Source organism: Triticum dicoccoides, chromosome 4A (assembly GCF_002162155.2).
Source record: "Triticum dicoccoides isolate Atlit2015 ecotype Zavitan chromosome 4A, WEW_v2.0, whole genome shotgun sequence".
Taxonomy (NCBI): Eukaryota; Viridiplantae; Streptophyta; class Magnoliopsida; order Poales; family Poaceae; genus Triticum; species Triticum dicoccoides.
Window position 1 is genome coordinate 239,145,209 of NC_041386.1, and position 72,089 is coordinate 239,217,297.

The window sequence follows — 72,089 nt, forward strand, 5'->3', positions numbered from 1 at the left end:
TTGAAGTTGATCAGGCTAAAGTTGATGCTATTAAAAAGATGCCGTGTCCTAAAGATATCAAAGGTATACGAAGTTTTCTTGGTCATGCTGGTTTCTATAGGAGGTTTATTAAAGACTTCTCTAAAATTTCTAGGCCTCTCACTAATCTCTTGCAAAAAGATGTTCCTTTTGTTTTTGATGATGATTGTGTAGAAGCACTTGAAATACTTAAGAAAGCCTTGATTTCTTAACCTATTGTTCAACCACCTGATTGGAATTTACCATTTGAAATTATGTGTGATGAAAGTGGTTATGTTGTTGGTGCTATTCTAGGACAAAGAGTTGATAATAGATTAAATGTTATTCAGTATGCTAGGAAAACTCTAGACAGTGCCCAGTGAAATTATGCTACCACTGAAAAAGAATTTTTAGCAGTTGTATTTGCATGTGATAAGTTAAGACCTTATATTGTTGATTCCAAAGTAAGTATTCACAGTGATCATGCTGATATTAAATATCTTATGGAAAAGAAAGATGCTAAACCTAGACTTATTAGATGGGTTCTCCTGCTACAAGAATTTGATTTGCATATTATTGATAGAAAGGGAGTTGAGAACCCCGTTGCAGACAACTTGTCTAGGTTAGAAAATGTTCTTGATGACCCACTACCTATTGATGATAGTTTTCCTGATGAACAATTAAATGTCATAAATGCTTCTCGTAATACTCCATGGTATGCTGATTATGCTAATTACATTGTTGCTAAATTTATACCACCTAGTTTCTCATACCAGCAAAAGAAAATGTTTTTCTATGATTTGAGACATTAATTTTGGGATGACACACACCTTTATAAAGAAGGAGCAGATGGTGTTATTAGACGTTGTGTACCTGAGCATGAACAGGAACAGATCCTACGCAAGTGTCACTCCGAGTCCTACGGAGGACACCACGCCGGAGATAGAACTAGACATAAGGTATTGCAATCCGGTTTCTATTGGCCCACTCTCTTTAGGGATGCCCGTAAGTTTGTCTTATCTTGTGATGAATGCCAGAGAATTGGTAACATTAGTAGATGTCAGGAAATGCCTATGAACTATTCTCTTGTTATTGTACCATTTGATGTTTGGGGCTTTGATTATATGGGACCTTTTGTAACATCCCAATTTTCAATTTGGATGTTATACATAGGTCATCAAATGCATATCATATTTCATTTGCATTTTGGTTGAGATCCTAAGAATCTTAAGCAACTCAAGGACCCAAGGAGAGAGTTGGAGATTTCACAAATTTTCATATTTGATTTTTTTCAAATTTGAAAAGAGGATCAATTTGATTTTAAATGTTTTTCTCTCCAATAAGTTCCAATAATAAAAATACATGAGAGAAGATAAAACGACTTCTTAGAAAGAGAGGAAATATTGGAGGAGAAATTTTAAAGTCAAATTATTATTTTATTTGCTATTTTATTTGAATTAGAAAAATATGCATTTTTGAAAATTACATTTTTAGGCCAGAAAAATGTCCACTTTGTGCTAAATAATAGGTTTGGACGGTGAAAATTATTTCTGGTATTTTAAGAATTTTTTATATATTTATTAGGATTTTTCTTTTCGGGTGAAATTTTATTGATATAAAAAAATCTACGTCACCCGACTGGGCCGAATGCCAAGCCAAGCCAGGCCGGCCCGCCGCCGCCTTCCTCCTTGCGCGGAGGAGTCCGTGTCACCGCCGCCGTCGCCGAGGGAGTCCGGCTCGGACTCCCCGCCCCGTCGCCCCCTCGCCCAAGCCGAGCGCCCCCAGACCTTTATAAACTGAAGCCCCGGCCCCTCCTCCTCCACATCGCCGCCGCCGCAGCCCGCCGCACCGAGCCGCGCCGCCGCCCGCATCGCTGCCGCCGCTCGCCACCTCGACCCGCTGCCACCGGCCACCGCCGGTTTCATTTGGCCGAACCGGTAAAGCCGAAGAAAACCACCCATTTTTTATTTTAGTTCAGTTTAGATCAGGTTTTTTAGGTTTTCGTTATTTAGTTCTGTTAGCGAACGTTCAGTGTTTGATTGTTTTAGCGAACGGTTTTCGTTCATTTAGTTCTGTTAGCAAACGTTCGTTCGTTAGGTTTTTCTTTTTATTGTATTTTCGTCCAGGGACCTATCCATGAATACTTTTATCATAGATTAGTCCCTGAACTTCAAACCCTCGTTACTTTTTACTCGTTTGTGCAAATCCAGTGAAACCAACGCCAAAATCTTCATCTTGTTTCCTTCTTTCCAGATAAACAACTTGAATATGATTTTGGTGATTTCAAATTTGGGTTCAAGCAGATTTGAATTTGAACTTCTTTTGATCGTAGTTTGAGTTTCGTAACTCCGATTCGATTGATTCTTTTTGCAAATCGAAGATTTTCTCTTGAACTTTTAGTTGGATCTTTTCATTTGAGTTTTGTCATTGCATCTCATGATTGAGTTCTTATGTATGCTATTGTTTGTTCACGGTAGATTTTCCGGAGTGCGAGGCTTGCTACTACGAGTCACTAGGGTTTTTAGGTTGTTAGCAAGGCAAGTAACACTTTGATCATATCCCTTTATTACCCAGTTTTTATGCTTTAGTTTCAATCCTCAAACACTGCATGGCTAGGAATTGATAACATGTGGTTATCGGGAAGTAGTTGATGAGGTAGAACCTATTGTCTTTTACTTCAAACCCTGGGAGTTACTTCTACGTTATGCTTGTACCGCTATGCTATTCTCGTAGACGTGGATTGGTTTGAGAGTATTCATGAAAGCTATGAGAGCTTATTGTTAACTAAGGTTTTATTTAAGGTGGCAACCATTAATACACATCTGGGTGGATTGGTTTGTGGGCACCTGGGGAATAAAGTGTTGTCCAAGGAGAATCCCAGGGTATCCGTGTTATTTTTCCTATGGTTTGCCACCCAGGCTCAAAGGGATCATAAGATTATTCATGCTAGAAATGTCCGTGTGCAGCCACAAGCCATTATGGGCTCTGGCATAGTTAAGTAAGTTGTGAGAATCCTTTCCATGATGGGCTAGCAGATGTAGGGGATTGTAGGTGTACCGACCTATCTATCAGTTAAGGGGACCTCTTCGGAAAGACCGTGTCTCGGTCATCCTTTTCTCAAACACCACGAAGTGCGACAAATCCAACAGAGGAGATCGAGTCTTGTGGGGAAAAGTGCGCAAACCTCTAAAGAGTGTACAAACTAATCATGGTTAGCCATGTCCCCAGTTATGGACATCTTGAGTATATGGTGCTTGAATTATTATGTTGGTCTCATCACTCTAATTGAATTTATTTGTTGGGTTATTGACTATTAATTTGGGATTGAGATGGGGTTACCATTCTCAATGTTTTCAACAAACTTGTAGTTAAATAAAATATATTCCTTTGTTGTAGGGAAAAACCAGCTTTATGCAAAAGATAATCATAGAGCCTCCACCAGCCATATATGCATATAGTTATAGCTGTTACTTGTTCATTACTCTATAGTGTTATCTTGCCAGCATATTCCATGTGCTGACCTAGACAGGCTGCAACGAATTATGTTGCAGAGTTTTCAGACGAAGAGTAAGGTGCGCTAGGTCGTTGTCATGCACTCAGCTATGCCATTGGAGTTGATGGACTCATTCACCTTTGAAGCTTCTACTCTTATCTTATTTAGATGGCCTTCAGCGATATTATTGTAATAAGTTCTTGATACGTATCCGTCGTATCTACTTTTACAAACACTTTTGCCCTTGTCTTGGACACTAACTTGCATGATTTGAATGGAACTAACCCGGACTGACGCTGTTTTCAGCAGAATTGCCATGGTATTATTTTTGTGTAGAAATAAATGTTCTCAGAATGACCTGAAAATCAACGGAGATTATTTTTGGAATATATAAAAAATACTAGAAGAAGAATCCATGTCAGGGGGCCCACACCCTGTCCATGAGGGTGGGGGCGCACCTACCCCCTGCCTCGTGGGTCCTCTGATGCTCCAGCGACCTCAACTCCAACTCCATATATTTGTGTTCGTGGAGAAAAAAAATCAGAGAGAAGGATTTATCGTGTTTTACGATACGGAGCCGCTGACAAGCCCTAAACTCCCTCGGGAGGGCTGATCTGGAGTCCATTCGGGACTTCGAAGAGGGGAATATGTCGCCATTGTCATCATCAACCTTCCTCCATCACCAATTTCATGATGCTCACTGCCGTGCGGGAGTAATTCCATCGTAGGCTTGCTGGACGGTGATGGGTTGGATGAGATATATCATGTAATCAAGTTAGTTTTGTTATGGTTTGATCCCTGGTATCCACTATGTTCTGAGATTGATGTTGCTATGACTTTGCTATGCTTAATGCTTGTCACTAGGGCCCTAGTGCCATGATTTCAGATCTGAACCTATTATGTTTTATGATCCGGCAACCCTAAAGTGACAATAATTAGGACCCCTCCCGGTGATGACCGTAGTTTGAGGAGTTCATGTATTCACTATGTGTTAATGCTCTGGTCCGGTACTCTATTAAAAGGAGGCCTTAATATCCCTTAGTTTCCAATAGGACCCCGCTGCCACGGGAGGGTAGGACAAAAGATGTCACGCAAGTTCTTTTCCATAAGCACGTATGACTATATTCGGAATACATGCCTACATTATATTGATGAATTGGAGCTAGTTTTGTGTCACCCTATGTTATAACTGTTGCATGAATTATTGCATCCGACATAATTCTCCATCACCGATCCATTGCCTATGAGCTTTTGATATATTGTTCTTTGCTTATTTACTTTTCCGTTGCTACTGTTACAATCACTATAAAATCAAAAATATTACTTTTGCTACCATTACTACTACTATCATATTACTTTGCTACTAAATACCTTGATGCAGATATTAAGTTTCCAGGTGTGGTTGAATTGACAACTCAGCTGCTAATACTTGAGAATATTCTTTGGCTCCCCTTGTGTTGAATCAATAAATTTGGGTTGAATACTCTACCCTCGAAAACTGTTGTGACCCCCTATACTTGTGGGTTATCAAGACTATTTTCTGGCGCCGTCGCCGGGGAGCATAGATCTATTCTTTGAGTCACTTGGGATTCATATCTTCTTATCATTATGAAGAACTTTAAAGATCAAATGACCAAGATCTATTCCTCAACTACGAGGGGAGGTAAGGAACTGCCATCTAGCTCTGCACTTGATTCACCTTCTGTTTTGAGTAAACTTGCGACACCTACACATGCCATTGATTCTGATAGGTCGCATGTTATTGATGAAGCCACTTCTGCTTTGCATGATACTTACGATGAAACTACTTCTATCCTTGATACTACTATGCCACTTGGTGAATTTCTTGATGAACAACTTGCTAGGGCTAGAGAGAATGAAATTATTGAAACTGATAATATTGATGAAAGTGATGATGAAGATTCTCCCCCTAGATATGAATTGCCTGTTGTGCCTGAGGGTTATGTTATGGATGAAGAAACAGCTAGAGACTTTCTTCCCCGCAATGATAGAAGTGATCTTAAGAAACTATTAGCTAAGCTGAGAGAAAAATCCCTGAATGCTAGAATGAAATTTGATCCTACTTATGCTACTTCACCTATCTTTATTACTGATAAGGATTATGATTTCTCCGTTGATCCTGAGTTAATCACTTTGGTTGAATCTGATCCTTTCTATTGCTATGAATCTGAAACTGTTGTGGCACATCTTACTAAATTAAATGATATAGCTACCCTATTCACTAATGATGAGAAAACTCGCTACTATTACATCCTTAAGTTATTTCCGTTCTCATTAAAGGGTGATGCTAAGATATGGTTTAATTCTCTTGATCTTGGTTGTGTGTGTAGTCCCCAGGGTATGATTTACTACTTCTCTACTAAATATTTCCACACTCATAAGAAACAAGCTGCTTTAAGGGAAATATATAATTTTGTGCAAATTGAAAAAGAGAGTCTCCCACAAGCTTGGGGGAGGCTTCTCCGATTACTTAATGCTTTGCCTGATCATCCTCTCAAGTAAAATGAAATACTTGATATCTTTTATAATGGACTAACCGATGCTTCCAGAGATTACCTGGATAATTGTGCTGGTTGTGTTTTCAGGGAAAGAACTGTTGATCAAGCTAAATTTCTATTGAATAGTATGTTGACTAATGAAAATAATTGGACACTTCCTGAACCAACTCCAAATCCAACTCCTAAGAAAAGGGGTATTCTATTTCTCAGTCCTGAAGATATGCAAGAGGCAAAGAAATCTATGAAAGAAAAAGGTATTAAAGTTGAAGATGTTAAGAATTTACCACCTATTGATGAAATACATGGTCTTAATTTGCCGCATGTTGAAGAAACACACGGTCTCAATAACCCGACACAGGTAGTAAAGGTAAACTCTCTCTATAGATGTGATAAAGCTGAAATCCCTCCTGCTAAGTTTGCTAGCCAATGTTTGGATGAATTTGATAACTTTATGGTTAAGCAAGAAGATTTTAATGCTTATTTTGGTAGACAACTGAAACGCAATGCTTATATGATTGAACACTTGAGTGATTATATGGCTAGTGTTAATGGTGAACTTAAACTTATTAGTAAACATGCTTCTATGGTTACCACTCAAGTAGAACAAGTACTTAAAGCTCAGAATGATTTGCTCAATGAATTAAACAATAAGAAAAATGATAGTGCTGTTAGAGTTATGACTAGAGGTGGTAAAATGACTCAGGAACCCTTGTATCCTGAGGGCCATCCTAAGAGAATTGAGCAGGATTCTCAGAGAAATAACGTTGATGCACCTAGTCCTTCTAGGAGGAAGAGAAAGAAAAATGATAGGGCTTTGCATGCTTCTAGTGAACCTGTTATTGACACACCTGAGAATCCCAATGATATTTCTATTTATGATGCTGAAACACAATCTGGTAATGAACATGAACCTAGTGATAATGTTAATGATGATGTTCATGTTGATGCCCAACCCAGTAATGATAATGACGTAGAGATTGAACCTGTTATTCATCTTGATAACCCACAATCAAAGAATCAACATTATGATAAGGGAGACTTTGTTGCTAGGAAGAACGGTAAAGAAAGAGAACCATGGGTTCAGAAACCCATGCCTTTTCCTCCTAAACCATCCAAGAAAAAGGATGATGAGGATTTTGAGCGCTTTGCTGAAATGATTAGACCTAACTTTTTGCGTATGCGTTTGACTGTTATGCTTAAAATGAATCCTTATGCTAAATATATGAAGGATATTGTTACAAATAAGAGAAAGATACCGAAAGCTGAAATTTCCACCATGCTTGCTAATTATACTTTTAAGGGTGGAATACCAAAGAAGCTTGGAGATCCAGGAGTACCAACTATACCATGCTCCATTAAAAGAAACTATGTTAAAACTGCTTTATGTGATCTTGGAGCCGGTGTTAGTGTTATGCCTCTCTCTTTATATCGTAGACTTGATTTGAATAAGTTGACACCTACTGAAATATCTTTGCAAATGGCTGATAAATCAACTGCTATACCTGTCGGTATTTGTGAGGATGTGCCTGTTGTGGTTGCAAATGTTACTATTTTAACGGACTTTGTTATTCTTGATATTCCTGAGGACGATAATATGTCTATTATTCTTGGGTGACCCTTTTTGAATACTGCACGGGCCGTTATTGATTGCACCGAAGGCAATATCACTTTTCATGTTTATGGTAATGAGCATATGGTACACTTTCTGAGGAAACAACCTCAAGTCCACAGTATCAATTCTATTGGAAAAATTTCAACTATTACTATTGGAGGTTTTAAATTTCCTCTTCCTACTATCAAGAAGAAATATGATATTCTTATTGTTGGGGACATGCATATCCCCATTGAGGTTACCTAGTGTTATTCGAAAATTCTCCGGTTTCATGTTATTCGAAATGAGTTTGTTAACAAGACCTGATCAACCTTGTTAGTGCATTCCTTTTGATGAGCATGAGATGGATGAATTTAGAAAACACAACTCTATGTACCCTCTTTTTACTTTCTGTTATTTATATTAAATAAAGAAAAAATAGTAATTTCTGTCAGTTTTCTGAATTATCTATGCAATAAAAAATACCCTGGAAATAAAAGTTCTCTAAATGCCCTGAAAATTAAATATGATTTTTTCTAGAATATTTGAGAATATCTGGCACTCAAAACACAACAGGGGGAGCAGCCACGTGCCCATGAGGGTGGAGGGCGCATCTACCCCCTCGGAATGCCCCCTGCCTCATGGACCCCACGTGGGTCCCCTCCACTTATTCCAACCGCCACACACTCCTTCTTCCTCCCAAAAAAATCACCAACCAGCTCAAGCGCGAGTTCTAGCTCATCTTGCTGCCATTTTCGATCTCCTAGCTCAAAGCTCCATTCACAAAACTGCTTTGGGGGATTGTTCCTTGGTATGTGACTCCTCCAATGGTCCAATTAGTTTTTGTTCTAGTGCTTTATTCATTGCAAATTTTTGCTGCCTAGGTGACCCTGTTCTTGAGCTTGCATGTCAAATTTATATGGTCCCAAGTAGTTCTAATGCATGATATAGTCTCTAGGCACTTGTGGGAGTAGTTGCTATCAATTTTCTTGAGTTTGGTTCACTTTTATTTTGAAGTTACTAAAAATTTCAGAAAAAATTTAGAGGAAGAAATATGTTTAGGAAAATGTACCAAGGTGGTTCTTCAAGGAAGCAAGGACCCAGACCCGCAATACGCGATGCGGATGATGAACCACCGAGGGACGCTCAAGTGCGGCCTTGTGAATGGCTGTCAGAGGATTTCATGGTCCAAGCAGGAATTAAAGAGGAATTTGATGCATATGTGCGTAATGCTGATCTGGAGAGCTTCGAGGCAGATAAGTGCTGGCAATACCTCTATTTAACTGATTCATCTGTGAGAAGGTTTAAATTTTCATCCTCGCGCAATTCACAAACCATCCTGTTTGATCTTTATGATAAATCTTAGACCATGGATTTAGAGGATTTTAATACTGCCTACAAACTCCCACAATGGGGTAGTGCTAGTGAACCTAGCAAATCTGAGCTTAGAGATTTTCTTGCTAGTATTACAATGGGGGAATCTAGAGATGTAACACAAGCCACCATAGGGAGCATTTATTTTCCCGCTGTACATCATTTTTCTCTCTTCATAGGAAGGTGCATAAATGGTAAAGATGAAGCATGTCACATGTGTGTACCTGATCTTAGCGTTCTCAAGAGCGTTGTTTTAGGAGATAAACAATATAACTTGGGGGCTATTATTGCACGTAGGTTGCATAATAATCGTATTCAGGGAGATTTCTTTGGTGGAATTTATGCAACTCATATAGCTAACTTTCTTGAGATACCCATACGTGGAGATGATATCGAGTTGCCTCCTTCTTTTCTAGATTATGATGCTATGGTTCGTCATCAGTTTGTTGAGAGGAACGACCAGTCCCTCCAGTATCGACTAATCTTTGACAGACGACGAACCTATCACATCGCTCTCCCTGCTCCCGCTTTCTTTGACTTTCAGGCAAAGGGGAGATATGTTATAACCTGGGAGGAGGTGAACGAGCATAAGAGGAGGATGGAAACAGCTCGCCTCCAAGCGGCAGCTCATGAGGCAATAGTTGCTGCATCACAGTATGACCCCAACTACAACTTTGGATATCTGCCAGGCTAGCTGTGGCCATAGACCAACTTAGGCCAAAAGCCTAAGCTTGGGGGAGTACGTATTTCTCACCGACATTACATTCCTGTTTCACACACTCATGCTAGTTGTCGGTGCTCATACTTTTTCATTGTAATATCCATGCTAGTTTATTTCCCTTTTTATGCTTTCTTCTTGTGTGTTTGATAAACCTTAAGAAAAAACAAAAAAATAGTTTTAGCTTTTAGCTAGTTTACTTTTCATGTTGTAGTAGTAATAACTAAAAAGAAAACCCCAAAAGACTTCTTGGTCTTCTTTTGCTTGTTGGGAGCATTCTAGTGTAAATAGTTTTGTTTCTTTTCTTGTTCTTTGGGGTCGAGAGGAGAAGACCATAATGAAAATGTTGAGTGGCTCTTATATGCATTATTGTGGATCTAACAAAGAGCCCATATTACCTTGTCTTCTCTCTTGACTTGAATGCTTGCACATTCCAGCTTAGTCCAATGCACGTGCACTATTATTATTATCCACACTATTCGGTCGTGCAAGTGAAAGGCAATAATGATGATTATATGATGAACTAATTGAGATGAGAAAAGATGTTTATCAACTGAATTGCTTGAGGACAAGCAAAGATTTAAGCTTGGGGGAGTTGATGCGTCTCCGTCATATCTACTTTTCTAAACACTTTTGCCCTTGTTTTGGACTCTAACTTGCATGATTTGAATGGAACTAACCCGGACGGACGCTGTTTTCAGCAGAATTGCCATGGTGTTATTTTTGTGCCAAAATAAAAGTTCTTGGAATGACCTGAAAATCAACAGATATTATTTTTGGAATATATAAAAAATACTGGAAGAAGAATCCACGTCAGGGGGCCCACACCCTGTCCACGAGGGTGGGGGCGCGTCTACCCCCCTGCCTCATGAGCCCCCTGATGCTCCACCGACCTCAACTCCAACTCCATATATTCGTGTTCGGGGAGAAAAAAATCAGAGAGAAGGATTCATCGCGTTTTACGAGATGGAGCCGCCGCGAAGCCCTAAACTCTCTCGGGAGGGCTGATTTGGAGTCCGTTCGGGGCTCCGGAGAGGGGAATCTGTCGCCATTTTCATCATCAACCTTCCTCCATCACCAATTTCATGATGCTAACCGCCGTGCATGAGTAATTCCATCACAGGCTTGCTAGACGGTGATGGGTTGGATGATATTTATCATGTAATCGAGTTAGTTTTGTTATGGTTTGATCCCTAGTATCCATTATGTTCTGAGATTGCACAGATGCTAAGAAGGTGCGCTTTGCACACATCAACTGGATGGACCCACAACGTCATGGTGGGAGAATTACACCGCCACATTCCCCATAGCAAATGTCACATGGGATCAGTTTCAGCAAGCTTTCCGCACAGCCCATGTCTCAACTGGAGCTATGAGTATGAAGAAGCGTGAGTTTCAAAACTTACACCAGGGAACGTACTGTGGGGCAGTACGTGGATGAATTCAGCAAGTTAGCCCGTTATGCCCTAGATGATGTGGCCACATATGCCGTGAAGCAAGAGAAGTTCATGGAAGGGCTGAATGATGAGCTGATCATGCAGTTGATGGTGGCAACATTTCCCAACTACCAGGAGTTGGTAGACTGGGCCCTTATGATTGAAGTCAGGCAGCAGCAGATAGAGAGCCGCAAACGGAAGTATGGACATGGGAAGTATAATTCTGGAGCTTAGCAGAAGCCTCGCTTTACCCCTAACTCAGGAGGTTACACCCATAACCATGGAGGCCATACTCATAATGGAGGGAGCACACATAGCCATAGTGGCCCTAAGAATGGAAATGGGAATGGAGAAAGCAGCAGCCAGAACCATTCCAATCCAGCAACACCCGCTAAGGACCTCAGTCAGGTCACCTGTTACAAGTGCGGGAAGACTGGACACTACGCCAATGATTGTTCAGAGTTGAAGAATGGCAATGGAAATGGAAACTCTGGGAAGAAACCCAACCCTTTCACCAGAGGACAAGTGAACCACGTTAATGTAGAGGAGGTTGAAGAACAACCAGATACAGTTATAGGTAAGTTTTTGATTAAGTCATTTGCTGCAATTGTTCTTTTTGACACTGGTGTATCGCATTCATACATATTGAGGGGATTTGTGGATAAGTATAAGTTTCCCACCAAATCCCTTAAGACACCTGTTTTAGTAAGCACACGAGGAGCGAAGTATATAGAGAGCAGTGGATGTTTTCAGATGCCATTGACCATAGGTATGCATGTTTTTTCCTCAGACCTAATAATTCTGGAGTCACACGGCTTGGATGTGATACTAGGCATGGATTGGCTATCGATGTATGGAGGAAACATCGATTGTGCGAGTAAGTTAATTCTACTAACCACCCCGGAGGGAAAGAGGATTAAGTATATATCCAGGCATGCACCAAGGAGGACCCAAGTAAATTCCCTCTCAGGAGTTGTTCAGGAAGAAGTGCCTATTGTGAAGGATTACCCGGATGTATTTCCATAGGAATTACCAGGCATGCCACCAGATCGAGACATATAATTTTTAATAGAGCTGTTGCCAGGCACCGTACCAATATCGAAGAGACCATATCGGATGCCCGCTAATGATTTGGAGGAAATTAAGAAGCAGATTAAAGAGCTATTGGAGAAAGGTTATATCCGACCAAGTTCATCACCGTCGGGAGCCCCAGTGCTCTTAGTTGAGAAGAAGGATGGATCTTTGAGAATGGTTGTTTATTATCGGGCATTGAATGAAGTGACGATCAAGAACAAATACCCACTACCGATGATCAATGATTTGTTTGACAGCTACAGGGAGCCAAAGTATTCTCCAAGATCGATCTTCGATCAGGATACCACCAGCTGAAGATCCGAGAACATGATATACCTAAGACAGCTTTTACCACAAGGTATGGGCTATATGAGTACACTGTCATGTCATTTGGACTGACTAATGCCCCTGCCTATTTTATGAGTATGATGAACAAGGTGTTCATGGAATTCTTGGATAAGTTTGTTGTGGTGTTCATTGATGATATTTTGCTATACTCGAAGAATGAAGAGGAACACAAGGAACATATGCGATTAGTTCTCGAGAAGCTCAGGGAACATCATTATATGCCAAGTTCAGCAAATGTGAGTTTTGGTTGAAGGAAGTTGGATTTATTGGACATGTTATATCAGGAGAAGGTATAACAGTAGACCCTACCAAGGTTCAGTCTGTCACTGAGTGGTTGGCACCCACCTCAGTTGGAGAGATCCGCAGTTTTCTGGTACTCACAGGATATTATAGGAGATTCATTGAGAATTTTTCCAAGATTGCGAAACCCATGACGGAGTTGTTGAAGAAGGACACCAAGTTCAAATGGACCGAGGATTGTGAGGCCACTTTTCAGGAGTTGAAAAAACGTTTGGTTACAGCCCCAGTACTAATTCTTCTGGATATACGCAAGGATTTCCAAGTTTATTGCGACGCTTCTTGCCTGGGACTTGGAGGTGTACTTATGCAGGACGGAAGAGTTGTATCATATGCCTCACGACAACTTCGAGCTCACGAGTTGAATTATGCCACACATGATTTGGAGTTAGCAGCCGTAGTGCATGCACTCAAGACTTGGAGACATTTTCTTATTGGAAACCGTTGTGATGTATACACGGATCACAAGAGTTTGAAGTATATCTTCACGCGGAAGGAGTTAAATCTCAGGCAAAGGAGATGGTTGGATCTCATAAAGGATTATGATATGAAGCTGCATTATCATCTAGGAAAGGCCAATGTCGTAGCAGACGCTTTGAGCCGCAAGAGTTATGTCAATACCCTCGTAAGCGGAGGATTACCGTAGGAGTTAGTCGATGATCTCAAGGAACTTCGTTTGGAGATAGTTCCAAGAGGTTTTGTTGCAGCGATGGAAGTTCAGTCCACGTTATTGGGAAAGATTCGAGAAGCCCAGAAGGATGAGAAGGAAATTTCTAAGATAAAGGAGAAGATGAGCAAAGGAAAAGCCAAGGGTTTTCGTGAGGATGAGCACGAGACTTTATGGTTTGAGGATCGTGTATATGTGCCCAATAATGCGGAGATCAGGAAGTTAATACTCCAGGAAGCTCATGATTCGCCATACTCGATTCACCCAAGTAACACCAAGAAGTATTTGGATTTAAAGGGACGTTTCTGCTGGACAGTGATACGTCTCCAACGTATCTACTTTTCCAAACACTTTTTCCCTTGTTTTGGACTCTAACTTGCATGATTTGAATGGAACTAACCCGGACTAACGCTGTTTTCAGCAGAATTGCCATGGTGTTATTTTTGTGCAGAAATAAAAGTTCTAGGAATGACCTGAAAATCAACGGAGAATATTTTTGGAATATATAAAAAATACTGGCAAAAGAATCAAGGCCAGGGGGCCCACACCCTTTCCATGAGGGTGGGGCGCGTGCCTACCCCCCTGGGCGCCCCCTGCCTCATGGGCCCCTTGGTGCTCCACCGACCTCAACTCCAACTCTATATATTCATGTTTGGGGAGAAAAAAATCAGAGACAAGGATTCATCATGTTTTACGATACGGAGCAGCCGCCAAGCCCTAATATCTCTCGGGAGGGCTGATCTGGAGTCCGTTCCGGGCTCCGGAGAGGGGAATCCGTCGCCATCATCATCATCAACCTTCCTCCATCACCAATTTCATGATGCTCACCGCCGTGCGTGAGTAATTCCATCGTAGGCTTGCTGGACACTGATGGGTTGGATGAGATTTATCATGTAATTGAGTTAGTTTTGTTACGGTTTGATCCCTAGTATCCATTATGTTCTGAGATTGATGTTGCTATGACTTTGCTATGCTTAATGCTTGTCACTAGGACCCGAGTGCCATGATTTCAGATCTGAATCTATTATGTTTCCATGAATATATGTGAGTTCTTGATCCTATCTTGCAAGTCTATAGTCACCTATTATGTGTTATGAGCGTTAACCCCGAAGTTACAATAATCGGGATACTTACCGGTGATGACCGTAGTTTGAGGGGTTCATGTATTCACTAAGTGCTAATGCTTTGTTCTAGTGCTCTATTAAAAGGAGGCCTTAATATCCCTTAGTTTCCAATAGGACCCCGCTACCACGGGAGGGTAGGACAAAAGATGTCATGCAAGTTCTTTTCCATAAGCACGTATGACTATATTCGGAATACATGCCTACATTACATTGATGAACTAGAGCTAGTTCTGTGTCACCCTATGTTATAACTATTGCATGAGGAATCACATCCGACATAATTATCCATCATTGATTAAATGCCTACAAGCTTTTCACATATTGATCTTTGCTTAGTTACTTTTCCGTTGTCACTGTTACAATCACTACAAAACCAATACTGTTACTTTTGCCACCGTTACTGTTACTTCCATACTACTTTGCTACTAAATACTTTGCTGCAGATATTAAGTTTTCCAGGTGTGGTTAAATTGAAAAATCAGCTGCTAATACTTGAGAATATTCTTTGGCTCCCCTTGTGTTGAATCAATAAATTTGGGTTGAATACTCTACCCTCGAAAACTGTTGCGATCCCCTATACTTGTGGGTTATCAAGACTATTTTCTGGCCCGTTGCCAGGGAGCATAGCTCTATTATTTGAGTCACTTGGGATTTATATGTGCCAATCACTATGAAGAACTTGAAGGATAAAAGAACCAAGATTTCCCCCTCAACTGCGAGGGGAGGTAAGAAACTGCCATCTAGCTCTATACTTGATTCACCATCTATTTTGAGTAAACTTGCGACACCTACTCCTGCTATTCATTCTGATATGTCACATGTTATTGATGATGCCACTTCTGCTTTGCATTATACTTATGATGAAACTACTTCTATGCTTGATAATACTGTGCCACTAGGTGAATTTCTTGATGAACAACTTGCTAGGGTTAGAGAGAATGAAATTATTGAAACTGATAATATTGATGAAAGTGATGATGAAGATTCTCCCCCTAGATATGAATTGCCTATTGTGCCTGAGGGTTATGTTATGGATGAAGAAACTTTTTAGCTTGCAATGATAGATATGATCTTAAGAAATTATTAGCTAACCTAAAAGAAAAATCCTTGAATTCTAGAATGAAATATGGCCCTCTTTTGCTACTTCACCTATCTTTATTTCCGATAAGGATTATGATTTCTCTATCGACCCTGAGGTAATTACTTTGGTTGAATCTGATCCTTTCCATGGTTATGAAACTGAAACTGTTGTGGCACATCTTACTAAGTTGAATGATATAGCCACCCTGTTCACTAATGATGAGAAAACTCGCTATTACTTTATCCTTAAGTTGTTTCCATTCTCATTAAAGGGTGATGCTAAAACATGGTTTAATTATCTTGATCTGGTTGTGTGTGTATGTCGGTGTACTAGAGTAGGGGTACCCTAGTATCCCGAACTCGTGCACGGGCAGTTGCAGCGTCCCGCGGCAAGGCTTGCCGGGTGACCACCAAGACCCTCCGTGGTTCCCTTGAAGACCATTCACGAACAAAGTACTCAAACCAAGGCCCCGGCAAGAGGAGCTTGCCGGGAAGGCCAACCAAGGCCCCGGCAAGAGGAGCTTGCCGGGAAGGCCAACCAAGGCCCCGGCAAGAGGAGCTTGCCGGGAAGGCCAACCCAGGCCCCGGCAAGAGGATCTTGCCGGGAAGAGACAAGACCCCGGCAAGAGGAGCTTGCCGGGAAGGCCACTCAAGGCATACCAAGAAAGTTTGCCGCGACGCGCCCTGCATCCCGGCAAGGCCCGGTGAGCGACAAGCTCCCAAACACGGCAAGACGACGACCGCGGCAAGGAGCTTGCCGCGGGAAACCCCCACTTCGTGCCCGCTCTCCAGCACACCTGCTAGCGTGTCGCTCTAGGACTCTCGCAAGCACACGTGGCAGGAGGCTGTGCAGCTAGGGGTGCCAGGTGGCAAGCGGAGATGAAGAGAAGGCCATCGTGGCAAACGGTGGCGCTCCTAACGGTCACTTTTTGCACTGTTTAGGCAACTCAGACAGGCATTTAATGCCCTTGTCCTCTGCCGTCAGAGTTAGGTAGGGTGCACTGTATCCACAGTAGCAGTAGCTGCACCTACCGCATCCTTTTCCATTTTTACCATTCTTGTCTACGTTGCCCCCTGTCGGTGACCCCTTGAAAGTATAAAAGGAGGCCCAGGCGCAACGTAGAAGGGGTTCAGCTGGTTCGGCCAGTTCGGCTCATTCGAAACACCAGGAACACTCTCACGCTCAGTCTGGCAGCGTCCATCGCTCCTGAGCAAGAATTCAATACACACAAACAAGCAGCAGTAGGGTTTTACGCATCCGTGCGGCCCGAAGCTGGGTAAAAACCGCTCGCGTGTACTTCCTCGATCCGCTCTTTGTGCGACCTCCGCCCCCCATCGAACCAAAAGGGGCCCTGTCCCCATAGGTGTTGGTGGAATCAGCCTCCCCGACATCTCTGGCGCGCCAGGTAGGGGGCGTCGAGATCGTGCGAACCCGATCCGGCGTGCACGCGAGCTAAATCTTCATCGTCTTCACCGACATGCCACCGAAGAAGAAGGCTTCGGGGGCAACAGCCCCGTCTGCGTCGCTTCCACCACCTCCGGAGCAGGCGGACGGTGGAGTGGACGCCGGCGGAAGAATGGACATCGACGAGGGTGCCCACAACGCTGCCAAGTCCAAGGACAAGGCCGCGCAGACCTCGGCGTCCATACGCCCACCGCGCCCATCTCAGGAAGGGCGGGACCAGCAGCGTCATAGCGTCCGCAGCACCATACGTCCGCTGGCCCAAGATCAAGCTGGTGGTTCGCGTGGCGTTCAAGACCAGCATGCACGCCAGCATGCTGGCCCCAGTGAGGTGCGGTCGCCTGGACGGGACACTACTCCTTCTAACTTGGTTAGGAGTCCGAGCATGTCCCGCTCCTCACACCGTTCACCTCTGCCGCCCACTACGCCGGCGGAAGCCTTGGCACGGGCCCAGCTACTCCTGGATTACCCTCCGACGGCGGACAAGACCGACGAATGGAGGGCCACTATCCAGAGCCTCATCGGCTTCGCCAACGGCGACACTGCGCGGCAACCAAGCACCTCGCTGCCGCGGCAGGATAGCCGGACGCGAGTCGATGGCAACAAGACTGGGGGAGGTGCGACTTCCATCCACTCTCCACTACGAAGGCCAAAATCGCCGACTCGCCGGGTCCACCCCGACAGCGGCTCCACCGCGTCATCGGACCCACGAGCTCGTCGCGACCAGTGCCAAGTTCTTCATGAACGACAGCAAGAACACGCTCGAACCCGCATCGAGAGCCGAAGAGAAGCGCGACGTCAATCCGACAAGCGCGCTGGGCCCTCTATTGACATGCATGCGCCAGGGGAACCAGGCGATCTGCCGTACGCGGTAGGTTGTCCTGCGTTCACCCGTGAGCTGCGGCAAGTCCAGTGGCCCAGCACAAAGAATTTCAAACAAGACGTACCAGAGAAGTACGATGGCAAGACGCATCCGTCGGAGTTTCTCAGCATCTACACCATCGCGGTGCAGGCTGCTGGGGGACGGGACGACAAGATCCTTGCCAACTACTTCCCGCTGGTACTCAAGCCCAATGTCAGATCCTGGCTCATGCACTTGCCGGACAACTCCATATCCTCCTGGGCTGATCTGTGCCATCAGTTTGTCGGCGCCTTTACAGGCGGCCACAAGCCACATTGCCAAGAAAGCGATCTTCATCTGCTCACCCAGAAGGAAGGAGAGCCACTGCGCAAGTACATTCAGAGATTCAGCCGTGTACAACACAACATCCCAGACGTCCACCCCGCCACGATCATCAGCGCATTCCATCAGAACGTGCGAAACCGAAGGATGAGGGAGGAGATGGCGATGTGTAAGATCAGAGACGTCAGCGAGCTTTACGCCCTGGCCGACAAGTGTGCACGCGCTGAAGAGGGGAGGAGGCTCCTCGGAGAGGATGTAGGAGCAGGAGGATCTGACAGTGAGGATGCCGCCCCGGCAAAGAAAGGCCGGCGGCGGAACAACAGAAGGAAAAAGGGCAAGGAAGTGCTAGCTGTTGAGCAGTCCGGCAACGGAGGTGGCGCCAAGGGAACTAAAGCTGGTGGCTCCGACAAGGAGGCCCAGCCTGTGGCAGCCGCCGACAAGCAGGACAGCTCCGGCAAGCAGTATTGTAAGATTCACCGCACCAAGGGCCACGATCTCTAGAACTGCAAGAAAGTCGAACAGCTTGTTGAGCAACAGAAAGCTGAATACGAGCGACGCGACAAGGAGAAGGCCCAGGAAGGTGCTGGCGGATCCGGCAAGAAACGTCCCGGCCGAGGAGGACGCCGCGGCAAGGCCAAGCAGCGGCAAGGAGACAGACCTCCCCGCGGCCGCGACAAGGATGAAGATGACGACGACGATGAAGACATGGACGATGACGAGGCCGTTGAGCAGGAATTTCAGAAAGCCACAGAGGTCCTGTGCGTTGACGGTGGTGCTTCTCTGTATACTTCGCACCGCCAACTCAAGCAATGGATGCGGGAAGTGAATGCAGCAGAGCCATCCATAGAGTCACGCAAGCCTCTGAAATGGTCCAGCACGCCTATCATCTTCGAAATTGAGGATCACCCTGATCGCGTAACTGCGGTCGGGTGCTTGCCGATGTTGGTTTCACCAACTATCCGCAACCTCAAGGTCACGAAGATGCTAGTTGACGGTGGGGCCGGCTTGAATCTGATCTCCTCCGCGGTCCTTCAGAAACTCCAGATCCCTGACAGCGAGCTCGAGGAGACCGGCACATTCCAAGGAATCAGCCCGGGAAGAAGCAAGCCGAAGGGAAAGATCACGCTGCCGGTCACCTTTGGCAGCGAGATGAACTTCAGAACTGAGAGGGACACATTTGACGTTGCCGATTTTCCATTGCCCTACAATGGGATCCTTGGCCGTCCAGCGCTTGCCAAGTTTATGGCAGCCTCTCATTATGCATACAACATGCTCAAGATGCCAGGCCCGATAAGTGTCATCTCTGTCCCCGGCGACAAGAAGGATGCCCTTATCTGCGCCAACAAGATCTACCAGGAAGCAACAGCCGCAGCTGATCGCAACACACTTGCCGCTGAAGTTCCCGAGGGGAAGAAGAAGACAAAGTCCGGCAAGAGCTCTGATGCCCACTCCGGCAAGCGCACCTCTTCGGAGTGCTGCGCTACCGTCGAGGACGCACCATCGAGCTCCACTGGCAAGTGCAAGCAGACGATGGCAGCTCCACCCGAGACCAAGAAGGTGTCCGCCAAGGAGGACGGCACTGGTGGTACCTTCACCATCAGTGCCACGCTTGACCCCAAATAGGAAAGCGCGCTCGTTGCTTTCCTGCGGGCGAATGTCGACGTGTTTGCATGGCAACCATCTGATATCCCCCGGTGTTCCCAGGAAGGTAATCGAGCATCACCTTGCCGTCTGTCCTCATGCGCGGCCCGTCAAGCAGAGAGTCAGGAAGCAAGCAGTGGAGCGCCAAGAGTTCATTGCACAAGAAATCAAGAAGTTGGAAGCAGCAGGCCTTGTCAGAGGAGTGCTCCATCCCACGTGGTTGGCCAATCCTGTAGTCGTGCGCAAGGTGAATGGGAAATGGAGGCTTTGTATAGACTTCACTGATGTCAATAAAGCTTGTCCCAAAGATCCATTTCCCTTGCCGCGCATTGACCAGATTGTTGACTCCACAGCTGGATGTGATTTGCTTTCATTTCTTGATGCATATTCAGGATACCATCAGATCTTCATGGCAGAAGAGGATGAAGAGAAAACCGCATTTATCACCCCTTGCGGCACATACTGTTTTGTACGGATGCCCTTTGGGTTGAAGAATGCTGGTTCAACATTTGCAAGGGTAGTCCATGTCGCTTTTGAGACATAGATACACAGAAATGTGGAAGCCTACATGGATGATATAGTGGTCAAGAGCAAGGACAAGGCTACCCTGATCCAAGATTTAGAAGAAACTTTTGCAAATCTGCGCAAGATCAACCTCAAGCTCAACCCCGAGAAGTGCGTGTTTGGAGTCCCTTCCGGCAAGCTTCTCGGGTTCTTTGTGTCTCAGCGGGGAATTGAAGCCAACCCCGACAAGATCAAGGCCATCGAGCAGATTGAAGCACCGAAGCGCGTCAAGGATGTGCGAAGGCTTGCCGGTTGCGTGGCTGCTCTCAGCAGGTTTATCTCTAAGTCTGCTGAGCGCGCCCTGCCGTTTTTCAAAATATTGAAAAAGGCAGGTCCAATGAAATGGACTCCGGAAGCGGAGGCCGCGCTGCAGGACTTGAAGAGGTACCTGTCCTCCACTCCAATAATTGTCGCACCTAAGCCACAAGAGAAGTTGCTGCTATATCTGGCAGCAACCAATCAAGTGGTTAGTGCTGCGTTAGTAGTGGAGAGGGAGGCGGATGATGAGCCAGCGACCGTGACAAGTGAATCCGGCGACAAGCAGGGGGCTTCTCCGACAAGCTCTGGTCCCGACAAAGTTGAATCTGCGCAGACGTGCAAGGAGGTGCAGAAGAAGATGGTGCAGCACCCAGTTTACTTTGTCAGCTCCCTTCTCCAGGGGGCTAGGTCGAGGTACTCTGGTGTGCAAAAATTGCTTTTCGTCCTCCTCATGGCCTCGAGAAAGCTGCGCCATTACTTCCAGGCACACGGGATCACAGTTGTCACTCGCTTTCCGCTGAAGAGGATACTGCAGAATCCAGAAGCAACAGGCAGGATTGTCGAGTGGGCATTGGAACTGTCAAGCTTTGGCCTCAAGTTTGAGAGCACTGCAACGATCCAAAGCAGGGCATTGGCAGAGTTCATAGTAGAGTGGACGCCAACTCCAGATGAAGAAATTCTAGAGACGAGCATCCCCGTCAAGGAGACAAGCAAAGAGTGGCTGATGTACTTTGATGGTGCCTTCTCGCTGCAAGGCGCCGGTGCTGGCGTGCTGCTTATCGCACCCACCGGAGAGCACCTCAAGTACGTAGTCCAGATGCACTTTCCCAAGGAGCAAGCAACGAACAATACTGCAGAGTATGAGGGTTTGCTTGCCGGCCTCAGAATCGCAGCCGACCTTGGGATCAAGAGACTCATTGTAAGGGGTGACTCGCAGCTTGTCGTCCGCCAAGTGAACAAGAACTACCAGAGTCCATTGATGGAAGCTTATGTTGATGAAGTGAGAAAGCTAGAAGAACACTTTGACGGCCTGCAAATGGAACATGTTCCACGAGCTCAAAACGACATTGCTGATGGCCTGTCAAAGTGCGCTGCACTAAAGTTACCTGTGGAACCAGGGATCTTTGTGCTCAAGCTGACTCAACCATCCGTGACACCATCAATTGGACAGAATAAGAAGAGGAAGTTGGTTTCTGGTGACTACTTTCCGGCAGAGCTTCCCGAAGCCGCCGCCAAGAAGGTCCCCAAGATCGACGCCAAGAGTGCCGAGGAGCAGTCTGCTCTGGCGAACCTCTTGGTTTGTTCTGTTGAAGCAAACGCTCCCGACAAGTTTTGCTCCGGCAAGCTTGCCGGGGAATATCACGCTCCGGCCGAACCGCAGGTTCTTGCCGTAGAAGCGGATGTTCCCGCAGCAACAGATACGCCTTTAGTCCTTGTTGTCGAGCCACAAGCTCCAGCATGGGCGCAGCAGATTGTCCGTTTCCTTCAGACAGGAGAGCTTCCCGAAGAGCAAGAAGAAGCGGAAAGAGTAGCCCGGCAGTCAAGCATGTACAAGTTTGTCGACAACACACTGTACAGAATAAGACTCAACGGTGTGAAATTGAAGTGCATTCGCCGGGAAGATGGACAACAGCTGTTGGCAGAGATACATGGAGGCATATGTGGTCACCACATTGGCGCAAGAGCACTTGTCGGCAAAGCATTCCGACAAGGCTTCTTCTGGCCGACAGCCCTCCAGGATGCAACTGCACAAGTAACTAAGTGTGAAGCGTGCCAGTTCCATTCCAAGCAGATACACCAGCCAGCTCAAGCTCTCCAGACGATCCCTTTATCCTGGCCATTTTCGGTCTGGGGGCTCGACATCCTCGGCCCCTTCCCCCGAGCTGTCGGGGGCTTTGAGTTCTTGTACGTTGCAATCGACAAGTTCACAAAGTGGCCGGAAGTGGAACCAGTGAGGAAGGTGACAGCACAGTCAGCAGTCAAGTTCTTCAGGTCGATCGTTTGCCGTTTCGGGGTTCCTAACAGGATCATCACCGACAACGGCGCGCAGTTTACGAGCCGCACCTTCATGCAGTATGTCCAAGATCTTGGCGCCAAGATCTGCTTCGCTTCTGTTGCTCACCCGAGAAGCAACGGTTAAGCGGAGAGGGCAAATGCTGAAGTGCTGCGAGGCCTCAAGACCAGAACTTTCGACAGGCTGCACAAGTGCGGAAGAAACTGGATCGAGGAGCTGCCGGTGGTTCTTTGGTCGATCAGGACGACGCCAAATCGAGCCACTGGCCAGACACCCTTCGCTCTAGTCTACAGAGCGGAGGCAGTTCTCCCCATGGAACTCGTTTACGGGTCACCTCGAGTGCTCGCTTGTGATGAGCTCGAGCAAGAGCAGCTGCGACAAGATAACGCGCTGCTCCTTAAGGAAGACCGTCTTTAGGCTGCTGTGCGAGCCGCTCGCTACCAGCAAGCTTTGCATCGCTACCATAGCCGCAAAGTTAAGGCCAGAAGCTTCGAGGAAGGCGACCTTGTTCTTCGGCGTGTTCAGTCCGCCAAGAATTCCAACAAGTTGACGCCGAAGTGGGAAGGCCCTTATCGGGTGAAACGAGTCACTAGGCCCGGCGCTCTCTGCCTTGAGACCGAAGATGGCATTCCGGTTAGCACCTCCTGGAACATAGAACATCTTCGTAAGTTTTACCCGTAAGGCGCGGTTGCCGGAAGCTTTTCCGGCAACCACCTTTTGTACAAGTCTCGCCGCTGTTGCATGTAATCCTTTGTACAAAGCCAGGCGCAGACCCCGCGCACCAGTAAAGTTCATGTGCCCCGCACATCTTGTCAGTTTTTTATGCTATAATCCCTTTTTTTGCATATGTTATCTGACATTTTGTGCAGCACTAGACCCCGGTAAGCAATAACGAGCCCAAGGCTCCATATCATTACTTTATTTCTCTGTTTCTTTCTCAAAAGAAGGAAGGTTCCCTCACCCACAAGGTTTACCGGGGGGGAAGGAGAAGATAATGGTGTGGACCAGGCCGTTCAAGAAAGTTTCTCCTTGCCGGGAAGCAGACGACAGAAAAGCTAAGTTGCTAAAACTTGAGCAATTAGTTTTTTAAGTTTTTGAGTTATTTTCCTTGAACGACCGTGCTTTGTATGGAAAACCTGTGCACGGAGGAACCAACTCGTAGCTAGTTGCGCCTTTACTTTGTTTCGAGTCGGCTCAACAACTTAAGTGAGCTGCTAGCGCCCTTACTTTGCTTCGAGTCCGCTCAGCAACTTAAGTGAGCCGCTAGCGCCCTTACTTTGTTTCGAGTCCGCTCAACAATTTAAGTGAGCTGCAACTAGTTGCAACAAGGTTGCTTGTCGGTAGCGACCCCGCCAGCAGGCTGCTGAAGTTCCGCACTCGGCGCTCGCGGCAAGGGTACCTGCGCCAGCAAGTTTCCCTAGAAAGAGTAGGGCAGAACCATACAAAGCCAAGAGTCGAGTAAAGGAAGTAACACATCAATTCTTTGCCTAAGATAGAGTTATATTACAAAAACAACTTCTCGTGCCTCTGATAAAGTGTTCTTATGACATGACTGGCAACGACAAGAGAAGAAGAAAACGGACGACACCTGGGCCCCGGCAAGCCAGAATCGCTGGGGGCTGCGAGTGCCAAGAATCGTCCACGGCAAACCAGAGTTGCCGGGAGCTGCAATATCAGATAAGTCTTTCATCCCTCATCATGCATCCTCTTATGGACTGGGGAATGCGAAACCGCGTTTCTTCCCGGAAACTGCCGTGCTCCCTCAACTCTAGGCCCTGGGGCTCGTTCCCGGGGCCAAGTTTGGTCGTAGTCGCGGCAGCAAAGGGATGAAACGAGGAGACCGCACCCACCTCGTTCCCGCCTCCGTCAAAGGCGTGAGAAAGGTCGAGCGACGTGGGAGGGCGGCAGGGCCTGTTGCCGGGAGATGAAATGTCTGTCCGAGGGATACCAAGGATTTGCTCCCTGGCGTGGGTTCAACCCGCGAGACAAATAACCCGGCAAGCATCCCCTTTTCATTAAAAAACATCCCACTCAGGTACAGTCCATAGAGGATGAAAAACATGAAAGAGAGGATTACAAGTTTTAGATACAGCTAAGGCCCGAAGGCTTACAAATTAGAAAGATAAGATGCCCGTAATCCCTTTCCTCTCCCTCTCTTCAGGAGGCAGGTCAAGGAGGCGAAAAGGGCAAAAGGAGCGCCTAGGCGAGCTACGGGTGCCAGAAGACACCAAGAGAACATCCCGGGAGCCGTCCGAAGGCTGGACGGCGATGGCGGCGCTGGAAGCGGGGCTCGAAGACGGGGCGGCAGGACGTCAGCACGCTGTCGAGGGCACCACGCCCTCATACTCCGATATGATGGCCTTGTCGCCAGCCCTCTTCCCCTTCCGCAACCTCCCTGCGCCAGCCGCCCAAGGAGACGACCCCGGGGAGTTCAAGCAGCCGGCGACACGGATGATGGGGTCTCCGGTGTCGCGCGAAGCGGCGCCCGACGCCTAGTCGGACCCGCCACCCCGCCGCCCGCTACCCTCGTCGTCGCTGTGGCTCTCCTCCTCGTCACTCTCGCTCGAGGAGGAGCCTTCGCTGTCGGAGGAGCTGTCCACGTAGCACTTCGCCCGAGTGTCGAAGCACCCGAAGACCTTAACGGAGAGGAGATCGCCCTCCATCAACTTAAAATGGAGGGTAAACCCCTCCATCAGGCTGTGGATGCGGGCGAACGTCTTCCACCCTCGATCAAGATACATCACATTAGGGGCTGGGAATACAATGCGGACTCGCGTGCCGCTGATTCCACAGCCCCTCATGTGCAGTCTCAGTGTCTCGGGCGGGTCCAACTCCATCGCGCGTGCAAACGGAGCTGGAAGCCGGAGGCGACGACGAGGCGCCCGGCGCAGCTTGACAAAGAACTCGCAAGGGTCGTCCCCTATGTGGACCGCCATGGGGGGAGGAGCCGCCGGCGGAGGCGAAGCTGGCGCGCCGCCCCGTCCACCTCTTTCCCGAGCGCCTCGACCTTGTCCTCGACCTCGTCCGTGACCTCGCCCCCTCCCTCTTCCCCTTATGGCTGGCTCTGCCACCACGGGTGCGGAAGATGGAGAGATGTGCTGTCTGGCGGCGACCCTCGCCGCCACTGATGAAGGGCCCGGGTTCCCTTTCTCCATGGCGAATGAGAGAAAGGGGAGCTGAAGCTGAAGAAAGGAGGAGATGAGAGAGTGCGGTTTCCTGTGCTCCCCTCCCGCTCTTTATAAAGGAGCGAGGTGGGGGCTCGGCCGCCCCGCTCAGCGAATCAAGGCACGGGAAGAGCAGGGAGTCGAGGCCAACCCGCTGCCTCTGCTCGCGACGGCCCAGTTTCCCACTTCCACCGTCCGCGACCCCAAGCGCATGGGAGCCGCGTGGCGGAGATGCAGAACCAAGGCGACGGGTGAGGCAGCCTCGCTCCGCCCCATGATCACGGGGAGTGGGCATCTCGAAAACCGCGCACTGGCGCCGTCCAGTAAATGCACCACGTCCCCACGCCTACCTCCGTTCAGGGAGGAGGGCGTGAACCGTCCCCATCATCGTGGCCTGACGCATGCTCGAGGGGCTTAGCCCCGCGCATGCCGCCCACGTCACCCACGACGCCGCATTTGACGCGTGCCGTTCTGGGCGTGCGCGGTGGGAGCGGAGAGATATGCGGCGTGACCTAGGCCGCGCGTGCCCGTGCACTGTTTTGGGCCTGGCACAACAGCGCTCGGCATCGTGTATGGCCCAGGCCCGGGGGCTCCTGTCGGTGTACTATAGTAGGGGTACCCTAGTATCCCGAACTCGTGCACGGGCAGTTGCAGCGTCCCGCGGCAAGGCTTGCCGGGTGACCGCCAAGACCCTCCGTGGTTCCCTTGAAGACCATTCAAGAACAAAGTACTCAAACCAAGGCCCCGGCAAGAGGAGCTTGCCGGGAAGGCCAACCAAGGCCCCGACAAGAGGAGCTTGCCGGGAAGGTCAACCTAGGCCCCGGCAAGAGGATCTTGTCGGGAAGAGACAAGACCCCGGCAAGAGGAGCTTGCCGGGAAGGCCACTCAAGGCATACCAAGAAGGTTTTCCGCGACGCGCCCTGCGTCTCGGCAAGGCCCGGTGAGCGACAAGCTCCCAAACACGGCAAAACGACGACCGCGGCAAGGAGCTTGCCGCGGGAAACCCCCACTTCGTGCCCGCGCTCCAGCACACCTGCTAGCGTGTCGCTCTAGGACTCTCCCAAGCACACGTGGCAGGAGGCTGTGCAGCTAGGGGTGCGAGGTGGCAAGCGGAGATGAAGAGAAGGCCATCGTGGCAAACGGTGGCGCTCCTAACGGTCACTTTTTGCACTGTTTAGGCAACTCAGACAGGCATTTAATGCCCTTGTCCCCTGCCGTCAGAGTTAGGTAGGGTGCACTGTATCCACAGTAGCGGTAGCTGCACCTACCGCATCCTTTTCCATTTTTACCCTTCTTGTCTACGTTGCCCCCTGTCGGTGACCCCTTGAAAGTATAAAAGGAGGCCCAGGCGCAACGTAGAAGGGGTTCAGCTGGTTCGGCCAGTTCGGCTCATTCGAAACACCAGGAACACTCTCACGCTCAGTTTGGCAGCGTCCATCGCTCCTGAGCAAGAATTCAATACACACAAACAAGCAGCAGTAGGGTTTTACGCATCCGTGCGGCCCGAAGCTGGGTAAAAACCGGTCGCGTGTACTGCCTCGATCCGCTCTTTGTGCGACCTCCGCCCCCCACCGAACCGAAAGGGGCCCTGTCCCCATAGGTGTTGGTGGAATCAGCCTCCCCGACAGTGTAGTTCCCAGGATATGATTTATTACTTCTCTGCTAAATATTTCCCCGCTCATAAGAAACAAGCTGTCTTAAGGGAAATATATAATTCTGTGCAAATTGAAGAAGAGAGTCTCCCACAAGCTTGGGGGAGGCTTCTCCAATTACTTAATGCTTTTCCGATCATCCTCTCAAGAAAAATCAAATACTTGTTATCTTTTATAATGGACTAACTGATGCTTCCAGAGACCACCTGGATAGTTGTGCTGGTTGTGTTTTCAGGGAAAGAACAGTTGATCAAGCTGAATTGTTGTTGAATAATATGTTGACTAATGAAAATGATTGGACACTTCCTGAACCAACTCCTAAGCCAACTCCGAAGAAAAGGGGTATTCTATTTCTTAGTCCTGAAGATATGCAAGAGGCAAAGAAATCTATGAAAGAAAAGGGTATTAAAGCTGAAGATGTTAAGAATTTACCACCTATTGAAGAAATACATGGTCTTGATAACCCGACATAGGTAGTGAAGGTAATTTCTCTCTATAGATTTGATGAAGGTGATATTCCTCGTTATAAGTCTGCTAGCCAATGCTTAGTTGAGTTTGATAATATTATTGTTAAACAAGAAAACTTGAATGCTTATGTTGGTAGACAATTGAAACGGTAATGCTTATATGATTGAAAACTTGAGTGATATTATGTCTAGAGTTAAAGGTGAACTTAAACTTATTAGTAAACATGCTTCTATGGTTACCACTCAAGTATAACAAGTGCTTAAAGCTCAGAATGATTTCCTCAATGAATTAAATAATAAGAAAAATGATAATGTTGTTAGAGTTATGACTAGAGGGGGTAAAATGACTCAGGAACATTTGTATCCTGAGGGCCACCCTAAGAGAATTGAGCAAGATTCTCAAAGAACTAATGTTGATGCACCTAGTTCTTCTAAGAAGAAGAGAAACAAAAATGATAGGACTTTGCATGCTTCTAGTGAACCTGTTGTTGACACACATGAGAATCCCAATGATATTTCTATTTCTGATGCTGAAACACAATCTAGTAATGAACATGAACCTAGTGATAATGTTAATGATGATGTTCATGTTGATGCTCAACCTAGCAATGACAATGATGTAGAGATTAAACTAGTTGTTGATCTTGATAACCCATAATCAAAGAATCAATGTTATGATAAGAGAGACTTCGTTGCTAGGAAGCACGGTAAAGAAAGAGAACCATGGGTTCAGCAACCCATGCCTTTTCCTCCTAAACCATCCAAGAAAAAGGATGATGAGGATTTTGAGCGCTTTGCTGAAATGATTAGACCTATCTTTTTGCGTATGTGTTTGACTGATATGCTTAAAATGAACCCTTATGCTAAGTGCATGAAGGATATTGTTACTAATAAAACAAAGATACCGGAAGCTAAAACCATGCTTGCTAATTACACTTTTAAAGGTGGAATACCAAAGAAACTAGGAGATCCAGGAGTGCCAAATATACCATGCTCCATTAAGAGAAACTATGTTAAAACTGCTTTATGTGATCTCGGAGCCGGTGTTAGTATTATGCCTCTCTCTTTATATCATAGACTTGATTTGAATAAGTTGACACCTACTAAAATATCTTTGCAAATGGCTGATAAATCAACTGTTATACCTGTCGGTATTTGTGAGGATGTGCCTGTTGTGGTTGCAAACGTTACTATTTTAACGGACTTTGTTATTCTTGATATCCCCGAGGACGATAGTATGTATATTATTCTTGGTAGACCCTTTTTGAATACTGCAGTTGCTGTTATTGATTGCAACAAAGGCAATGTCACTTTTCATGTTAATGGTAATGAGCATATGGTACACTTTCCGAGGAAACAACCTCAAGTCCACAGTATCAATTCTATTGGAAAAATTCCAACGATTATTATTGGAGGTTTTGAATTTCCTCTTCCTACTGTCAAGAAGAAATATGATATTCTTATTGTTGGGGATATGCATATCCCCGTTGAGGTAACCTAGTGTTATTCAAAAATTCTCCGGTTTCATGTTATTCGGAAAGAGTTTGTTAACAAGACTTGATCAATTTTGTTAGTAGATTCCTTTTGATGAGCATGAGATGGATGAAGTTAGAAAGCACAACCCTCTGTACCCTCTATTTAATTTCTATTATTTAGATTAAATAAAGCAAAAATAGTATTTTCTGCATGTTTTCTGAATTATCCTTGCAATAAAAAATACCCCAAAAATAGAAGTTCTCCCAATGTCCTGAAAATTTAATATGATTTTTCTTGAATATTTAAGAATTATTGGCACTGAGAACACACCAGAGGGCGCAACCACCTGGCCATGAGGGTGCAGGGCGCGCCCCTGCCTCGTGGACCCCATGTGGGCCCCCTCCACTTATTCTTGCACCCACACACTCCTTCCTCCAGAAAAAATCACCACACAGCTCAAACCCGTGTTCTAGCTCGTTTTGCTGCCATTTTCGATATCCTTGCTCAAAACTCCATTCACAAAACTGCTTTGGCAGATTGTTCTTCGGTATGTGACTCCTCCAATGGTCCAATTAGTTTTTGTTCTAGTGCCTTATTTATTGCTAATTCTTGCTGCTTAGGTGACCCTGTTCTTGAGCTTGCATGTCAAATTTATTTGGTCCCAAGTAGTTTTAATGCATGATATAGTCTCTAGGCACTTGTGGGAGTAGTTTCTATCAATCTTGTTGAGTTTGGTTCACTTTTACTTTAAGTTACTAAAATTTTCAGAAAATGATGAAGAGATTTTTGAGGGGCTCTTCGAGCCGAAGCTCGAAGGGATAAGCAAAGTGAAGGGAATAAGAAGCCCAAATATAATCTCCCTCGCACTACGGAGGTTCGGTCGTGCAAATGGCCTTGTGATGAGTTCTTGAGAGCAGCCAGGATTTATGAAGACTTTTATTATTTGGCTGAGAATGCAGGCCTCATCGACTTCCTCCGTGACCAGCGCGAACAGTATCTCCTACTCACTAATATTTTTATGAAATTTTTTATTTCCATGCTAGGAGATCGCCACCTTTGGTGGATTTTTATTTATATGATGAGTTTAAGGAGATGTCACTTCATGATTTTTGTGCGGTTCGCAAGTTACCCTTTGCGGGAAGCATAGAGGAACCACATCGTAATGATGTGGAAGGGTTTATTGATATGATTGCTGTAGGGGAAACGAGTAAAGTTTCCGATGCAAGAATTACTAGCATACATTTTCCTGTTCTACGTTACTTTGCAATATTTGCTAGTAGATGCTTGATTGGTTGTTGGAACAGTGGAAGCCTTAGTGCCCCTCATATAGTTATTTTGCGCCATGCCTTGTTTCGTGATGCTACTTTTAGTTTAGGCGCTATTGTTGCTAAACAGTAAAATCTGAACCGTACAAAGGGTCCCATCTTTGGAGGCATCTTTGCCTCGCGCCTTGCTGCACACTTTAACATACCTATTAGGCATTATGAGAAAGAGGAAAAGTTGTTGCCTCCTATTTTTCTAGATTATAAGAGTATGGTAGCACATGATTTTATTGCTAAGGATAAGAAGAAGATTCTTAAATATAGATTGATATTTGATAAAAAATATTGTGAGATTATTACCTTGCCTGCGCCCTCTTTGTTTAACATATTTTCAGGCACGTACCTCATCTTCCCGGAGGCTATTTATGCATACTGGAGCCTGACACCAGCTCCAGAGCCTGAGCCGGAACCACCACTTGACCCTTGTCGACAGTCTGTTTATCAGTAGAATCCGAAGGAGATCGCCAACCAGTGGCACCCAGATGACACTCCTCCGCACAACGGAGAGGGTCACTTTGATCCATGGGCATAGACCAACTTAGGCCAAAATCCTAAGCTTGGGGGAGTACGTATTTCTCACCGACATTACATTCATGTTCACACACTCATGCCAGTTGTCGGTGCTCATACTTTTTCATTGTATCATCCATGTTAGTTTATTTTCTTTTCCAGCATTCTTCTTGTGTGTTTGAAAAACCTTAAGAAAAAAAATAGTTGTAGCTTTTAGCTAGATTACTTTCCATGCTTGTAGTAGTAATAATTAAAAGAAAACCCAAAAAGATTTCTTGTTCTTCTTTTGCTTGTTGGGAGCTTTCCCGTGTAAATAGTTTTGTTTCTTTTCTTTTCTTTGGGGGTCGAGAGGAGAAGACCATGACGAAAATGTTGAAGTGGCTCTCATATGCATTATTGTTGATTTAACAAAGAGCCCATATTACCTTGTCTTATCCCTTGAATTGAATGCTTGCAGATTCCAGCTTAGTCCAATGCACGCGCACTATTATTATTATCCACACCATTTGGTTGTGCAAGTGAAAGCCAATAATGATGAAATGATTGAGATGAGAGAACCTGGTTTGAACTCGACCTATCTTGTTTTTGTAAATATGATTAGTTCATCGTTCCTGATTCAGCCTATTATGAATGAAACATGTCTGCAATGACAATTAGAGATTATAGTTGCTCATGCCATGCTTAATTTGCTAGGAGTTTATAATGGTTTACCTTGCGTGCCAGCATGCTATTAAAATGGTTGTGATGTGGTATGATAGGGTGGTATCTTCCTTTGAACGATTCGAGTGGCTTGACTTGCCACATGCTCACACATTTAGTTGAAACAAAATCAACATAGCCTCCAAGATATTTATGTTCATGGTGAATTATATCCTACTCATGCTTGCACTTAGTGTTGATTAATTTTAATGCATGTTCATGACTGTTATCGCTCTCTAGCTGGTCGCTTCCCAGTCTCTTTCTAGCCTTCACTTGTACTAAGCGGGAATACTGCTTGTGTATCGAATTCCGTAAACCCCAAAAGTTATTCCATATGAGTCCAGCATACCTTCCTATATGCGATATCTACCTACCGTTCCAAGTAAATTTGTATGTGCCAATCTCTAAACCTTGAAATGAAATTTTGTTTTGTATGCTTGAATAGCTCATGTATCAACTAGGGCTGTCTATATCTTCCATGCTAGGCGGGTTATTCTCAAGAGGTGCGGACTCCGCTCCTCACTCACGAGAAAATGGCTAGTAACCAGGATGTCAGTCCCATGCTCAAATCAAATCAAAATAATTGCAAACAAAACTCCCCCAGGATTGTTGTTAGTTGGGGGCACCCGTTGTTTCGGACAAGCCATAGGTTGATGTTTGTTGGTGGTAGGGGAGTATAAATTTTACCATTCTGCTTGGGAAACCGCCTATAATGTGTGTAGCATGGAAGATATCGAGATCTCTCGGTTATTATGTTGACAATGAAAGTATACCGCTCAAAATATTATTTATCTCTATTTCAAAATCGAGCTCTAGCACCTCTACAAATCCATGCTTACCTCTGCGAAGGGCTTATCTATTTACTTTTAGGTTGATTCATCATCCTTTTATTAAAAAGCACCAGTTGGCGAGCACCGCTGTCATTTGCATCTATTATTATTAGTTTACATTGAGTATGACTATGACTGGACCTCTTTTACCATGAATTACAATTTTCAGCCAGCCCTTGATCTTCAGAGGTGCTCTGCATTTATGTTTTGCGGTCTCAGAAAGGGCTAGCGAGATACCATCTTGTTATATCATATTATGATTGTTTTGAGAAAGTGTTGTCATCCGAGATTTACTATTATTGCTCGCTAGTTGATTATGTCATTGATATGAGTAAACACGAGACCTAAATGTTATTGTGAATATGGTTAGTTCATAATCTTTGCTGAAAACTTGAATTGTGGCTTTACATATTTACAACATCAAGAGCAAACAGAGTTTGTAAAAGTTTCTTTTCTTTATCACTTTTAGTTTGTTAACTGAATTGCTTGAGGACAAGCAAAGGTTTAAGCTTGGGGGATTTGATACGTCTCCAACGTATCTACTTTTCCAAATACTTTTGCCCTTGTTTTGGACTCTAACTTGCATGATTTGAATGGAACTCACCCGGACTGACGCTGTTTTCAGTAGAATTGCCATGGTGTTAGTTTTGTGCAGAAATAAAAGTTCTCGGAATGACCTGAAAATAAACGGAGAATATTTTTGGAATATATAAAAAATATTGGCGAAAGAATCAAGGCCAGGGGCCCACACCCTGTCCACGAGGGTGGGGGCGCACCCCCTGTCTCGTGGGACCCCTGGTGCTCCACCGACCTCAATTCCAACTCTATATATTCATGTTCGGGGAGAAAAAATCAGAGAGAAGGATTCATCGCGTTTTGCGATACGGAGCCGCCACCAAGCGCTAATCTCTCTCGGGGGGGCTGATCTGGAGTCCGTTCAGGGCTCCAGAGAGGGTAATCCGTCACCATCGTCATCATCAACCTTCCTCCATCACCAATTTCATGATGCTCACCGCCGTGCATGAGTAATTCCATCGTAGGCTTGCTGGACGATGATGGGTTGGATGAGATTTATCATGTAATCGAGTTAGTTTTGTTAGGGTTTGATCCCTAGTATCCATTATGTTCTGAGATTGATGTTGCTATGACTTTGCTATGCTTAATGCTTGTCACTAGGGTCCGAGTGCCATGATTTCAGATCTGAACCTATTATGTTTCCATGAATAAATGTGAGTTCTTGATCTTATCTTGCAAGTCTATAGTCACCTATTATGTGTTATGATCTATTAACCCCGAAGTGACAATAATCGGGATACTTACCGGTGATGACCGTAGTTTGAGGAGTTCATGTATTCACCAAGTGCTAATGCTTTGTTCCGGTACTCTATTAAAAGGAGGCCTTAATATCCCTTAGTTTCCAATAGGACCCCACAGCCACAGGAGGGTAGGACAAAAGATGCCATGCAAGTTCTTTTGCATAAGCACGTATGACTATATTCGGAATACATGCCTACATTACATTGATGAACTGGAGCTAGTTCTATGTCACCCTATGTTATAACTGTTGCATGAGGAATCGCATGCGACATAATTATCCATCACTGATCCAATGCCTACGAGCTTTTCACATATTGATATTTTCTTAGTTACTTTTCTGTTGTCACTGTTACAATCACTACAAAACCAATACTGTTACTTTTGCCACCGTTACCATTACTTCCATACTACTTTGCTACTAAATACTTTGCTGTAGATATTAAGTTTTCCAGGTGTGGTTGAATTGACAACTCAGCTGCTAATACTTGAGAATATTCTTTGGCTCCCCTTGTGTCGGATCAATAAATTTGGGTTGAATACTCTACCCTCAAAAACTATTGTGATCCCCTATACTTGTTGGTTATCAGACAGGTATGAAGAAGGATATTGCCGAGTATGTAGTAGTATGTGATGTATGTCAGAGAGTGAAGGTAGAACATCAGATGCCAGCAGAGTTACTTCAGCCTATGCCAATACCCGAATGGAAGTGGGACAAGCTTGGCATGGATTTCATCACCGGATTTCCCAGGACAAGATCGGGTTATGATTCCGTCTGGGTAGTAGTTGTTCGCTTGACCATAGTGGCTCACTTTGTCCCCGTGAAAACCACTTATATGAGTGCGAAGTTGCCAAGATATATATGACCAGGATCGTATGTCTGCATGGAGTTCCGAGGACCATCGTATCAGATAGAGGAACACAGTTTACCTCCAAGTTTTGGAATCAGCTGCACTAGACTTTGGGTACTAGGCTAGAGTTCAGTACAACCTTTCATCCATAGACAGATGGACAGACCGAGAGAGTCAACCAGATTCTGGAGGACGTGTTGAGAGCTTGTGCGCTAGATTATGGATCTAGTTGGGATGATAATTTGACTTACGCAAAGTTCTCATACAACAATAGTTATCAAGCTAGTTTGAAGATGGCCCCTTTCGAGGCTCTGTATGGAAGAAGGTAAAGGACACTGTTAATGTGGGATGAAGTTGGAGACCATCAGTTGTTTGGACCAGATTTGATCAAAGAGTCTGAAGAAAGGGTAAAGTTGATTTGTGATAGATTGAGGGTAGCTCAGTCCAGGCAGAAGAGTTATGCCGATACAAAACGCAAGGAGGTAGTCTATGGAATTTGAGACAGAGCATATCTTCATGTGTCACCACTGCGAGGAGTTGAATGATTTGGAGTTAAAGGAAAGTTAGCCCCAAGATTTGTAGGACCATATCGAGTTTTGGAGCATATGGGAGAAGTTGCCTACAAGCTGGAGTTACCAGAAGGATTGTCAGGAGTTCATGATGTGTTTCACATTTCCCAGTTGAAGAAGTATCATGCTGAGATGGGTGATATTCCTCTAAGAGATATAGTGCCCCTGGAAGTAATTCAGTTGGAGAGTGACCTAACCTACGAGGAGAAACCTGTCAAGATAGTTGATTCTGCCAGCCGAGTTACACGCAATAAGGTTATCAAGTTTTGTAAAGTTCAGTGGAGCCACCATACCGAGGATGAAGCCACCTGGGAGCGAGAAGAAGACCTACGGATAGACCACCCACACCTTTTCTCTAGTCAACCCGAATCTTGAGGGTGAGATTCATCTTAAGGGGGATAGGTTTGTAACATCCCAATTTTCAATTTGGATGTTATACTTAGGTCATCAAATGCATATCATATTTCGTTTGCATTTTGGTTTAGATCCTAAGAATCTTAAGCAACTCAAGGACCCAAGGAGAGAGTTGGAGATTTCACAAATTTTCATATTTGAATTTTTTCAAATTTGAAAAGAGGATCAATTTGATTTTAATTGTTTTTTCTCTCCAATAAGTTCCAATAATAAAAACACATGAGATAACATAAAACGACTTCTTCAAAAGATAGGAAATATTGGAGGAGAAATTTTAAAATCAAATGATAATTTTATTTGCTATTTTATTTGAATTAGAAAAATATGCATTTTAGGCCAAAAAATGTTCACTTTGTCCTAAATATTAGGTTTGGACGATGAAATTTTTTTATGGTATTTTTAGAATTTTTTTATATTTATTAGGATTTTTCCTTTCGGGCGAAATTTTATTTATATAAAAAAATCTCTGTCGCCCAACTAAGCCGAAGGCCAAGCCGAGCCAGGCCGACCCGCAGCCGCCGCCGCCTTCCTCCTCGCGCGGAGGAGTCCGCGCCGCCACCACCGTCGCCGAGGGAGTCCGACTCGAACTCCCTCTCCCGTCGCCCCCTCGCCCAAGCCGAACGACCCCCGGCATTTATAAGCCAAAGCCCCGACCCCCTCCTCCTCCATATCACCACCGCCACAGCCCGCTGCACCGAGCCACGCCGCCTCGGCCGCCGCTCACCGCGCCGCCACCCGCCGCCTCGCCCCGCCGCCCATTGCCACGCCCCGTCGCCGCCGGATGACGCCGCCGATTTCGTTTGGCCGAACCAGTTAAGCCGAAGAAAACCGCCCGTTTTTTTAGTTTGGTTTTTTAGATCGGTTTTTAGGTTTCCCTTATTTAGCGAACGTTCACCGGTTTGATTGTTTTAGCAAACGGTTTTCATTCTTTTAGTTCTGTTAGCGAACGTTCATTCGTTAGGTTTTTCTTTTATTGTATTTTCAGCCAGGGACCTATCCGTGAATACTTTTATCATAGATTAGTCCCTAGACTTCAAACCTTCGTTACTTTTTACTCGTTTGCCCAAATCCAGTGAAACAAATGCCAAAATCTTTGTCTTGTATCCCTATTTCTGGATAAACAAATTTAATATGATTTTGACAATCTAAAATTTGGTTTCAAGCAGATTTGAATTTGAACTTCTTTTGATCATAGTTTGAGTTTCATGACTCCGATTCAATTGATTCTTTTTGCAAATCGAAGCTTTTGGTTTGAACTTTCACTTCGGATCTTTTCATTTGATTTTTATCATTGCATCTTATGCTTGAGTGCTCATGTATTCTATCGTTTGTTCACGATAGAGTTTCCGGAGTGCGAGGCTTGCTACTATGAGTCACTAGGGTTTTCAGATCGTCAGCAAGGCAAGTAACACTTTGATCATATCCCTTTATTACCCAGTTTTTATGCATTAGTTTCAATCCTAAAACACTACATGGTTAGGACTTGATAACATGTGGGTATCGGGAAGAAGTTGATGAGGTAGAACCTATTGTCTTTTACTTCAAACCCTGGGAGTAAATTCTATGTTATGCTTGTACCGCTATGCTATGCTCGTAGACGTGGATTAGTTTGAGAGTATTCATGAAAGCTATGAGAGATTATTGTTAACTAAGGTTTTATTTAAGGTGGCAAGATTAATAGACATCTGGGTGGATTGGTTTTTGGGCACCTGGGAAATCCAGTGTTGTCCAAGGAGAATCCCGGGGTATCCGTGTGATTTTTCCTATGGTTGCCACCCAGGCTCAAAGGGATCATAAGATTATTCATGCTAGAAACTTCCATGTGCAGCCACAAGCGATTATGGGTTCTGGCATAGTTAAGTAAGTTGTGGGAATCCTTTCCATGAGGGGCTAGCAGATGTAGGGGATTGTAGGTGTACCGGCCTATCTATCGGTTAAGGGGACCTCTTCGGAAAGACTATGTCTCGGTCATCTGTTTCTCAAACAACATGAAGTGCGAGAAATCCAACGGAGGAGATCGAGTCTTGTGGGGAAAAGTGCGCAAACCTCTGCAGAGTGTACAAACTAATCTTGGTTAGCCGTGTCCCCGGTTATGGACATCTTGAGTATCTGGTGCTTGAATTATTATGTTGGTCTCATCACTCTAATTGAATTAATTTGTTGGGTTATTGACTATTAATTTGGGATTGAGATGGGGTTACCATTCTCCATGTTTTCAACAAACTTGTAGTTAAATAAAATATATTCCTTTGTTGTAGGGAAAAACGAGCGTTATGCAAAAGATAACCATAGAGCCTCCACCAGCCATATATGCATATAGTTATAGCTGTTACTTGTTCATTGCTCTATAGTGTTATCTTGCCAGCATATTCCATGTGCTGACCTACACAGGCTGCAACGTATTATGTTGCAGAGTTTTCAGACGAAGAGTAAGCTGCACTAGGTCGTTGTCATGCACTCAGTTATGCCGTTGGAGTTGATGGACTCATTCACATTCGAAGCTTCCGCTGTTATCTTATTTAGATGGCCTTCAGCCATATTATTGTAATAAGTTCTCTTTCGAGACATTCGATGTAATAAGTGTGTGATTGAACTCTGTTATAAATCCTCAAGTATTGTGTGTGTCAGCATTACTGATCCATGGATGACACTTATACACAGAGATTTAACCGCCTGAGGCCGTATCGCTACACCTTTTCCTTCCTCTAATGGGTATACACATATTTTAGTTATTGTTGATTATGTTACTAAGTGGGTAGAAGCTATTCCAACTATTAGTGCTGATCATAACACTTCTATTAAGATGGTTAAAGAAGTTATTTTTCTGAGGTTTGGAGTCCCTAGATATTTAATGACTGATGGTGGTTCACATTTTATTCATGGTGCTTTCCGTAAAATGCTTGCTAAGTATGATGTTAACCATAGAATTTCATCTCCATATCATCCTTAGTATAGTGGTCAAGTAGAATTGAGTAATAGAGAGCTTAAATTAATTTTGCAAAAAGACTGTTAATAGATCTAGAAAGAATTGGTCTAAGAAACTTGATGATGCATTATGGGCTTATAGAACTGCTTATAAGAATCCTATGGGCATGTTTCCGTATAAAATGGTTTATGGAAAAGCATGCCACTTACCTCTTTAACTAGAACATATGGCATATTGGGCTATTAAGGAGCTCAACTATTATTTCAAACTTGTTGGTGAGAAGAGGTTATTTGATATTAGCTCACTTGATGAATGGAGAACCCAAGCCTATGAGAATACCAAGTTGTTTAAAGAAAAAGTTAAAAAATGGCATGACAAAAGGATAGAAAAGCGTGAGTTTAATGTAGGTGATCATGTTTTGCTATATAACTCTCATCTAAGATTTTTTGAAGGAAAGCTTCTCCCTAAATGGGAAGGTCCTTACATTATCGAGGAGGTCTATCGTTCCGGTGCCATAAAAATGAACATTGCCAAAGGCACAAATCTGAAGGTGGTAAACGGTCAAAGAATCAAACATTATATCTCAGGTACCCCCATAAATGTTCAGACCAATATAATTAATACCGTAACACCGGAGGAGTACATAAGGGACACTTTCCAGAATGTTTCAGACTCCGAAAAGGAATATGTATGTGATACGGTAAGTAAACCGACTCCAAAACATTTGCAATAATATTTTTCTCTATTTTGGAATATTTAAAAAATTAGGAAAATTAAAATTAGTCTGAGAGAGACACGAGGCCACCACAAGGGTGGACGGCGCGCCCTACCCCCTAGGTGCGCCCCCTTCCTTGTGGCCACCTCCTGTTCCCTCCGGACTCCGATTTCTTGCACAATACTTCTTTTGGTCAATAAAAATTCATTATATAATCTCCCAACGGTTTTGACCGCCATACCACGGCAAAATCCCCTGTTTTCGTTTTGAGTTGTTTCTGCAGCAGATTTAAAGCAATATGTCGTCCCAAGTTTCAGAGGAAGAGGGCTACCATTGCAACAACTCTGTCATCACCACCTCCGAAGAAAGAGACATAAATATATGGGTATGGGCACTCCCCTTGGCAACTGCCAAGCTTGGGGGAGGTGCCCCGGTATCGTATCACCATCACATCTTTACCTTTATCATTTTTCTTAGTTCAATACTTTTGGTTATGTCTTGATCTAGTAGAATAAAGTTTTAGTGTGATCTAGCTTTGAGTTTTGCTTTATGTTCGCTCTATGTAATCGAGTCCTTGAGTTATTTATATAATAAATATTAGTTTTGAGTTGAGGGCATTTTCTATGTTGCTATGGTCTTGAAGGAATTAAATAAAAGAAAGAATAAAAAATAAAAGAGATCATATAGTGATCTTATGGAGAGTGATGACTTCACATATAAAGAGTATGATGAGTAAAAGTTGTTGAGAGTTGACAAACATAGTTTTGGTCATTGTTGCAATTAATAGGAAGTAATAAAGAAAGAGAGGCTTCACATATAAATATATTATCTTGGACATCTTTTGTAAGTGTGAGCACTCATTAAAACATGACATGCTAAAAGGTTGATGTTGGACAAGGAAGACAATATAATGAGTTATGTTTTCTTATATCCAAATAGAAGTTATATTGTCATGGATCATCCAACATGTTGAGCTTACCATTCCCTCTCATGCTAGCCAAATTCTTTGCACCAAGTATAGATAGTACTTGTGCTTCCAAACATCCCTTAAACCCAGTTTTGCCATGAGAGTCCACCATACATACCTATGGATTGAGTAAGATCCTTCAAGTAAGTTGTCATTGGTGCAATCAATAAAAGATGCTCTCAAAATATGTATGATCTATTAGTGTGAAGAAAATAAGCTTTATACGAACTTGTGATACGGATGAAATAAAAGCGACAGATTGCATAATAAAGGTCCTTATCACAAGCTGGAATATAAAGTGATGTTCTTTTGCACTAAGATTTTGTGCATCCAACCATAAAAGCGCATGACAACCTTTGCTTCCCTCTGCAAAGGGCCTATCTTTTTCTTTTACCTTTTATCTTTATACAAGAGTCATGGTGGTCATCACCTTTCCTTTTTACACTTTTTCCTTTGGCAAGCACTATATGTTGGAGAGATCCGGATATATATATAATAAGTATCGCGTGAGAGTTAGCAATTGTGAAAGACTAAATGATAGTTGAGTATGTGGACTTGCTGAAAAGCTCTTTAATTAACTCTTTCCGATGTTATGATAAATTGCAATTGCTTCAATGACTGACATCATATTTTTTTTAGTTTTCGCGCCTCATCGCCCCGCACCTGCCGGTGGCCTTGCCCCGGCCGGGGGTTGCCTAAGCCGGCCGGCCCGCCAACGCCCTCCCTCCCCTGTTCTGCCTCTGCTCCACGAGCGGAACAGGGCGAGAGGAAGGAGACGAGCCCGCGCCTGGCCCCTCCCCCTGCCCGGGGTCCCGCTATAAGTGACACATCCCCAGGGCCCATTCGTTTTTAAGTGGAAGCATATTTCCACATATATGCTTTCGCCATGGGAAAACGTCTTCTTATTCTTCTACTTCGGCTAAAAATACGCTTTCCAGTTCAGAAAGCGTATTTCCCTAAAAGGTGTTTTCTGTTTTCTGCTCCAGTTGGTGATGGAAATATTCACAGATTGGTCCCTGATCTTCTACACCTCATAACTCCGCAAGCGTAACTCCGATCGAGGTGAAACCAACGCTCACTTCTTCGTCTCATTGAGTTCTTTCTATTGGTGCCATTTTCATAAGGTGTTCACACTATGAAAATGACCATGATGCCCTTGCGCTTATCATCCCCCTTCGAGAGAGAATCGTCCAGCGTTTCGTCCCGCGGCTTCACCGCACTTCTTCCCGGAGTCTCTGTCACCCCCAGGCAAGCCAGAACCACCACTTGCATGATAGCCATGCAGTAGCCATGGTTTCCAATTGAATGTTTAACAAAAGTTTGCCTATTATCTGTATGCTTGTTTGCTACCGCTGTCATTGTTTCGGTTATGCTCGTGGATTCACGTTCACTTTCATGCTATGTTCCGATGCTTCTGGTTATCTTGTGCTACTTTCTAGTATCATTTTAACCCATCATGCTTGGTGGTAGTAGTTCATTCTGATAGTAGTGATGTTCCGTCTGATGCATGTTTATCGTCTATTATCAAGTACCGTTGCTATGCATGTTCCGTTGCAGCTAGTTGGTTACATGCTTACTTGGTAATGTTCTTGCTATGTTCTTGCATGGTGTTTTAATCTATTGATAGCCGCGCCCGCGGATATGGGCCTAGTTCATAGTTGGTCACACTATGATCCAACAATAATAATAAATTTATTAATAATAATAACCCCGGTTTGATGATGAGAAAGAGATTAGTTGTGATCGAGAGAGGATCATGAAGGTATCGTCGATACCGAAGTTGGTTGATCTTTATGTGATCGCGAGATGATCACGGTGGTATAGTGGATACCAAAGTTGGTAAGTTGATGCATGAGATGGTTACGAGGTAACCACCGAGTAAGAATAAGTTGCTGCATGATCATGTTAACCTGCTGCATGTAGTATCATCATGTTCATATGCTCATGCCGTGCTAAAGTTGTTCTAGCTATATCATGTTCAATTGTGCATGCCACGTTGTTCTGTTAGTATCATGCTCATGATTGCTTTAACCTGCTAATGCCATGATGTTGTTGTCTTGACTGCTTTTGGTTATTGTGAGCTTGCAAGTACATTCAATGTACTGACCTGGCGTGTCATGCCAGTTTGCATGTCATGCCTGGTTTGCTTGCTTGTTTGGTATGGTTCCTGTGTTCGCGAGCTAGGATAAACGTTCCAGCCAGAGTCCCTACGGATTGGAGTCCATCATCATTGTTCGTTGTTCCACTGCCAGTAGAGGTTTCGCTGCCTCGAGTTGTTATGCTGCTTGCATAGAGAAACTCTGGTTAGCATAGCGTCGCCGAGCCAGTGTTATTCATTGTAATTCGGAGACCTTGTATTCATATTTCTGTTGTAATAGAGAGCTGGTTTGTTCTATGCTAAGTAGTGCCATATTCTAGGAGACTTCACCTTGATATCTGGGCTGGAATACGGGGCGTTCCGGTTTCTCTGAGCCGGAGTGCCACATGCAGCCTATTAAACCACTGGTACAACGAATTCCTAAACAAACGGTTTAAAACCCCTTTCCGCGACGACATTTGGAACCGTCGCCAAGTGAGTGTGGGCGGTAGGGGGTCCTTCCCACACGACCTAGAAATCGTCGGGGATAGGCCCTCATGGGACCCAGGATGGGGCCGTGTGCGATCGGTTGAGGCATGGAAAGCCAATAATTTCCATAGGTATGTACATCCCACATGGTGATTCCCAGAAATCATTTCCGTAGGTATGTACATCCCACACGGTGAATCCCAGAAATCATTTCCGTGGGTATGTACATCCCACACAAAGAATCCCAGAAATCATTTCCGTAGGTATGTACATCCCACACGGCGAATCCCAGAAATCATTTATGTAGGTATGTACATCCCACATGGTGAATCCCAGAAATCATTTCCGTAGGTATGTACATCCCACACGGTGAATCCTAGAAAATCATTTCCGTAGGTATGTACATCCCACATAGTTCTTTGTGTGGAAACGTTTGTGCAAGGTGGCCTAACACAAACGGTTCACTGCCGGAAGCCGTGTGTGATTGTTAGTTGATCGAACACGCCTACTTTCTAGAAACCGTGCGAGTTGTTTGAGTTCATCGCCCACGGTGCTGTCTGAGTAACTGTTTGCAATAGAAAACCCCAATAAGCAAGGTAATTAGCCTATTATTGATAATCCATGTACTAATCAAACTAATATTTCTTATAAAACACGCAAGATATTTCATATCCGTATAAAAGCAACCAGGATTTCATAATCGAATTACATCAAATAGCTTCGGCACTCAGTTACGCCATTACACAATAGCACCAAGTTTCACATGCAGCATCCAAAACCTTTGGAAAGTAGCATCATACACGGTAAATAGACAAATGAATCTCATCTAGGAAACTGCAGAAGCGGAAGGCAAATATTGAGCCTTCAGTGATGTTGAATGTCCTTGCAACTTGAGACCAGTGGCTATGGATAATTGCCCTCCCAACCTTCGTCCTCTTCAGTAAGACTTCAATATTGTACCCTGGGTGTTGAATGAATACCTTCCTCACCTCTTGACCATGCAGGTGGTTTGAGAGGTAATCATCAGTGAACTGCTTTGAAAAGTACTGAAAACAATGCTATGCAGAAATTGCTATTGTAAATTTTGAAATGGCACAAGGGGTAAAAACAAGGTAAAAGAGTTGGTACCATCCTATAGTTGACTAATGTCTTCTTCATTGTGCAAACAAAGATCTTTCTGTTATTCGTCGCAAGTTTCTTCATCCTAACAATCTTTCTGAGTTTCTTGACTTGATTGATATTCATGGACAATGGGTCGAACAATGGGTCTAAGCCTCTCACAGTAGGACCTACATGTGCAAGACCAAATTGTAAGAAACCTAAATATTAGAATGATTCCTGCAACTGCACAATAATGTGCTATTAGCCAAAGTACCCTGCTTGAACAAACCTCGATGGTAAACCGCAGTGTCTCCCATTGTTTCTCTACAACACACATAAGGAAGATATTGATCAGGTTAACTGAGAGTTGCCATACTATCAATAGAATATGTATTGAGTACAACCAAATTAGATTTGTGTCACATGCATAACAATACAAAATTGTACCCACAACAAATGAAAATCAAATTGCAGAACTGAACCAAATAGTTAAAAGGATAGCAGACCAAATGAACCAAAATAGTTAACTGAGCACGACATTGCAGAGTATAAACATGTACTAGAAGATAAGATAGTTAACAAAACAAAGAATGCTTGAGAACAGTACTACGAAATGTAGCAATTGTTGGACCAAAGTGTTAACTGAACATTATATTTCAGAGGACCAAACTGTTAACTAAACATCAGATTGCATATTAACATTACAGACAACAAATCACTAGAAGGCACTGGCGGTGGCCTCGAGAAAACATCATGAACTGTATTTAAAGTAGACAACTGCGCGGCGGTGTCGACGGTGGCCTCGAAGATGAGGTGCTCCTCCAAGATCTGGCGGTCGACACGCATGTCAGCCTTAGTGACCTCGTTCGCGCGTGCGGCCATATGCTACTCAGCTCCATGTTATACTGCATGTAAAATGGCTGTGGGCGGCGCTTAATTGGAGGAGGGGCAGAGATTTCGGTGGAAGGTGTTGCTCCGTCAGTCGGGGCATGTGGGATGGGAAAGGAGGAGGATGGTGTGGGTGGGATGTGGATTACCTGACCATCTCAACGAGGCTGCGAAGTAAGAAGAAGGGTCGGCGGCGAGGAGGCCACGTAGGAAGAAGAAGGGTCGCCGGCGAGGAGGCGGCGCTGCAAGAAGAAGGGTCACCAGCGAGGAGGCGGCGCTACAAGAAGAAGGGTAGTCGGTGAGGAGGCAGCGCTGCAAGAAGAAGGGTCACCGGCGAGGAGGCTGAGCTGCTCGTAAGCACTAGTGAAGGTTTTAACTTGGAAAGCAAGGAGGAACAGTGGAAATGTGGCTTTTGGTAGGAGGGATGGGGCGAGGAGATAGCTATTTCCGTGGTGGCAAATTTTTTTCGCTCGATGCCGCGAGAAACTGGCGCGCAAGTGTGGTTCAAGCGGCGGCGGTGGACTGTAGACGAGAAGGTTCCTGGGTAAGCTAGACAGGACGGTGCACCAATATATTTTATATCGCATCCCCCATGATTCTTTCTAGTAAACTGTTTGTGGTATGCCTGATTTTTTCATTATGTTTTGAAAGACAAAATGGTGTTATGGAGGGTAAGGATGGTGTTTGAATTGCTAGAACATTTATGTATAGTGAACATGCAAGTAGTACATGAGTGTCGTGTTTAAATTTGGAATTATTCCGGCTTCGTTTGGTATTTTTATGCATTAATTGAGTTTCTGGGCAATTAATGTGCATAATTCAAATTTGAACTACAAGCAAATGTCCAATGCACCAAAGTTTGCTGAAAAATAACATGTGTGTCTTTGGGTGAATTTATAGGTCCCATGCAAGAAATGGGAATAAAATTGAAACATCTGGGTGTCGTGGCTTGGCTGGAATGATTGAGAAACTTGGTTTTTTAATTCATGTAAATCCAAAACACGGCTGAAAATCATGAAACTTGGCATGGTGTCATGACATGGCACCAACATGCAGCAGTAATTTTTTTGGCCGAATTGGGACAAGCTTTGGTGTAAGCTTCTTGCAAACCGGAGCTTCCCTCAAGAAGGCTCCTTGTTCCAAGAGGGAACGTGTCACCACCGTGTGCGAAACGACATACGTACACTGCCTTCTCCCACCTTAATTTTTTTACACAGCCAGATTAGACCAAATAGAAGTATCGTGCTAAATTTTGGAATTATTCCGTGTCCGTTTGGCCTTTTATATACATTAATTGAGTTTCTAGGCATTTAATGTGCATAATTCCAATTTGAACTACAAGCACAGGCTCCAGTGCACCAAAGTTGTTTGAAAAATCACATGTGTGTCCTGGAGTGAATATCTAGGCCCCATGCAACAGATGGGAGTGAAATTCAAACATCTGGGCGTCGTGGTTCAGCCGGAAAGATTGAGAAACTTGGTTTTTTAATTCCTATAATTCCAAAACACGCCTGAAAATCATGAAACTTGGCATGGTGTCATGACATGGCACCAACATGCTGCGGTAATTTTTTTGGCCGAATTGGGACAAGATTTGGTGTTGGCTTCTTGCAAACTGGAGCTTCCCTCAAGAAGGCTCGTGGTTCCGAGAGGGAATGTGTCACCTCCATGTGCGAAACGACATACGTACACTGCCTTCTCCCGCCTTAATTTTTTTACACAGCCAGATTAGACCAAATAGAAGTACCGTGCTAAATTTTGGAATTATTTCTGGCTTGTTTCACCTTTTTAATACATTAATTGAGTTTCTGGGCATTTAATGTGCATAATTCAAATTTGAACTACAAGCATAGGCTCCAGTGCACCAAAGTTGTTTGAAAAATCACATGTGTGTCCTTGGGTGAATTTCTAGGTCCCATGCAAGAGATGGGAGTGAATTCAAACATATGGGAGTTGTGGCTCGGCCGGAAAGATTGAGAAACTTGGTTTTTTAATTCCTGTAATTCCAAAACACGCCTGAAAATCATGAAACTTGGCATGGTCTTATGGCATGGCACCAACATGCTGCGGTAATTTTTTTTCGCCGAATTGGGACAAGCTTTGGTGTAGGCTTCTTGCAAACCAGAGCTTCCCTTAAGAAGGCTCGTGGTTCTGAGAGGGAACGTGTCACCTCTATGTGCGAAACGGCATATGTACACTGCCTTCTCCCGCCTTAATTTTTTTACACGGCCCGATTAGACCAGATAGAAGTACCGTGCTAAATTTTGGGATCATTCCGGGCTGGTTTTGCCTTTTTATACATTAATTGAGTTTCTGGGCATTTAATGTGCATAATTCAAATTTGAACTGCAAGCACAGGCTCCAGTGCACCAAAGGTGTTTGAAAAATCACATGTGTGTCCTTGGGTGAATTTCTAGGTCTCATCCAAGAGATGAGAGTGAAATTCAAACATGTGGGCATCGTGGCTTGGCCGGATAGATTGAGAAACTTAGTTTTTTAATTCCTGTAATTCCAAAACACGCCTGAAAATCATGAAACTTGGCATGGTCTCATGACATGGCACCAACATGCTGCGGTAATTTTTTTGGCCAAATTGGGACAAGCTTTATTGTAGGCTTCTTGCAAACCGTAGCTTCACTCAAGAAGGCTCGTGGTTCTGAGAGGGAATGTGTCACCTCCGTGTGCGAAATGACATACGTACACTGCCTTCTCCTGCCTTAATTTTTTACACGGCCATATTTGAGCAAATAGAAGCACCATGCTAAATTTTGGAATTATTCCGAGCTTGTTTTGCCGTTTTATACATTAATTGAGTTTTTGGGCATTTAATGTGCATAATTCAAATTTGAACTGCAAGCACAGGCTCCAGTGCACCAAAGTTGTTTGAAAAATCACATGTGTGTCCTTGGGTGAATTTCTAGGTCCCATGCAAGAGATGGGAGTGAAATTCAAACATCTGAGCATCGTGGCTCGTCCGAAAAGATTGCGAAACTTGGTTTTTTAATTCCTGTAATAACAAAACATGCCTGAAAATCATGAAACTTCACATGGTGTCATGACAGGTCACCAACATGCTGCGGTAATTTTTTTGGCCGAACTGGGACAAGCTTTGGTGTAAGCTTCTTGCAAATTGGAGCTTCCCTCAAGAAGGCTCGTGGTTCCGAGAGGGAACGTGTCACCTCCGTCTGTGAAACAACATATGTACACTGCCTTCTCTCTCCTTAATTTTTTTTACATAGCCAGATTAGGCCAAATAGAAGTACCATGCTAAATTTTGGACTTATTTCGGGCTTGTTTTGCCGTTTTTGTACATTAATTGAGTTTCTGGGCATTTAATGTGCATAATTCAAATTTGAACTACAAGCACAGGCTCCAGTGCACCAAAGTTTTTTGAAAAATCACATGTGTGTCCTTGGGTGAACTTCTAGGTCTCTTGCAAGAGATGGGAGTGAAATTAAAACATGTGGGTGTCGTGGCTCGGCCAGAAAGATTTAGAAACTTGGTTTTTTAATTCCTGTAATTCCAAAACACGCTTGAAAATCATGAAACTTGGAATGGTGTCATGACATGGCACCAACATGCTGCGGTAATTTTTTTGGCCGAATTGGGACAAGCTTTGATGTAAGCTTCTTGCAAACTGGAGCTTCCCTCAAGAAGGCTCATGGTTCCAAGAGGGAACGTGTCACCTCCATGTGTGAAATGACATACGTACACTGCCTTCCCCCGCCTTAATTTTTTACACAGCCAGATTAGACCAAATAGAAGTACCGTGCTAAATTTTGGAATTATTTCGGGTTCGTTTGGCCTTTTTTATACATTAACTGAGTTTCTGGGCACTTAATGTGCAAAATTCAAATTTGAACTACAAGCACATGCTCCAGTGCACCAAAGTTTTTTGAAAAATCATATGTGTGTCCTTGGGTGAATTTCTAGGTCCCATGCAAGAGATGGGTGTGAAATTCAAACATCTAGGCGTCGTGGCTCGGCCGGAAAGATTGAGAAACTTGGTTTTTTAATTCCTATAATTCCAAAACACGCCTGAAAATCATGAAACTTGGCATGGTCTCATGACATGGCACCAACATGCTCTGATAATTTTTCTGTCTGATTTTCCAAGGTGCACACATTAACAATCAACAAAGTCATTTTGGAACAAGTGCTGTCACGTTACAAATCGGAAACACAAGTATTATTGAAACCGTGGGCGTTCGACTTACCAATTACGTGCGGCCACGTGTCCCCTTTTTTATAGGCTAGGAGGTGCTGTGCGGGGTAGCTATTTGAGTACAGGAGGCATGTGATCAGACCCCTGCGCGTGCTCATCGGGAGAAGAGCCCTTTTGACCGCTACCCGCCGCGCACCTCCCTCCCAACGTTTCCATTAATGGCGCCAGAGCACATGTTCTATGGGTCTAGGGGAATGCATTGGGAAGTAATAAGTAGATGATGGGTTGCTAGAGTGACAAAAGCTTAAACCCTAGTTTATGTGTTGCTTCGTAAGGGGCTGATTTGGATCAATATGTTTCATGCTATGGTTAGGTTTACCTTGATTCTTCTTTCGTAGTTACGGATGCTTGCGTGAGGGGTTAATCATAAGTGGGAGGCTTGTTCAAGGAAGGGCAGCACCCAAGCACCGGTCCACCCACATATAAAATTATCAAAGTAACGAACACGAATCATATGAGCATGATGAAAACTAACTTGACAACAATTCACATGTGTCCTCGGGAGCGCTTTGCTTTATATAAGAGTTTGTCCAGGCTTGTCGTTTTATACAAAAATGATTGGGCCACCTTGCTGCACCTTAGTTACTTAATTTACTTGTTACCCGTCACAATTTATCTTATCACAAAACTATGTGTTACCAGTGCTTGCAGAGAATACCTTGCTGAAAACCACTTGTCATTTCCTTCTGCTCCTCGTTGGGTTCAACACTCTTACTTATCAAAAGGACTACGATAGATGCAGTATACTTGTGGGTCATCAAGACTCTTTTCTGGCACCGTTGCCAGGGAGTGAAGCGCTTTTGGTAAGTGGAATTTGGTAAGGAAACATTTATATAGTGTGCTGAAATTTACTGTCACTTGTTACTATGGAACATAATACTTTGAGGGGGTTTTTCAGGGTATCTTCACCTCGACCGGAAGAGAAAAGAGTTGCTCCTCAACGTACTTCACCTACTGAAAATATTTATTATGAAAGTCCTTCGGGTATGATAGAGAAACATCTAGCTAATCCTTATACAGGAGATTGAACATTACATCCCGACATGCACCTAATCTATGTGGATGAAGTTTGTGAATTATTTAAGCTTGCAGGTATGCCCGAGGATGTTGTCAAGAAGAAGGTCTTCCCTCCATCTTTGAAGGGAAAGGCATTGACATGGTATAGGCTATTGGATGATATTTGATCATGGAACTACAACCGACTGAAATTGGAATTTCACCAGAAGTTTTATCCTATGCATCTAGTTCATCGTGATCAGAATTATATATATAATTTTTGGCCTCGTGAAGGAGAAAGTATCACTCAATCTTGGGGAGGCTTAAGTCAATGTTATATTCATGCCCCAATCATGAGCTTTCAAGAGAAATTATTATTCAAAAAATTTATGATCGGCTTTCTCATAATGATCGATCCATGATCGATACTTCTTATACCAGTTCTTTATGAGGAAGGATATTGAATTCAAATGGGTTTTATTGGAAAGAATTAAATGCAACTCTAAATATTGGGAACTCGATGAAGGTAAAGAGTTAGGTATAAACCTTAAGTTTGATTGTGTTAAATCTTTTATGGATACCATTGCTTTTCATGATTTTAGCACTAAATATGGACTTGACTCTGAAATAGTAGCTTCTTTCTGTGAATCTTTTGCTACTCATGTTGATCTCCCTAAGGAGAAGTGGTTCATATGCGATCCTCCCATTGAACTTAAAGTAGTTGAACCTATTAAAGTTGAAGAAGAAACTATTACTTATAATGTTGATCCTATTGTTCCTACTACTAATATTGAGAAACCACCATTCCCTGTTAGAATAAAGGATTATGCTAAAGCTTCAACCGTGGTCAACAAAAGTAATATTAGAACAACCAAACCCTCTGAGCAAATTAAAGTTTAACCTAGTGTTGCTATAGTTAAAGATCTCTTGGTTGATAATATTGATGGGCATGTTATTTATTTCTGTGATGAAGCTGCTAGAATTTCCATACCCAACATGAAAGATAAACATAGACCCATTGTTGGCATGCCCGTTGTTTCTGTTAAAATAGGAGATCATTCTTATCATGGCTTATGTGATGTGGGTGCTAGTGTGAGTGCAATACCTTATACCCTATAGAAATAAATTATGAATGGCATTGCACACGATGAGATAGAAGATATTGATGTTACTATTAAGCTTGCTAATAGAGATACTATATCACTAATTGGGATTGTTTGAGATGTTGAAGTCTTGTGTGGGAAGATAAAATATCCTACTGATTTTATTGTTCTTGCTTCTCCACAAGATAATTTTTGTCCCATTATATTTGGCGGACCTTTCTTGAATACTGTTAATGCTAAGATAGACTACGAGAGAAAGACATTGTTACTGTTGATTTAGGGGATATGTCTTATGATTTTAATTTCTCTAAATTCCGTATACAACCCCATGATAAAGAATTGCCTAGTAAGGATGAAATTATTGGTCTTGCTTCTATTGCCGTGCCTCCTAATGACCCTTTAGAACAATATTTTCTAGACCATGAAAATGATTTGTCTATGAATGAAAGAAGGGAAATAGATGAAGTGTTCTTTAATCAAGGACCTATTTTGAAACACAATTTACCTGCTGAAATCCTTGGGGATCCTCCTCCACCTAAGGGTGATCCCTTGTTTGAGCTTAAGCAATTACCCGATACTCTGAAATATGCTTATCTTGATGAAAATAAGATATATCATGTTATTAGTAGTGCTAACCTTTTAGAGCATGAAGAAAAGAAATTTTTGAAAACTCTAAAGAAGCACCGTGCCGCTATTGGATGTATTCTCGATGATCTTAACGGCATTAGTCCCACTCTATGTCAGCACAAAATTAAACTGGAGAAAGATGCTAAATCAGTTGTTGATCATCAACGATGTTAAATCCTAAGATGAAAGAAGTGGTAAGAAATGAAATACTAAAGCTTCTGGAGGCAGGTATAATTTATCCTATTGCTGATAGTCAATGGGTAAGTCCTGTTCATTGTGTCCCTAAGAAGGGATGTATTACTATCGTTCCTAATGATAAGAATGAATTGATTCCTCAAAGAATTGTTACAGGTTATAGAATGGTAATTGATTTTTGCAAATTAAATAAAGCTACTAGAAAAGATCATTACCCTCTACCTTTTATTGATCAAATGCTAGAAAGATTATCCAAGCATACACATTTTTGCTTTCTAGATGGTTATTCTGGTTTCTCCTAAATACATGTGTCAAAGAATTATCAATAGAAAACCACTTTTACTTGCCCTTTCGGTACCTTTGCTTATAGACGTATACCTTGTGGTTTATGCCATGCACTAGCTACCTTTCAAAGTTGTATGACTTCTATATTCTCTGAATTTTGTGAAAAGATTGTTGAGGTTTTCATGGATGATTTCTCCGTTTACGGAAATTCTTTTGATGATTGCTTAAGCAACCTTGATCGAGTTTTGCAAAGATGTGAAGAAACTAATCTCATCTTGAATTGGGAAAAGGGCCACTTTATGGTTAATGAGGGTATTGTCTTGGGGCATAAAATTTCTGAAAGAGGTATTGTAATGCCCCGGATGTAACTTTCCATAATTGTAACTCCAACTCTTGCCATTTCCAGCTATGTGATATGTTATTTTCCTCCGTGGTTGGGTTTTTGTCTTTGTTTTGCATTTTGTTCATGTTTTGCTTTTCATCTCATGTCATCATGTGCATCTCATTTGCATTCGTGTTCATCTCATGCATCCAGTCATTTTCCCCGTTGTTCGTTTCGGAATCCGACAATCCCACATGCACTCGTTGCACCCCTCAGATCTCGTTTCATGAGCAGGAGAAAATCATTCTCGGAATGGGTCGAGATTTGTTGAGTGGCCTTGGTACATCACCGATAGGTCGCCTGTCAAATTCCGTTGCATTTGGAGGTTGTTTGATGCCCAACGGTTAACCGGGTAACCGCTAAAGCCCCTCTCTCCTTACAGACCGGCACCCCTCCAAAACAGCCCACTAGCCCATCTAAACCCCCTCCATGCTCTCCGTCGTTGGATCACGATCATGTGGGTGAAAAAACGCACCTCATTTGGACTCTCCTAGCTCCCCCTACCTATAAATGTGCCTCCCCCTCCTCAAAATCTGGGCAAAACCCTAGCTCCACCCTCCTCTACACCGCCGGACACGTCTGGGCGAGGCCAGACACGTTTGCCATCATGCCCCGGCGAATCTCAAGCCGCCACATGTTGCCGCCGCTCTCCACCGCGTCGGCCCGCCGGCCGAAACGGGCCCTCCCAGGCCTATCGCCCGCGCCGCCGCCTCCCGCGCTCGCCGCCCGCTCCGCCGACTAGCACTACTGCCGCCCTCCGCCCGACGCCGTGCCTCACCACTCCGTCGGCCGCCACTGCCGTGCAACGCCACCACTTCGCCTGCCGCCGCCCTCGCCTGACGCTGGCGTCCTCCACCGCCGTCCTCCTCCACTACCTCGTCGCTGGGGCGGCCGAGCTCGCCGGCCATGTCCTTCCTCCTCGCCGAGCATCTTGGCCACATCCCCGAAGAACCTCGGTTTCCATGCGAAACCCTACATCTACGCGGTATAAATTTCGCCTGTCCCAAAATTCTCACATTATGTGCCCATGTTCATCATGCCATATCTCCATGTCTATAGCTCCGAATTGCGCATATGTTATATCAAAATGTTCGTCTCGTGATTCTCTTCATGCTAGTGTCATTTGCATGCACATTACTGTCCATATTGATGCCCTAACCTTCGTTGCAAAAGTGCTATGTGATGTTGTTGTCTGCTGGAATTCAACATAACTTGCTGATTTTTCATTTTCATTGCATTTTGTGTGTGCATCCTATGAGCATCATGTCTACATGTTTTAGGAGCTCCTCATGTCATATTTACAGTGGTGCTAGCCTTGTATTTTTTATGAGCTCTGCGTGAGTACCACAAGCATGCAAAGTAGGCTACATGATGTTGCTGTTTTCAGACACTTAGTAATTTTGCCAAGTCTTTTCCTGTCATATTATGATGATATGTTGTCTTGTTGCCACAAGTAGATCCATGCATATTTTGAAGAACTTCATTAAGAGTGTTTTGAAGATATGGTTATGATCTATCCATTCATTCCTCTAGTTGTAATTATGGAGTAGCGTAGCTTGTCATTACCATGCTCTACTTTTGCTAAATATTGCTGTGGGCAGATTATTAACATGTTCATTTTTGCCATGTGTTTTGCTAGTGATCCATGCACCCTATGAACTTTCTCTTGCCATGTTTAGCTTCATAATTGTGTCTTCTTACTGTGGGTTACCTTGTGATGCCATGTAATGCTTTGCGGTGAGTGGCATGAGCTTGCAAAGTTGCTATCATGAATCTGTATATGCCATGTCATGTTTTTCTTCCAAGTCTGAAACTGATCATATCACTTGCCATGTTTGCATGGGTGCTACCTTATTTTCTGTGCATCTTTGGTTAAAGTTCAGTAAGTGAGTTTTGTTCTTTGTCTTCAGTACTAGCATGCCATGCCTTTGTTTGCCATGATATGTTCCTGTAGAATGTTGGTTGCTAGCTCTAAACATTGCTACCTGATGCTGGTTATGACATGTTTAGTATTTCCACTGAAGTCTGTGAAGCTGTTATCATTTGCATTTTTGCCATGCTATTTTAAGCTTGTTCTAGTGAGTTCTAGCATGAGCTCAGTGTTCCTGATTTGTAGAGCTTCACTTGTACTTCACTACCATGTGCTTTGCTGCTATGTTGGAGTTCTGTAGTATAGTTTCTTGTTGCATCCTAACTGCTATGATGCTGTTAAGCGCAGTTTTGCATCGTTTTTGTTTTGCTTGTCATTTGCAAACCGTGCATCCGTTTCCGGTGATCCTTATATCGATTTCGACCGAAATCACCCCATCTTTCTAGCGACACCCTTGGTTTGCCAAGTTGATTCCTTGATCATCTTTTCCCTTCTGGAGTACGCATATGCATTGCACATCATACCTTGCATTCCATGCCATGTCTTGCATCATGTTGCTTGAGCATTGCACCGTGATTAATTGTTGTTCAGTTGCTTGTGTTCTTGCTTTGGTTAGAGCCGGGAGACGAGTACATGAATGAGGAACCTGTTGAGTACGTTTATGAGGAGCAAGCTTTCGACAACTCTAAGAACTTTGTAGGCAAGATGATCTTTACCCCTGATATCACTTCTATCTTTGCTTGCTTTTTGTTTGTTCCATCGCTATGTCGCGCTAACTACCACTTGCTTTATCAAGCCTCCCATATTGCCATGTCAAGCCTCTAACCCAACTTCCTAGCAAACCGTTGTTTGGCTAAGTTACCACTTTTGCTCAGCCCCTCTTATAGCGTTGCTAGTTACAGGTGCAGAGCAGGTTGTTCCATGTTGGAACATGGATATGTTGGGATATCACAGTATCTCTTATTTTAATTAATGCATCTATATACTTGGTGAAGGTGGAAGGCTTGGCCTTTTGCTTGGTGTTTTGTTCCACTCTTGCCGTCCTAGTTTCCGTTATACCGGTGTTATGTTCCTTGATTTTGTGTTCCTTACGCGGTTGGGGTTATGGGACCCCCTTGACAGTTCGCTTTGAATAAAACTCCTCCAGAAAGGCCCAACCTTGGTTTTAACATTTGCCTAATAACAACCTAAAATTTTGCCTAGGGAGTAATTAACCCGAGGATCATCTTTATTCAACCCCCCTGGGCCAGTGGTCCTCTGAGTGTTGGTCCGAACCGGGCAGCCTGCGGGGCCACCTCAGGGAAACTCGAGGGTTGGTTTTACTTGTAGCTTGTCCCATCCGGTGTGCCCTGAGAATGAGATATGTGTAGCTCCCATCGAGATTTGTCGGTGCACCGGGCGGTCTTGCTGGTCTTGTTTTGCCATTGTCGAAATGTTTTGTAACCGGGATTCCGAGACTGGTCGGGTCTTTCCGGGAGAAGGAATATCCTTCGTCGATCGTGACAGCTTGTGATGGGCTAAGTTGGGACACCCCTGCAGGGTATAAACTTTCGAGAGACGTGCCTGCGATTATGTGGCAGATGGGAATTTGTTAATATCCGGCTGTAGAGAACTTGACACTTGACTTAATTAAAATGCATCAACCACGTGTGTAGCCGTGATGGTCTCTTCTCGACGGAGTCCGAGAAGTGAACACGGTTGGGTTATGTTTGAACGTAAGTAGTTCAGGATCACTTCTTGATCGCTTCTAGTTTCACGACCATAGCGTAGTTTCTCTTCTTACTCTTGTACTCGTACATTAGCCACCATACTTACTTAGCGCTTGCTGCACCTCGAGCTCATAACCACATCCTACCCATAAGCTTAAATAGTCTTGATCTCGCGGGTTTTGAGATTGGTGAGTCCTCGTGACTCACGGGTACTACCAAAACAGTTGCAGGTGCCGATGATACCAGTGCAGGTGATGCTACCGAACTCAAGAGGGAGTTCGACGAGGACCTTGGCCGTTACTACGTGTCTTTTCCAGATGAGCAGTAGCGGTGCCCAGTTGGGACGATCGGGGATCTAGCATTTGGGGTTATCTTATTTTCATTTGGATTTGTCCGTAGACGGACAATGTGTGTACTTTGAATGACATATGAATTATTTGATCATTGTGTGACATGGTGATTGTAAGCCAACTATCTATTTATCCCTTTCTTGTTCATTACATGGGATAGTGTGAAGATGATCCTTCTTGCGACAAAACTAACATACGGTTATGCCTCTAAGTCGTGCCTCGACATGTGGGAGATATAGCCGCATGTTTGGCGTTACAGGTATTGAAGTTGATAAGGCTAAAGTTGATGCTATTGAAAAGATGTCGTGTCCTAAAGATATCAAAGGTATAAGAAGTTTCCTTGGTCATGCTGGTTTCTATAGGAGGTTTATTAAAGACTTCTCTAAAATTTCTAGGCCTATCACAAATCTCTTGCAGAAAGATGTTCCTTTTGTTTTTGATGATGATTGTGTAGAAGCATTTGAAATACTTAAGAAAGCCTTGATTTCTGCACCTATTGTTCGACCACCTGATTGGAATTTACCCTTTGAAATTACGTATGATCCAAGTGATTATGCTGTTGGTGCTATTCTAGGACAAAGAGCTGGTAAGAAATTAAATGTTATTCAGTATGCTAGTAAAAATCTAGACAGTGCCCAGAGAAATTATGATACCACTGAAAAAGAATTTTTAGTAGTTGTATTTTGCATGTGATAAGTTCAGACCTTATATTGTTGATTCCAAAGTAACTGTTCACACTGATCATGCTGCTATTAAATATCTTATGGAAAAGAATGATGCTAAACCTAGACTTATTAGATGGGTTCTCCTGCTACAAGAATTTGATTTGCATAGTATTGATAGAAAGGGAGCTGAGAACTCCGTTGCAGACAACTTGTCTAGGTTAGAAAATATTCTTGATGATCCACTTCCTATTGATGATAGCTTTCCTGATGAACAATTAAATGTCATAAATGCTTCTCGTAATACTGCATGGTATGCTAATTATGCTAATTACATTGTTGCTAAATGTATACCACCTAGTTTCACATACCAGCAAAAGAAAAAGTTTTTCTATGATTTGAGACATTACTTTTGGGATGACCCACACCTTTATAAAGAAGGACTAGATGGTGTTATTAGACATTGTGTACCTGAGCATGTACATGAATAGATCCTACGCAAGTGTCACTCTAACTCCTACGGAGGACACCACGCTGGAGATAGAACTACTCATAAGGTATTGCAATACGGTTTCTATTGGCCCACTCTCTTTAGGGATGCCCGTAAGTTTGTCTTATCTTGTGATGAATGCCAGATGATTGGTAACATTAGTAGACGTCAGGAAATGCCCATGAACTATTCACTTGTTATTGAACCATTTGATGTTTGGGGCTTTGATTATATCGGACCTTTTCCTTCCTCTAATGGGTATACACACATTTTAGTTACTGTTGATTACGTTACTAAGTGGGTAGAACCTATTCCAACTAGTAGTGCTGATCATAACACTTCTATTAAGATGCTTAAAGAAGTTAGTTTTCCGAGGTTTGGAGTCCCTAGATATTTAATGACTGATGGTGGTTCACATTTTATTCATGGTGCTTTCCGTAAAATGCTTGCTAAGTATGAAGTTAACCATAGAATTGCATCTCCATATCATCCTCAGTCTAGTGGTCAAGTAGAATTGAGTAATATAGAGCTTAAATTAATTTTGCAAAGGACTGTTAATAGATATAGAAAGAATTGGTCTAAGAAACTTGATGATGCATTATGGGCTTATAGAACTGCTTATAAGAATCCTATGGGCATGTCTCCGTATAAAATGGTTTATGGAAAAGCATGCCACTTACCTCTTAAACTAGAACATATGGCATATTGGGCTATTAAGGAGCTCAACTATGATTTCAAACTTGTCGGTGAGAAGAGGTTATTTGATATTAGCTCACTTGATGAATGGAGAACCCAAGCCTATGAGAATGCCAAGTTGTTTAAAGAAAAAGTTAAAAGATGGCATGATAAAAGGATAAAAAACACGAGTTTAATGTAGGTGATCATGTTTTTCTATACAACTCTCATTTAAGTTTTTTTGCATGAAAGCTTCTCTCCAAATGGGAAGGTCCTTACATTATCGAGGAGGTCTATTGTTTCAGTGCCATAAAAATCAACAACGCCGAAGGTGGTAAACGGTCAAAGAATCAAACATTATATCCCAGGTACTCCCATAAATGTTGAGACCAATACCATTAATATCATAACACTGGAGGAGTACATAAGGGACACTATCCAGAACGTTTCAGACTCCGAAAAGGAATAGGTATGTGATACGGTAAGTAAACCGACTCCAAAACGTTTCAATGATAATTTTTCTCTGTTTTCGAATATTTAAAAAAATAGGAAAATTAAAAGTACTCTGATAGAGACACGAGGCCACCACAAGGGTGGAGGGCGCACCCCCCATCCTTGTGGCCACCTCGTGTGCCCTTTGCACTCTGATTTCTTGCATAATACTTCTTTTGGTTGGTAGAAATCATTATATAATTTCCTGAAGGTTTTGACCACCGTACCACGACAAAATCCCTTGTTTTCATTTTGAGTTGTTTCTGCAGCAGATTCAAAGCGATATGTCGTCCCAAGATTCAAAGGAAGAGGGCTACCACAGCAACAACTCCGTCATCACCACCTCCGAAGAAAGAGACATAAATACATGGGTATGGGCACTCCCCCTGGCAACTGCCAAGCATGGGGAGGTGCCCCGGTATCGTATCACCGTCACATCTTTACCTTTATCATTTTTCTTTGTTAGATCCTTTTGGTTATGTATTGATCTAGTAGAATAAAGTTTTAGTGTGGTCGAGCTTTGAGGTTTGCTTTGTGTTCCCTCTATGTAATTGAGTCCTTGAGTTATTTATATAATAAAGATTAGTTTTGAGTTGAGGGCATTTTCTATGTTGCTATGGTCTTGAGGGAATTAAATAAAAGAAAGAATAAAAAAATAAAAGAGATCATATAGTGATCTTATGGAGAGTGATGACTTCACATATAAAGAGTATGATGAATAAAAGTTGTTGAGAGTTGACAAACATAGTTTTGATCATTGTTGCAATTAATAGGAAGTAATAAAGAAAGAGAGGCTTCACATGTAAATATATTATCTTGGACATCTTTTGTAATTGTGAGCACTCATTAAAATATAACATGCTAAAAGGTTGATGTTGGACAAGGAAGACAACATAATGAGTTATGTTTTATTATATCCGAATATAAGTTATATTGTCATGGATCATCCAACATGTTGAACTTGCCTTTCCCTCTCATGCTAGCCAAATTGTTTGCACCATGTAGAGATACCACTTGTGCTTCCAAACATCCCTTAAACCCAGTTTTGCCTTAGAGTCCACCATACCTACCTATCGATTGAGTAAGATCCTTCAAGTAAGTTGTCATCGGTGCAAGCAATAAAAATTGCTCTCAAAATATGTATGATCTATTAGTGTGAAGAAAATAAGCTTTACATGAACTTGTGATATGGAAGAAATAAAAGCGACTGACTGCATAATAAAGGTCCTTATCACAAGCGACAATATAAAGTGACGTTCTTTTGCATTAAGATTTTGTTCATCCAACCATAAGAGTGCATGAAAACCTTTGCTTCCCTCTGCGAAGGGCCTATCTTTTCCTTTTATCTTCTATCTTTATACAAGAATCATGGTGATCATCACCTTTCTTTTTTACACTTTTTCCTTTGGCAAGCACTATATGTTGGAGAGATCCGGATATATATATCCACTCGGATGTAGATTTTCATAAAGTATTATTGTTGACATTACCCTTGGGGTAAAAAGTTGGGAGGCGAAACTATAAGCCCCCATCTTTCCTTGTGTCTGGCTGAAGCTTTGAACCCATAAGTATCACGTGAGTGTTAGCAATTGTGAAAGACTAAATGATAGTTGAGTTTGTGGACTTGCTGAAAAGCTGTTTAATTGACTCTTTCCGATGTTATGATAAATTGCAATTGCTTCAATGGCTGAGATCATAGTTTGTTAGTTTTCAATGAAGTTTCCAATTCATACTCCATCTTGTGAATGAATTGTTACTTTAGCATAAGAAATTATATGGCATTATATGTTGCTATTCCAAAGATGATCATGATGCCCTCATGTCAGTATTTTATTTTATCAACACCTCTATCTCTAAACATGTGGACATATTTATCGATATCAGCTTTGTCTTTAGGACAAGCGGGGTCTAAGCTTGGGGGAGTTGATACGTCCATTTTGCATCATGCTTTTATATTGATATTTATTACATTATGGGATGTTATTACACATTATATCACAATTCTTATGCCTTTTCTCTATTATTTTATGAGGTTTACATGAAGAGGGAGAATGCCGGCAGCTGGAATTCTAGACTGGAAAAGGAGCAAATATTAGAGACCTATTCTGCGCAACTCCAAAAGTCCAGAAACTTCACGGAGCATGTTTTTGGAATATATATAAAATATTGGGCGAAGACAGAACCAGAGGGGGGCCACCAGCCAGCCACAGGGGTGGAGGGCACGCCCCTCGACCTTGTGGGCCCCCTGGCAGGCCTCCGGTGCCCATCTTTGGCTATATGGTGTGTTTTGACCTGGAAAATCAGGAGGAAGCTTTCGGGACTAAGCGCCGCCATCTCGAGGCGTAACCTGGGCAGGACCAAGGCTCCGGCGGAGCTGTTCTGCCGGGGAAACATACCTCCGGGAGGGGGAAATCGAAGCCATCGTCATCACCAACGATCCTCTCATCGAGAGGGGGTCAATCTCCATCAACATCTTCACCATCACCATATCCTCTGAAACCCTAGTTCATCTCTTGTATTCGATCTTGGTCCCAAAACCTCAGATTAGTACCTATGGGTTGCTAGTAGTGTTGATTACTCCCTGTAGTTGATGCTAGTTGGTTTATCCGGTGGAAGATTATTTTTTCAGATTCTTAATGATAATTAATACTCCTCTGATCTTGATTATGAATATACTTTGTGAGTAGTTATGTTTGTTCCTGAGGACATGGAAGAAGTCTTGTTATAAGTAATCATGTGAATTTGGTATCCGTTCGATATTTTGATGAGCTATATGTTGTCTCTCCTCTAGTGGTGTTATGTGAGCGTCGACTACATGACACATCACCATTATTTGGGCCTAGGGGAAGGCATTGGGAAGTAATAAGTAGATGATGGGTTGCTAGAGTGGCAGAAGCTTAAACCCTAGTTTATGTGTTGCTTCGTAAGGGGCTGATTTGGATCCATATGTTTCATGCTATGGTTAGGTTTACCTTAATTCTTCTTTCGTAGTTGTGGATGCTTGCAAGAGGGGTTAATAATAAGTGGGAGGCTTGTCCAAGGAAGGGAAGCACCCAAGCACCGGTCCACCCACATATCAAATTATCAAAGTAACGAACACGAATCATATGAGCATGATGAAAACTAACTTGACAACAATTCCCATGTGTCCTCGGGAGCGCTTTGCTTTACATAAGAGTTCGTCCAGACTTGTCCTTTCCTACAAAAAGGAATGGGCCACCTTGATGCACCTTAGTTACTTTATTTACTTGTTACCCGTCATAATTTATCTAATCACAAAATTATCTGTTACCGATAATTTCAGTGCTTGCATATAATACCTTGCTGAAAACCACTTGTCATTTCCTTCTGATCCTCATTGGGTTCGATACTCTTACATATCGAAAGCACTATGATAGATCCCCTATACTTGTGGGTCATCATCCACCCTCAGGGTTGAGGGATTGTACTAGTAGCTATGTGTTTGATCTCTCTCTCTCTCTCATGTTCTTGATTTGGCATGATCTTGATGTATTGTGAGCTTTGTTAATATAGTTGGATCATATGGTGTTTTCCTCTTTCTATCTTGTTTTGATGAATTGAGTTTTTACCTTTGAGGTTACACTATTATCGGATGGAATACTTTTATGGATTTGAGAACACTTGATGTATGTCTTGCATATGAATACCCGTGGTGACAACGGGTTATTATATTGATTTACTTGATGTATGTTTTGGTACTCAACTCGTGGATTCCCGAGGTGACATTGGGGTAATCTATGCATAGGGGTTGATGCACATTTTCGTCCTACTTTCTCCGGTAGAAATCTTGGGGCACTCTTTAAAGTTCTTTGTGTTGGATTGAATATTATGAATCTGAAATTGTTTGATGCATATCGTATAATCAACTCACGGATACTTGTGGGGAAATTGGAGTATCTAGGTGACATTAGAGTTGGTTGATGTGTATTATATGGTGTTATTTTTGTACGAACTCTTGGGATATTTGTGACACTTATAGGAATAGATCGATTATTGCGGGAAACCACGACCACCTATGGGACCAGGAGGCCCCTTGCTGGTTCGGCAGGGGGACGTCGCGTTGCACAAAGAGCAGACGAGCGTGGGGCAGCACGACAGAGATCACACGAGCAGTTTTACCTAGGTTCGGGCCGCCGTGAGGCGTAAAACCCTACTCCTGGTTCGGTGGATTGATGGTGGAAATGTGGTGGTGGAGCATAGTACACTTGCCCGGCAAGGGTTGCCTCATGGCAGCAGCGACTATGCGCGTATGTGGGAGTGAGTTATCCAACCTTCTAACCCTTTATACGACTCACATGTTCCTCCTTTTATAGATCAAGGGGTTACTGATAACCCACAAGTATAGGGGATCATTTGTATCCTTCTTCGATAAATAAGAGTGTTGAACCCCAACGAGGAGCTAAAGGTAGAACAAATATTCCCTCAAGTTCTATCGACCACCGATACAACTCTACCCACACTTGACGTTTGCTTTACCGAAAACAAGTATGAAACTATTTTGTAGGTGTGATGCTAGAACTACTTTGCAAGAATAAAACTAGAAGTATTTTGCAAGATAATAAAAGATAGGTGATTAGAAAAAGGGTTTGTGTCAACAAGAAAGTTATTTGTCCCTAGGCAATCGATAACAAGTACCGGTAATCATTCTTGAAATTTTATATGAGGGAGAGGCATGAGCTAACATAATTTCTCTACTTGGATCATATGCACTTATGATTGGAACTCTAGCAAGTATCCACAACTACTCAAGATCATTAAGGTCGTGAAACCCAACCATAACATAAGTATCAAGTCCTCTTTATCCCATACACCATAGCCCACCTACTCGGGTTTAAGCTTCTGTCACTCTCGCAACCCACCATAAGCAAACCATGAACATATTGCAACACCCTACAGCGGGGCCCCCTCACATTTGCGCGAGAACGGAGGGCACCGTAGGACAGCACCATAAATAAAATATACAATCATACTAACCAAGATCACGATTAACCCACAAGACAAAACAGATCTACTCAAACATCAAAGGATAACCATAGATCATTGGGAAATAATATATGGAGTTGAGCACCATGTTTAAGTAGAGATTACAGCGGGGAGAAGAGGTGTTGCACCACAGCATAGAGGGGGAGAGAGTTGGTGTTGATAGTAACACAATTGTTGATGTAGATCTCCGTCCCGATCGTTGCCCCGGCGGCACTCCGGCGCCACCGTAAGCGAGGGGGAGAGAGCTCCCCTACTTCTTCTTCTTCCTTGCCCCCCCTAGATGGGGAGGAGAGTTTCCCCTCTGGTCCATGGTCTCCTATGGTGGCGGAGGGGCGGGAGCCCCTCCGAGATTGGATCTCCCTCTCTATTCTCTTCTGTTTCGCGTTCCCAGATCTGGCCAAAAACCGTTTCTTATATTCCGGGACATCCGTAACTCCAATTGCGCTGAGATTTTAACACGATTTTTTCCGGATATAAGCTTCCTTGTGCCCGTAGTAGAGATCCAATCGACGTTCGAGGAGGGCAAAACCCACCACCACACGCCAGGGGACTCTAGCGCGCCCTGCGTCTTGTGGGTTGTGTGGGCCTCCGTTTGCGTTGATTCCAACTCCCAAAAATCACATATATTCCAAAATAATTCTCTGTGAAATTTTATTGCATTTGGACTTCGTTTGATATGGATATTCTATGATACAAAAAACATGCAAATAACAGGAACTGGCACTAAGCACTGGATCAATAGGTTAGTCCAATAAATCATATAAAAAATTATAGATATAATATTGGCATGAAACAATAAAAAATTATAGATACGACGGAGACGTATCAGCATCCCCAAGCTTAATTCCTGCTCGTCCTCACTACAAAAAAAGACACATCTGTGACATTTTGGACCGAACGAATTTTTTTCTGTCATACTTATGACACTTCTATGACGATAATTGTGACAAAACCCGGTATCATCATAGATGTGGTGGGTCCTACTTCTATGAAAAAAATCATGACAGAAAATGGGCTTTTCATCCTAGGTGGGCTGGAGATGCAGCTGCATGACATTCTTTGAGCCGTCGATGACGGAAAAAATCGTGGTAGAAGCGAGGGCGAGGAAAATATCAAGGAGTTCCCAGTTACGGTGGGTGGTCGGGGCCGAGCGATGCGCATTTCTCTCGTACGTACGCATGTGTGTGCAAGGCGTTGGGCTCTAACTTAACCCGAGTGAGGCGTTGGGCTCTAACTGAACCCGAGCAATTGTACTGCAGGCTACGCGTTACTAAATCCGAGCGATCGATTGATCCCTTGCTGTTAACTAAACCCGAGTGATTCCCTCACTACTGCTACTAACTGAAGCCGATCGATGTTGCCTCTGGATGAACAGTGAGCGTTGTTGGGGGGTTTGGATGAAGTTCCCGGTGGGGGGTTGGATGAATAGGACCCCGTGGTAGTAGAGGTCGTTGCCGCTGGATGAACAGTACCCCGATCGATCGAGCCGGTGGATGAACAGGAGCCCATGCAGGGCTGGATGAATAGGACCCCATGGAAGGCTGGATGAACAGTAGCCGGTGGAGGGCTGGATGAACAGTAGCCCATGGAGGGGTGGTTGAACAGGACCCCGTGGGGAGGGCTGGTTGAACAGTAGTCGATGGAGGAGCGCGCGGTGGAGGCTGGATGAACAGGAGCCCGTGGATGAACAATCGCAGGTGGAGGCTGGAGAAGGTCGACGGTGGATGAACAGTAGCCTGTGGAGGCAGTCGATGGTGGAGATGAACAGTATCCCATGGAGTCCCGTTTTGCAGTATGCCACACCCCTCCCGATGATAAGGACCCCTGTTTCGACCGTAGCGCTCCAACACAAGTCCGTTTCCACCGTTTTGCGGTACGCCACACCCCTCCCGATCAACAGGACCCCATTTCCACTGTAGGTGCTCCGGTTCCTCCGTTTTGCGGTATGCCAGACCCCTCACGATGAACAGGATCTGTGGCCAGTCGAACACAAGGTCGTTTCCTCTGTTCTGCGGTATGCCACGCCTCGTTTCCATCGGCTGTTCCATCCAAGACGGTTGGATCCCGATGAACAGCACACGTTCCGTTGCCTCCCGATGAACACCACACATTCCGTTGCCTCCCCATGAACACGACGACGGTGCAGCTTCTCCGGTCTGACCCAGCCATATACACGACCATGTCCATACGTATGTGCGAGTAGGCATTCGAGACCCCGCCCGTATGTACGTACGTGGCCGTATTTTCTTTCTTGCACCCTGGCCGCTATACGTATGTGTACATGCTACGTGCGCGCCTCTACTATGACATGTGAGCGCCTCTACTACGACACGTGCACGCCTCTACATCGACCAGTATGTACGTACACATTCGCGACCAGAATGACAACGCTACATACGCTTCGACCAGGTGGGTCCCGACCGTCAGGCACTTCCTTGCGTGCGAAGATGTAGCTGGTGGGTCCCAGCAGTCAGCAGGGCAAATCATTTTTTCCGTGAAATACGGTGGCCTGTCCGGTGGGTCCCTGCTATCAGGTGGAGGAATCATTATTTTCCACGTAATAAGGTGGCACTTCCTTGCTGCGGCCATGGGCCCAGCTGCCAGCCTCTCCACGTACAGTATTCTTCTGATGGAAGTCATTCGTTGACCACATTGACCATGCCGCGCCGAGAGCACCAAGGCGATGGACAACGGCGAGGCCTAGGAAGTGGACGACGCGGAGCCGGGGAAGATGCGGCAGTGGATGCCCAAGCGGAGAGGAGTACGAGGGTTCACTGGTTCGGCTGCAGGGTGAGGCTGTCGTCGCCACAGGGCCTGGCGAGCGGTGGGAGTAGTAGGGGGTGGTGAGGCGTCCGCGGCAGCACAGCCGACCACGGGAGGCAGGAGCAGGCGGCACGACCAGCGCTGCTTTGGGTGACTGGAGCAAGAAGACCAGAGGTTGAAGAAGCACTACGGCCGTTGGATGGACATCGTACGGTCACTGGAGCTAGAATCCTTCATATTGACTAAGTTGACAAAGCCCTCCGTCCCCGTTAACTTAGTAGGCCCACAAGTCAGCCTCCCACTATGGTGGGTCCCAGCTAGCAGGGGTATTCATTTTTTGTGCGTAATAAGGAGGCACTTCCTTGCGTGCGAAGATATAGCTAGTGGGTCCGACCTGCCAACGAGGGGAACGTTCTTTTTCACGAAATACAAAGGCCATTCCGGTGGGTTCCAGCTGTCAGGTGGAGGAATCATTATTTTCCACGTAATAAGGAGGCACTTCCTTGCTGCAGCCGTGGACCCAGATGTCAGCCTCTCCACGTACAGTACTCTTCCGATGGAAGTCATTCATTGACCACATTGACCACGCCGCGCCGAGAGCACCAAGGCGGTGGACGACGGCGAGGCCTAGGAAGGGGACAACGCGGAGCCGGGGAAGACGTGGCAGTGGATGCCCACGCGGAGAGGAGTACAAGGGTTCACTGGTTCAGCTGCCGTGTAAGGCTGCCGTCACCGCAGGGCCTGGCCAGCGGTGGGAGTATTAGGGGGCGGTTAGGCCTCCACGGCAGCACAACCGGCCACGGGAGGCAGGAGCAGGCGGCACGACCGGTGCTACTTTGGGCGGCTGGAGCAAGAAGACCAGAGGTTGAAGAATCACAATGGCCGTTGGATGGACATTGTACGGTCACTGCAGCTAGAATCGTTTATATTGACTAAGTTGACAAAGCCCTTGGTACGTGTCAACTTAGTAGACCCACAAGTCAGCCTCCGAAACGGTGCGCCCCAGATGTCAGGGAGAGGAATCATTTTTGGGTGGCTGAAGCTCGAATATCCAAGATTGAAGAAGAAGCACGACATTCGTTGGATGGACATCCAACGGACAGTGCTGCTAGAACCATGTGTTGACTATAAGTTGACAAGGCCTTGCATACGCGTCAACTAAATTTTCTTTTAAGGGACACGTCAACTTAGTAGGCCCACAAGTGTGTGGCAGAGAACTTATAGCCCATTTGCGATTTGTAAGAATGTACATCCCATCTTTGAATTCTAATGGAATTTACTACAGCCCATTTACAGTTTGTTAAAAGTACAACACTTTTTCTAGCTAGGACAACGATTAATAATTTCAATCCACCGTTCAAAACATAATTCAATAAAATTTCCCACATTTTGATGGGATCCGAAATATTTTTATCCCAAAATTTCTAATCAGATTAAATACAATTTCAATATAAATGTGTATTACGTAAAAATCCAACGAAACATTGCGCGCATAACAATTAATGAAATTAAAATTTTCAAAATCCAAAAGTAATATTTTATAAATTAATTACGTGTTTGGTGCATTTTTTATAGTTACTGCCCAGTTTTTATAATTACATCCTATTTATTATTTCTTAAAGCCCATTTTCTTGTTAAGCCTAATGCATCCCTCCTAGGAAATATTTGTAGCCCAGCGGGGTGGAGAATAACAAGTTCACCCGGATTGTGTACAACTATCCGCCCAGTTGCATTGCTGATGTTGAAAAAAGGGCCTGTGTAGTACAGTACAACCTTACATGGCTACTCAGCCCAAATTCAGCGACGCCGGAAAGGACCAAACAAGGCTTCTATACAACTTTTTGAAGTCACTGAGATCAATTAATAACTTAAGAAAAAAGTTAGAGTACAGTGGAACCTAATTAAAAGCTGTCACGAGCGAAGAAATAATTCAACAGGTCCTACTTGTGCGTGTGTGTGTGTTTGTGTGTGTGTGTGTGAGAGAGAGAGAGAGAGACCCATCGGTCGATGCTCGTAAATACATCTTACAGCCATATGCATTGATGATGCTCAATAAAAACTTATATACTTGACACAATCATATAGAACATCGTAGCACATTGAACTTGCATAAAAAAAATTCACGCAAGCAGCACAATCAGGGTGGAAGCAGTGGATCGCTACGGGTAAGGCTATGTTGAAACCAACGAACTCGTACATAACGGTTCATCGTCTTTATCAATGACAGGGAAATATCTTGAATGTTGTGCAAAGAAAACAGACAGACAACACTTTATATAAGTTCTGCTAGAACATTAAGTTGACGTACAACCCTTTCTAAAAAAAGTTCAGGTAAAAAAATAAACCAGGTCACAATCAAATGTACTGGCACATCAGTGCTTCGCACCCATAGCTCGGATTTAACTAGTACAGTATCTGACAAGATTCAGTTGTTACTTCAAATTAGAGAACATCTAGGCAGCTAGCCCTGCCTCTTCTCTCAAGGAAGCAGTGGCCTCTGCCGGGCGATGGAGTAGGCCCTGCGCCATCCATCGTTTCGAGCAACATGGGGAAAGTCTGACGTTGACTCCTGTAATGGACGTCGTCGTCGGACCCGGGCACTAGCAGCGGCGGCAGGACTTCGATTGATGGATTGACCACTTCTTCGACATGCACGAACACTCGATACAGGTACATCCCTAACATGGTCCGCGGCGGCCTTGGTGGCGACGAATACTACAACCCCGGTTCCTGCACCGGTATCTCAACAACAATCACCTTCGGTATGGTGGACGGCTTCTTCATCCATGCCATAACCGTCATAGCCCAGCTGTCTGGAGGAACAAACATACTAAGGAGCTCACCTCCAAGGTCGTTGATAAGCTCATTCATGGACTCGCTGTTCCAAGCACATCGAGGCATGCAATGGAAGGTAAGCTTTGTTAAAAACTCAAGCTCAGAGGGCACCGAGCCCCATCCTGGGTGCCACTGATCAAATATCACCAGAGCGCCATCACAGAACAAACACCAGGAAGATTCGAACACACAACTATAGTCAAAAGTTGTCCGGATCCTGACAAAGAAATCAGCCGGTGGCGGACAGACTTCGACGAGCAAGTCACTTATTTGGATGTCGTGTGCAATGCCAAGAGCTTTGACAAGGTCGTCCGGCGAGACGGGAGGCCGGTCACCGTTGATGGTTACCATCAGCACTTTGCCGGCAAACTAGTTGTCAAGCACCGCCATGCCACTGCCGAGTGACAGCGGGCAGCGCCCGAAGGCAGGACGGACCTCAGGATCTCCGGCTCGGAGATCCGCGTTGACCGGCGACATGATAGTGCACTTGAGTACAGGGAGTACAAGAGGGGGATTTGGGGGAACTAGAGTAGGAATCAAGATTCCAGAGGTGGGGGAGGGGCGTGAGATTGGGAATGAAAAGGTAGCATGAATTTGGAACACGCACAAATATGCTCTCGGCGCGCAAGCGCACGAAAACAATGGTGGCGCCCACATGTCGGCCTAAGAGTCCCTATTCTTTATTTTGTGAGAGACCGGCCTTTTTTTGAGGATCTTTTGAGAGCCCGGCCTAAGAGGCATAATTGACCTATTTGGCATTGTGTTACTACTCGGCCCATATTCAACGACACCTCACTAGCCCAAACAAGTGTACATCATCGAAAAGACACTGAGCTCATATTATAACTTGAAAAAGGAGATATACTCTGAACACTGGAGAATGGTGATGCCCTCATTTAGCCAAGCAGCAGTTCGAGACAATAAACAGTTCGAAACAACGATATATACAACGTTCAAACACTGACTAGTGACTACTACTGACATAAACATTAAGACATGATAGTTCATAAGTCTTGCTACACCACCAAAATGGACCCATCTGCAGCGCTCAGACTCTCGTGATCCAGACGAGAATGACATTCTAAATAGAGGCAACTATTACATAGTAAGAGTGACATAGATGAGGATGACCAAATGACAAGGAATATGCATAACAAAAGAGAGAACTACCCATCCAGAACAAGCAGCAAAGATAACAAGTCATTCAAAGAGGGATGATCCAACACCACATAATTTGCAGCCCCGGTTCAGCCACCAGTGATCCAAAGACACCAGTACTCCACCCTTTCGATGCAACAACCAAATTACCTACCAACATGAAGGCTTGAACCACATCACTGCCTGTCGGACTCGACACATCCAAGGATCAAAGTTAATCCAGATGCCTTTGTAGTTCTCACCTTCTTTTGGCTGCAAGCTGTATCATTGATAATTAGGGGACTTTGCTCCCGAACTCCTAGGGCTCGCCATGTAGACACAGTTTTCCATAGCAAACAGAGCCTCTCTGCCATCAAGGTCCTTGCCAACGGTGATCTCCTGGTTAATCGGATAATTCAGTCCGAGAAACAGAGAGTGTGAACCAAGGCTGTTTACCCGCCTCCAACTCAAAAATCCTGAAGGCCCCAACAAGTTGGTATCTTTCTCATAGACATAACAACCACTGTCTGGATACTCACGTATTTCACGGTGCTTGCATACAGTGGGTTTTTTACAATATAACTTTTCTGGCTCATGTGTCCAAATGATCATCAGTCTTTTGCCGTCGTCTGATCGAGTGAGGAACCAGTTGTGATTCCCTATTTTTGGCAAAGGTGGTGTGATTACGAAGGGCGGTAACTGTAGGGACACTTCATCATATCAAAAAGGACAAGCATTGTTAATGTAAGATCAACATTGTTCAGAGTATGAGTAGGATAATCCAAGAAACAGCATTGACATTTCCCTGTTGGAACTAGGAGGAAAATACAGGGAAATGTATACTGGGTTCGAAAATATACAAGTGCCATGCATGGTTATACTCATGTTATCTCACAATCGATTCTTCATAGGAAACTACCATGTCGGGCATGTTATATATTCATGTTCTGTCCTCACAAACAAATTCTTCAAGGAAACTAACCGACCATGCATTGTTATATACTCATGTTCTATGGGC